The sequence below is a fragment of the Embiotoca jacksoni genome, unplaced genomic scaffold, assembly GCF_022577435.1.
Source record: "Embiotoca jacksoni isolate LCO1_2020_lvr unplaced genomic scaffold, fEmbJac1.0.p SCAF_16, whole genome shotgun sequence".
Lineage (NCBI taxonomy): Eukaryota > Metazoa > Chordata > Actinopteri > Embiotocidae > Embiotoca > Embiotoca jacksoni.
Window position 1 is genome coordinate 12,744,283 of NW_027185296.1, and position 71,069 is coordinate 12,815,351.

A 71,069-nucleotide genomic window follows, 5' to 3' on the forward strand; every position below is an offset into this window, starting at 1 on the left:
CACGTGGTCGGGATTACACCACCTCTCGTTCACATAGACTGCAATCCCTCCACCTTTCTTCTTGCCGCTCCGAACAACGTCTCCGTCCCCCCGAACAGTCCTGAAGCCGGGTACGGCCGTGCTGTGGTCCGGGAGATGTGAGTGCAGCCATGTCTCGGTGAAACACATGATGCTGCACTTCCGGTATTCCCACTGGGTCTTTACCAGCGCGCCGAGCTCGTCCGTCTTGTTCCCCATTAAGATCGCCGGTACCGCTGGTTTGTATTTCCTCCTTTCCGCCTTTAGCTTAGCTCCAGCTCTGCAACCCCGCCGTCTTCTCCGAAGTTCAACGGGGATCTCAGGCCTCGCTCCGGGCAGCAGCAGTAGAGGTCTACTCAGCGCAATCAGCTGATCACGCGAGTAAACAATAACAGTGCCCCCATCCAGAAACGTGGAAAAATTATGGTCCATTGTCTGACTGTTAACTTAACACACAAGAGAAAGAAAGAAAAAACAACTCCAAAGAGGAGAAAGGCTTAAAAAATACTACTAACAACACACTCGGGGAGGGGAGCTGCTGCAACAGGCTGCCGCTAGCGCGGCGCCATCCAATTATCCACAATTATGGATGAGACATCGATTCATGTAAAATAAGCTTTTTGTAGAAAGAGAGTTAGTGAATATTTGGATGTGGCGAGGCTCCATTGATGACCGTTTCCAGTCGTTGGATCCCAACGCGTACCTTGGGTTCTGATGTTGAGACCATTGGACCAATCTTTAACCAATTGGCATTGACTACCACTGGTGTTTCAGCGTCATCGCACCTAGCCACCCCCACTGGTCACTGATTGGCTGGCCTCAGACCAGCTGAGGGAACCTTGAGGTGAACACAGTTTCTAAATAATGGCAGCGAAGTTTGAATCTGTGGATCAGGTGGAGTCAAGCAAACAATTTACAGCGACCCATTTTAACCCTGTGTGGTTTGGTGGTGCTGGTCAGCACTCAGGCCTCACAGGCTCAGGGCGCAACCCTCACCTGACCACGCCCCTTTTCCTGGCCACGCCCCTGTCTGTGTTCTCCCTCTGGAGATGAAACTTCTGGTGTATTTACAGGAAATCGATGTCTGTCTCAACGCAGACACACAACGCAGACACACACAACGCAGACACAACGCAGACACACACACAACACAGACACACAGCGCAGACACACAATGCAGATACACACAACACGCAGACACACAATGCAGACACACACAACGCAGACACACACAACGCAGACACACAATGCAGACACACAATGCAGACACACAACACAGACACACAACACAGACACACACAACACAGACAACACAGACACACACAACGCAGACACACAACGCAGACACACAATGCAGACACACAGCGGAGGCAGACGTTAGCAGAGTAACAGGCAGCTGATTTTGAGTCTACAGCTAATTAAAGAAGTAAAAATAGAGCTGGTGATAAATGAGGTGTCAGAGAGGTGTCATGATGTGAGGATCTAAAGCAGTGGGGCTCCGTGAGAACAGGTCATGAGGGATGTGTGTGTGTCTGTGTGTGTCTGTGTGTGAGGAATTTAATCAAGCTGTGTTTTTAATCGAATGGAACTAATTTGACTATGTAACCTTAATTAACTAGCGACCTGGCTACTTCTCAGAAAGGTGCAGGGGTGTGTGCGGTGTGAAACGTGTGGAAACACAATCACTGTAATGCAGCTCAAAGCAGCCCATTTATACATTAACATTTAAAAATATAGAAAAGAAATAAAATGCATAAGAACAGATGAAATGCATAAAATTAAATGCAAAAAATATCAAATAAAGCAATATGCATTTTAAGGGAACGGTAGTTCAAAGTGCAAGAGAGCTTCAGGAGTAACCAGTTAAAGCTAGTAATAACAGTAATAACAATAATAATAGATGTGTTGAGTGTTAGTGTAATTTCCAAAAATGATGCATCATAAACTCATAATATGTTATCAGACATAAGATGTAAATAATGATTGGTAAATGCCCAAATATCTCAAAGAGCTGCTGCCGTGTAGTCTGAAAACTTCAGACACTGAAATGACCACAGAACAAAGGTTACACCTGCACAGTCCATGTGAGAGCATGATTAGACTTCTCTGTTATGAAGAGCTTCCAACTGTAAATCACAACAGCCTGTAGTCTTGGTTATAACGGGGATGAAGAACCACTGAAGCTCATGTGCTTCCATGTATAATCATCAGTTTCCTCTCCAAGTGGCTGTAACATCAGGCAGACTGGATTTATTCCACACATGGTTCAGGACTGATGGTGATTAGAGGCATGGCCATGTATCATGGCCTGTGTGCTAATGACTTGTAATTGCACCATGCTTCCTGTTTAACTGCCTTTTACTATTAATGTTAACGCCCGTTCACATATGCTCATCTTCTGCATGTCCTTCTTTCTCTCCTGAGGGTATTTTTCAGGTTATGAGTCCGTGTCTCTGCAAAACTGAACTCTAATAATTAGTGAATAATTTGTGATAACGTTGGTGTGAGAGGGCCGGGGAAGTGTGAAGGCCGATTGTGTCGATAAAGGCTGAAATCCTCTGTGACATGGAACTCAGTCACAGGCAGCGCTGCCCCTTAACCCCCCCGGCTGTGAGGACGGGGGGTTAAATGCTGACATCATGTCAAAACATGCTGGTGTCTCAGAGTTTCACACAAGGTGCCCTAAGTTCAGGTCCAAAACTACTAAAAAAGATTTGGGTTAAAATAAACATGTAAGTAATGTTACGTACGCCATTTAAGTTACTTGACAAACTTTTATCAGCTGAGCCGGCTAACTTATTTGGGAATAGAATAATTCTGTCGTGCAGCTCTTCTAGACTTTGGTTTCGATGCATTTTATCTCATTTATCCCCCATTTACCCAGGAACCAGCATGTTTAAAAGGAAAACATGGCAACCTTTTTTGTTCACAAGGAAACAAACACCTGTCTGAGAGATGAAAGTTTTGCATTTGATCCACATCACTGCCCTCAATCACCTCCTGAATTTCGTCACTCTTCATCTGACCTTCCTCTTCAGGTCACAGCACCTGTAGTGTCGCTCTTAAAATGGGGGGTGTTTATTATGGGCTGCATTTACTCCTGTCTGCAGTGTTTCATTTGTGAATCAGGAGGTCCAAGAAAGAGTTTCTGTAGCAGGCGTGCTACCGGGGTTCCTCCTGGACACAGATGACTCGCTGAGTCACACCGTTCCTGTATAAATGATCTTTATTCACCCCTCACCCCCCCCCCCCCCACCAATGTCTCTGGGCCGACGCTCTCCTGCCCTGCCTCCAAGCGTCCGTCCCATCTCTGGCTTCTCCTCCTTCTCCTCCTCCTCCTCCTTCTCCTCCTACTTCTTCTCCTACTTCTTCCCCTCCTCCTTCTCCTCCTCCTTCTCCTCCTCCTCCAGGTCCTGCTCACTTATATAGGAGAGACAAATCATCCTGATTTAGTTCAGCTGGGACCCTTATCCTTCTCCCGGCCCCGTTCCCTGAACCACTCCCCCCTCCCCCCTCTCTACCCCCTGCAGCTGAGCTAACCACACCCCGCCACCACAGTTTATATTTGTAGCGCACATTTAGTGAACTTTTATACAGTAAACATGTTTATCTTTAGTTTATTAAGTCTTAACTTTCATGTTTGCTGGGGGCTGCTCACTGCTGCTCGCTGCTGGAGGACATCCTGCGAAGCTTCAGTTAAAAATGTGCTTTGAGAAAGTGAAGCTGTTAAATCAGACTCAGAGAGTAATGCATTTCTTAGTTTAGATATTTTGTTTGTTTCTTTAGAATGTATTGGTTTTTGGTGTAATTTAATTTTTATAATATTCAAACAAAGTTTTTCATTCCAGGATGAGTCCTGTTTTTGTTAGTTGTGATTCATTCGGTGTTTGTGTGTTTGTCTCTAAATGGTCTGATCAGACAGTGTGTCCACAGTGCATCCGGAAAGTATTCACAGCGCTTCACTTTTCCACATTTTGTTATATTACAGCCTTATTCTAAAATGGATTAAATTCATTTTTTCCCTCAAAATTCTACACACAATATCCCATAATGACAATGTGAAATACATTTTTTTGAAATTTTTGCAAATCTATTAAAAATCAAAAACGAAAAAATCACATGTACTCACTGTATTCACAGCCTTTGCCGTGACACTCAAAATTGAGCTCAGGTGCATCCTGTTTCCACTGATCATCCTTGAGATGTTTCTACAACTTGATTGGAGTCCACCTGGTAAATTCAGTTGATTGGACATGATTTGGAAAGACACACACCGTCTATATAAGGTCCCACAGTTGACATGTCAGAGCACAAACCAAGCCATGAAGTCCAAGGAATCATCTGTAGACCTCCGAGACAGGATTGTATCGAGGTACAGATCTGGGGAAGGGTACAGAAACATTTCTGCAGCATTGAAGGTTCCAATGAGCACAGTGGCCTCCATCATCCGTAAATGGAAGAAGTTTGGAACCACCAGGACTCTTCCTAGAGTCGGCCGCCCGGCCAAACTGAGCGATCGAGGGAGAAGGGCCTTAGTCAGGGAGGTGACCAAGAACTCGATGGTCACTCTGACAGAGCTCCAACGTTGCTCTGTGAAGAGAGGAGAACCTTCCAGAAGGACAACCATCTCTGCAGCACTCCACCCAGCAGGTCTGTATGGTAGAGTGGCCAGACGGAAGCCACTCCTCAGTAAAAGGCACATGACAGCCCACCTGGAGTTTACCAAAAGGCACCTGGAGACCATAAGAAACTAAATTCTCTGGTCTGATGAAACAAAGATTGAACTCTTTGGCCTGAATGCCGAGCGTCATGTTTGGAGGAAACCAGGCACTGCTCATCACCTGGCCAATACCATCTCTACAGTGAAGCATGGCGGTGGCAGCATCATGCTGTGGGGATGTTTTTCAGCAGCAGGAACTGGGAGACTAGTCAGTATGGAGGGAAAGATGAATGCAGCAATGTACAGAGACATCCTTGATGAAAACCTTCTCCAGAGCGCTCTGGACCTCAGACTGGGGCGAAGGTTCATCTTCCAACAGGACAACGACCCGAAGCACACACCCAAGATAACAAAGGGGTGTCTTCGGGACAACTCTGTGAATGTCTTTGAGAGGCCCAGGCATTTCCACACAAGGTGATCCTGCTCCGCCGTTCTTGTGTCGAGCCACGGGACACCACACAAGAACGCCAGCCAACCACTCTCTGTGTCGGACCTTGGTAGACCACACAGCGGAGCCCTACGCCTGCCCGCCCGCCCGCCAGCCCATTGGCCGCGTTCGAGCCAACTTCCGGCTCTGACCGGAGTAAGCGCGTGAACGCGCATCTAGCTTATAAGACTGTTTCCTGTCGGCTGTTGCAGCCATCCAAAGTGTTGGCTGAGTTTCTCCTCAGGTCCGGAGAGGGGATCGGAGGAAGAGGAGCTTTCTGCCTCTCTGTTGGCGCCAGACCAACGTTGAACTTGGACATTTGGTGTGTTTCCTTTGTTTTCTCTGCCTGGGAGAAATAAATACCTGGTTCGGAAGAGATTCTGCTGTGTGTCTGTGTTTGGGTTTGTTCCTACATCACACCATGCATAACAAATAAAGTCTGACATTCCTCAAAACAAGCATGCAGCAGATGACTGTCCTCTCACACTGCAGCGTCGTTCACACACACTCAAAAAAAAAAGTGACGGATGATGTTGTGATAGATGCGGACTGGAGCCCGAGTATGGATTCACTGTTCTACCTGTTGGACTGTCTGACTGAGTGATGCATGGCAGCTTCAGTGGTTTGAAGCCCTGCTCGACTGAAATCGAACATACCCGGGCCAAGGCTTTTACAACAGGTCAGCGAGCCAGCAGGCAACAGATCACAGAATCAAGTTTTCTCACAGAATTTGAGAGAACTGTGTTTGACAGTCACACACACGGTGGTTGATGTGCAAGGAGCAGTGGAAAGAAATACATTGAGTTGCATCATTTAAATAACATCTGCACCTGAGATACACATTTTCTTATGACCACCTGTATATGCACATTTGTGACTAAAGAGTGCACAAAAAAAACATTTTTGGAACAAAAAGTAGTTGCAGAAAGTGTTCATTTAACTTCAAACTAAGCATATATTTTTCATGACACACAAATTTCTGTTTCAACATTTCATATGTTGTCTCTGGTCTATTTTCAATTTAATACGGGTTTTTGTGATTTAACAATCATCATGTTCTGTTTTTATTTACATTTTATACAACGTCCCAACTTTTTTGGAAACCATGTTTTATTGTGTATTTTTTACTTTTGGAGGACTACATACAGCCGGATCACTTGAACTAAGGCAAAGTATAATCTTTAAATACTCTTCTCTGCTAAAGTTTATTATTACATCTGCTGTTTTAGGATATCTAGACTGCTGAAGCTTGTATGTTTTTTGGTAGCTGGAATTGTTTGTGATTGGATTCTTGTTTTCACTCAAGTATCTGAGAGTCAAAGAGAACAAGTTTAGAGTTAAACTGCTGGTCTTTTATTCCAATTCTATTAAGGACTAAGTTGTATTTTACTTTCTACCATTTGAGGTAAAAAGACTCTCTGAGACAAGTTGGGACAAAATCTAGAGACTGTGTGAAAGTTTTCTTTGTTTAGTAATCAGTGGTGAGTTTCTATTGCCGCGCCCATTTGTAACACCTGGTGACGGGAGGTCTAACGAGCAGGAGGTGTGGTCTAACGAGCAGGAGGTGTGGTCTGACCAGCTGTAGCCAACCCTGTTATAAAACCAGGAAGTTTTTGAAGCGTCAGCTTCAGCATCAGCAAGGGCTCGTCGTATGAAGACTCGGAGGAAGGATGAAGACAAAGGAGTCTTGTTGGAGTCTCCGAAGACTCGGAGGATGAAGACAAAGGAGTCTTTCGTTGGAGTCTGAAGACTCAGAGGATCAAGGCAAAGGAGTCTTTCGTTGGAGTCTGAAGACTCGGAGGATCAAGACAAAGGGATCCTTTGTTGGAGTCTTCGGGGGACACTGAGTATAACTACTACTATCTGAGTGTGTGTGTACTTTCCGTCCCTGTGCGTATATCTACTCGTAGATACTACAGGCCTCTCACTCATTCACACCAACACCGTAACCTTTCCTCTGTTATCTGTCCCACCCGTTCCACTCATACCCAACACCTCGTCACAGGAGGACTCTGGAACTGTCAGTCAGCTGAAGACAGACTTCATCTCTGGACTTCCTTGGTCTCACGGAGACCTGGATCACACCGGACAACATCCACCCTGCTGCTCTCTCCTCTGTCTTCTCCTTCAGCCACACCCCCAGACCCACTGGTGGGGAGGAGGGGGGGTACAGGTCTACTCATCTCCCTAAATGGAGGTTTTCTCTTTACCCACTTCCACTTCCTACCTCACTGTCTCTTGAGTTTCATGCTGTGACAGTTACTCATCCGGTACAATTAAACATTGTTGTCCTCTACCGTCCTCCAGGTCCTTTGGGAGATTTATTGGACGAATTAGACATCCTCCTGTCAAACGTCCCAGAAAATGGTCCTCCACTTGTCCTTCTGGGTGACTTTAACATCCAGACTGAGAAGTCATCTGACCTTGTGCTCTTCCTGTCTTCCTTTGCTGTCTCACTCAGTCCTTCCCCTCCTGCTCACAAAGGTTGGAACCACCTGGACTATATTTCACCAGAAACTGACTCTTTCTCCCTCATGCATCCTAACTCAGCCACAGACACTCTCCTTATACTCTGTCTTCCTCTCTTGATTGTCTCTGTCCTCCTCCTCTCTGTCCTCCTCGTCCTCTCGGTGCTCCCAGAGAGCCACTATGAGAGAGCCACTCATGTCATCAGAAAGGAAATGTAGAAAATCTAACCACCCTGACGACCTGCTCACTTATGAATCTTTCTCTCCTCTATCTCTGCAGCCAAAAGCTCCTTCGACCAAACCAGAATTCAATCCTCTTTTTCCAACCCCAAACAGCTCTTCTCCATCTTCTCCATCTTCTCCAACCTCCTTGACCCCCCCTCCTCCCTCCTCCCTCCACCAAGCCACTTTGTCAACTACTTTACTAAAAAGATAGATGACATACGCTCCTCATTTTATAATCCATCTTCTGTAACTACATGTCCATCATCTTCATCTTCATCCCCTTCACTTTCCTCTTTCACCCCCCCCCGTCTCCCAATCAAGTTGTTACCTTGGTAACCTCCAACCCCCCCTCCTCCCCCCAACCACCTGCCCCCCATCCCATCTCATTATCCAGTCTATTGCTCCAGACCTTCTTCCTTTTCTCTCCCATCTCATCAACACTTCTCTGTCAACGGTCTGTTTCCTGAACTCTCTGAAGGAGAGAGTGAACCCTCTCCTGAAGAAACCCCCCCTCAACCCGTCTGAAGTAAACAACTACAGACCGTCTCTCTTCTTCCCTTTCTTTCTAAAACTCTGGAGCGAGCTATCTTTAACCAACTCTCCTCCTATCTCCACCATAATAACCTTCTTGACCACCAGTCTGGTTTCAACAGACCACTCAACAGAGACGGTCCTCCTTCTGTCTCTGAGCAGCTTCACACTGCTAGAGCAGCCTCTCTGTCCTCTGTCCTGATCCTTCTAGACCAGGGGTGGGCAAACTTTTTGGCTCAGGGGCCACATTGACTTTTAAAATTTGACAGACGGGCCGGGCCAGCACCAGATGCATACATATCAAACATAAACATAAAAAAGGCATTACAGTGTTAATACTTCCATTCACTTTTAGTGGGAACAGTGTTGTTGATCACCTTCTTTGCCAGTGCATCGAAGTCTGGTGTTAGTTTTGTTGTGTTCTCAGAACAGATCTGAGGTGTTCATCACTCAACTGGGATCTGTGAGGTGCTTTGTTGGTGTTCATCGCACTAAAAGTCTGTTCACATACGTACGTAGAGATAAACAACACCAGCATCTTCTGGGACATCTTCTGGATGTTTGGAAATTTGGCTGCTTTAATGAAGCAGAAAACTCATCCAGTTTAAGAGAGTTGAACTTCTCCTTGAAGACGGTGTCACATTGGAGATCAATCAGTTCCAACTGCAACTCCTGTGGCGCCGTTTCAGGGTCTTGTGTGAAGGGACATGACACCAGCTGAAGGGACACGACACCAGCTGAAGGGACACGACACCAGCTGAAGGGACATGAGACCAGCTGAAGGGACATGACACCAGCTGAAGGGACACGACACCAGCTGAAGGGACTTGTAAATTTGTCCAAAATTAGAGAACCGATGGCAGAATCCTCCGTGCAGGTCGTCCAGTGATTTCCTGTATTTTTTCACATGTCGAGGACGTCTTTCAGCGTAGCCAGCGTGGGGAAATGAGCAAATGACTTGTTTGACATTTGCTTTGAGAATAAAGCTAGCTTGGTTTTAAAGGCTCTGACATTTGTGTACATTTCATGGACAAACTGGTCTTTCCCTTGGAGCGTCACGTTCAGCTCATTCATGTGTGTCAGTACGTCCTCAGCAAAAGACAAATCACAAAGACAATCTGTGTCACTCAGCTCAGGAACATCGTCAGCTTTCTCAAGTAGCTCCAAAAATGAAATAATCTCCTGTTTGAGCTCCAACACTCATTGACATACTTTCCCCAAACTTAACCAGCGGACGTTGGAGTGGTGAAGCAAGTCCTGGTGATCAGCGTCAGTTTCTTCAAGAAACTTAATAACCTGATGGTGAAGTCCCCTTGCTCCAATAAAGTTAACCACTTCTACAACTGGCTTCACTACGTGGTCGAGCTGCAGGACGGATTTACACAGTGTAAGAAAATGACCTCCTGCTCAGGGTTGTCCTCTTTCACCCTCTCCTGGATTCTTTTGAGCAACCCAACGTTGTTTCCAGTCAGATTTGGCGATCCGTCTGTGGTAACGTTGGCGAGCTACTCCGAGGTAGCTGGAGCCTCTTGATGACCCCCGACACGCCGTCATACAAGTCCTCTCCCCGCATTTTCCCCTTCAGGGATTCCATGGCCAAAAACTCCTCTGTTATCTCAAAATTGTCATTAATCCCTCTGATAAAAATTAAAAGCTGAGTGGTGTCCTTTATGTCATTACTTTCGTCCAGTGCCAAGAAATATAATGTAAATGACTCCGCTTTTTTGTTTAGCCTGCTAGCCAAGTCTTCATCAATCATCTCAACACGGCGAGTCACTGTCCTGCGTGATGAGCTCATGTTTTCTAATTTGTTCTGGCTCTCAGGACACAAGACACCTGCTGTCTCTACCACGCACTCTTTGAGAAACTCCCCTTCGGAGAAAGGCTTGCTGGTCTTTGCTAATTTGAATGCCAGCAAATAACTTGGCTTCGTGCTTGATTCTTGGATGGTAGTTTGTCAGATAAAGGTGTTTTGCTGATCCTGCAAACTATCTGCCGACCTCTGAGCGGTCGCCGTCCGTTCCCGCATTGACTGGTTGTTAGCGCAATTAGCATGCTTGGTGGAAAAGTGACGGCTGATGTTGTATTCCTTTAAAACCGCAACGGTTTCTTGGTAAACAAGACACACAGCCTTCGACCGGACTTCAGTGAAAAAGTATTTAGTCGTCCGTTCCTTATTAAACACTCGGCGCTCGCTGTCGACTTTTCTTTTCTTTGGCCCGTTCATTGTTGCAGATGGGTTCAGAGGAGCAGCAGAGTAACAACAGAGAGCAGCCCGGCCTAGTGCGCCACCTGGTGGACCGCCAGGTATTACAGGACAAGGTCAAATGAATGCAGTCATAATTATGATATGATTTGGGCAATTCTGTACCAATCTTCGGCGGGCCAGATTAAAAAGACCAACGGGCCGGATGCGGCCCGCGGGCCATAGTTTGCCCACCCCTGTTCTAGACCTTCTGCTGCATTTGACACAGTGAACCACCAGATCCTTCTTTCCTCCTTCAGGACCTCGGGTGTCTCAGGCTCTGCTCTCTCTCTGTTCTCATCCTACCTCAACGACCTCACCTACCGGGTAACTTGGAGAGGATCTGTGTCTGAACCTTGTCCTCTCACTACTGGTGTCCCTCAAGGCTCTGTCCCGGGTCCCCTCCTCTTCTCTCTACACCGACTCTCTCGGCTCTGTCCTTCACTCGCATGTCTTTTCCTACCACAGCTATGCTGATGACACCCAACTGATCCTCTCTTTTCCCCGATCTGAAACACAGGTAGCAGCATGAATCTCTGTCTGTCTGACTGACATCTCTCAGTGGATGTCCTCACACCACCTGAAAATCAACCTCCACAAGACCGAACTGCTCTTCCTTCCAGGGAAAAACTGTCCCACCCTCGACCTGACTACTACCTTCAACAACTCTGTTATCCCGACCCTGACTGCTAAGAACCTCGGAGACACTCAACAGTCAACTCTCTCTTACTGCCAACATCACTGCAACAACACGTTCCTGTAGATACATGCTGCACATCATCAGGAGAATACGTTCTCTTCTCACTCAGAAGGAGGCCCAGGTTCTGGTCCAGGTTCTGGTCCAGGCTCTGGTCATCTCACATCTAGACTACTGTAACTCCCTCCTGGCAGGTCTACCTGTTAGTACCATCTGACCTCTGCAGCTCATCCAGAATGCAGCAACTCGACTGGTCTTTAACCTCCTGGATTCACTCACACTCCTCCTCCTCCTCCTCCTTTACCTTGAACAGTAGAACTTCAGTATCTTAAAATAGAACTTACTGATAGAACTTTGTAGTTTGGCTTTCTGGAAGAAATTGTATTTTCTTGATTCTTGTTGTTCTGGTTTTGTACCCTCATGGTTGAAATGAACTTATTGTAAGTCGCTTTGGATAAAAGAGTCAGATAAATGTAATGTAATTGTCATGAGGTGGTGTTTACCAGGACCCAAATGCAGGCTCACAGACTTAGGTATCGGTTCCAAAATACAGTCTTTATTGCAATAAACAAAAACAAACAAACCAAAAGAAGGCACCTACAGTGTCCACTTGCTTCCAAGTCAGGAGGGCAACTGAACCGACGGATCCAGGGAGACGTGGCCGGCAGGACAGCCGGCAGGACAGCGGACAGGACCGCTGGAAGAAATGGAGTCAATAATCCTCCGAGTCGGGAGGGCAACTCCACCGACTGGTGACTTCGAAGGTAGCTCTGCAGGTGGAACAGGAGCCGGAGGAACGGGAACAGGACGGACGGGGAACAGACGGAGGACGGACGGGTGACTAACAAATGAACCGACCACCAGAGGAGTGCAGGGGCAGGGTACATATAGTCCGGGGAGGTGATCAGGGAGATGCAGCACACCTGCAGGTGGTGATCCGGGGTGAGTGGCTGCAGCTGCTGGGACCGGTGAGGGGCGTGGCCATGAGAGGTGAGGAGAGGAGGACACAGAACAAGCAGACAGGGGACTGAGGGGACACAGGAGGAGAGGAGAGGAGGACGCAGGAGGAGAGGTGATCAGGGGCAAAACAGAGGAAAACTGGACTCCTGACAGTAATGTAATGTAACGTAGTCCTGGAGCCAGAGATACCCGCAGAAAGGCACAAGGAGAGGAAGTTAATAGTTGCATAATAGTCCAGTAGTTCTGAGCGATATTCAAATAGTATTTTTGCTCCCGGTGTCCCCAGGGTGTATCTTAATGTTCACAGAAAACATAACGATATCAACACACTGTGTAAACTGCATTATCTATTATATTAGCCAGGCTGTGCAATACAAGAATTATGGCAAGTTTGAAAAAGCAACAATAAAGAGAAAAAAAACATTAAATAACCTCAAATAACTACATTATAGATAAATATTGCATAACCCAGTACAGTTTTTAAAGAAATGATTCAGTTTTAGGTCAACCTGTATTTCCTGTTTTAAAATACAGAAACAAATATGTGGTTGCTCAAAGAGGGTCCTAGTTTCTATGTTAATGGGTAATATGCTCTTAATTAACTGCTAAATGCAAGATTTCTATGAATTATATGCTGAATAGCAAACATCCTGAACATCAGATATTGTCAGCAGACAGTATATAACATATGGAAGCTTTCTTGTAGGTTTCAGTTTGTTTAAGGATGAAAATGATACAAAAAGATGATGATGAATAAATTAATAGAGAATAAATTACATAAATCATAAACTTACAACACTGAGGAGTCAGAGCTGTCACCGTCTTTCTACAAATCTCAGAAGAAGCACTTTTACCTAAGAATTGGTTTGACTTATGGCTCAACCAATTATTTTCTTTGTATATAGTACATGCCGTGACCTCGCTGTGATCATGGTGTGCTTCCATCTCCTCTTATTGTTCCTGAAGCGCGCAGACATATTTATGTGTTTGAAATATTTTAGAGAAACACAGGTAACAGTTTGGTTTGCTTATTTTCTGCATGTTTGCACAGTAAACATGAGTTAAACTTTTAGTCTCGGTGCATTGTGGCGAAAATGTCAGTAAGTGAGTAAAACTATTCATAATAAAGAAGAAGATGTACCTCAGCTGTCGGACAGGAAGTCTAATTGGGCTCATCAGACTCAATTAGTGAGCTCTCTTTACACCTGGAGAAAACAGTGGGAATCACAACTGACCTTGTTTATCACAGGACCAGCTCTACATAATGGCTTCTCTAATTGGGCTGATAATAACACTGATGCTACAGCCCATCAAAACACTTTCACAACAATCTGTAGGAAATATCAGGTCCTTTAAGTTTCCATAAATCACTATCATTTACTGATGACACGTCATGTTTTTGTAGATGGTTGCTGCGTTGATGCTGAAATGATCATGTGTTCCTATTCTGAGACTAGATTAATTTTTTATTAATTTTACTTTACACATAATTCACTGCTAAATCAGCTGCTTCATCATACAGTTACATGATTTGTTACATCAGTTACATTATCACCCAGTGATCATCTGGTCAGAAAGCTCCATGGAGCCTCAGCAGAGACCATGATGGCTGCTGGGGCTCCTGCTCTCTTTCATCCGGAGGACGTAGAGGCGCTGCTGGGCTTTCAGGGCCAGTGATGCACTGTTGTTTGCCCAGGATAGATCCTCGGTGATGTTCACACCCAGAAATTTGGTGTTGCTCGCCCGCTCCACAGCAGAACCGTTGCTGGTTGTTGGATGAGGGTGTTGGATGAGGGTTCTCCTGAAGTTCTTTTGAACCGGTCTGATGAACCGGTCTGATGAACCGGTCTGATGAACTCCAGTTTCCAGCCTTCTGCCTGTCTTGCACTCTGCTCTAAACCCTCCTACACATCCTCCAGGGAGAATGTGCTTTTTCCACTGGCCTCCTTTTAGAATTTTGTTGTGGTTTGTAACAAGGCAGCAAAGCACGTAATAATGAGGAAAAGAGTTGGTGTTTTTTTGTTTTATTTAAGAATTTAAATCCCTCTCGTTCTCCCAGATGGTGCAGAGTTTCTGTAAACAGTGTTTGAAGCTTGACGTTCAAGATGTGGTCACAATCTTAAGTTTAAAAATTTTTGTAATAGTGCTTTTGTTTTCAAGTTGTTCTTGGAGGTGGTAGTCCACTTTTTTAATTTCCACCAATAACACATGAAAAAAAAATGCTAATTAACTGTGGCACTTTCAGTGTGAAGGTGCAACATGGCCACTCAACGAGTGACCTTTACCAGCGACCAGTCCAAGGCCAACACCTTCAGAAGAATCATGCTGTTTAATCAGCATTCCTAACGGTGGATGGACTAGCTCTGCAAAATGATTTTAACAAATTTGTGAACAAATTTGAGAGAAATAAATATTTTTGTGCATAAAGGTTTAAATCTTTTACTTCAATTCATAAACAATTTTAAATTGTAATGTAAATTGTAAAAATTGTAAATGTTGTGGTGGCTTAATGTAAATAAAAGAGGCTTTGTTTTATTCGGCGTCGTCCACTGTGCTACAGGATCTTTTCATATGTTCTGTGTCCGTGTGCTTCTCATTTACAAATTAAGCACAGTGTTTCCACCCGGTGGACATTATGGACTCGTATCCTCGATATAGAGACACAACCAAGATCTTCCTTTCTCTTTGGTAGAATTATGGAGACAAAGATCTCCCTCTGCAGCAATAAAATTGGCTCATTATAGTCTGACTGTTTACACCTAAGCACTTTCACTATGGCTCCTCTCTGTCTTTTGCATACCTATATAAATAATGTCAAACTCCAATTTTTCTACCATAACAGCACATAAGGGAAGCTGTGTCCTTTAGTCAACACCTGTCGGACAATACTGTTGAAGAGGGACTTCCTGTACGTCTTTTCACTACTCGACTTTTATTACAAAATATCCAATAAACAGTCTAGAATCTCCATGTTATCTATCTGAAAATAATCCCTCATTCATTAGAAAAGAAGATTCAAGAAGACCTGTTTTGGGGGGGGCGTGTCTGTTTGATTGACAGGCCTGTGGTGCAGTCAGGTTACAGCTATCGGTGGGCGGGACATCGCATCATCAGGTTTCCAATCAGATCGGTCAGATCTACCTCTGGCTCCTCCCCCAGCTTGTCCAAATATGGTCACTTCCTGCTCCAAACCGCTCCGAACTGGCAAGATGGTGACAGACAGAATCTGAACTGGAGGATTCATAACGTTCACAAACCAACGATGACATCACTGATGGATGATGACATCACTGATGGTTGATGACATCACTGATGGCGCTTGCTTAAAACACACAATGTAAAAATGCAATAACACCAGGAAGCATGCCAGACTCCCCCAGTGAAGTCTGTCAGCCATCAGGCCATCCCCATCTGGCACTGCTGCTGGTTTAAAAAGCTGCAGCGTTCAGTATGTCTGAACAAACTCCCAGTAAAGTTCAGGTCTGCTTCAACTCTCGTTTCTTTTAAATTAAGAATTTAAAATGTTCCTTTTAATCTGAGGTTTTTTGTTTGCATCTTGCTTTTTGCTGTGATGGATGTGTATTTTTATACTGTATTGTATTTCTTTCATATCTGGAGTGTCTGTTTATGTCGAATATAAAGCACCTTGAATGGACTTGTTGGAAGGTGCTGTATAAATACAAATGCTTTCGCTCCCCTTTTTAAAAACCTTCATACAAGTGTGCATTTCATACTCACTTTATCAAAAATGCATGTTCTTTATGTTCTAACACAAACACACTTCCTGGTCTTTGTATCTTTGTGAGGACACACATTGAAATAATGCCTGCCTTAGCCTCTAACCCAGGGGGGTCAAACTCATTTTAGTTAAGGGGCCACATACTGCCCACTTTCATCTCAAGTGGGCCAGACCAGTAAAATCATAGCATAATACCGCATACATAACGACAATATTTCTCTATGGTTAAATCATTGGTGAAGGTTTTTGGATGATAAACCCTATTTTAAGGTCTTTCTACAATAAACTAGAAACATAAAGAGCAAAAACTCAGACATCAGGCCACTGTTTATCTGCCTGGGCTCTCCTCTGCAGATTCCCTCGCCACAAAGCGAGCTGCTGCCTCCGGAGCAGACGTTGCATTTATGCTGTTTTTGAAGCAATTATAAAAAAAAATTATAAAACGTTTGTATTCATAAACCTCCATATTCTCATAGAAATGCAATTTTCATACTTAGCAAAGTCATCCGGCGGGCCGAGCTGGACCCCCTGGCGGGTCAGATGCGGCCCGCGGGCCGTATGTTTGACACCCCTGCTCTAACCCAAACATTAACCATCACAACTAAGGACTTAATCCTAACCTAAACCTATTGTTTCACCTTTATTCCAAAGCCAAGTCTTTAGCCCTTTAAATTGTCCGTTAAGGTTGTAAGGATCAGCCCACAACGTGTTTGTCCTATGTTTTCTTCAACTAAAATTAGTCCTCATGAGAATAGAAAGCAGGGAGGAGTACCCGGGTGAAACGAGTATCCTGTACGGATAATGTACTTTTGACAAGTACGAGTATCTTGGGTGCAATAACGTCTCAGAACAAATGGTTAACAATAAAGCTCAGTAGAAACCCAACACTCAATCCATCAGCACCGCTCCAACACACACAGACATGCAGACGCACACTTCACAATCCTCACTTCAACAGTCCTTGTTTGAAGCGGTGAAATAGCTGATGATAAACAGCGTTCAACTTTTCATTAAAAGTAGGGAGTGTTTGAAGACAAACTGCTGCAGGGCATTCCAAGGTCGTTCTACTGTTATACGCAAGTTATTTTGAAAATTAAAAGCCTGAAAAAATATTATTGTGAATCTCTGCATGGCCGTTGGCAAACAGCTCTTGGGTGCAATAACGTCTTCTTCTTCCTCTGTCGTTGCTTAATGGTCGTTGGCAAACCAAAAGTATTATATTTTTAATAATTGAATGACGAGTTGAAAATTTTAAAATTATGACCCATCCGTAATAAGAAGATGGATTTGTTTCTGAGATACTTTTGGTTCATGCTGTTGAACAAAGCCTCAGATGTGACCCTTATGACTCGACCTCATTCATGTTTCTACTTCACAATGCATTAAGACTGAGGAGAGGAGTGTGTTCTCTTCCTTTGTGTTCGGATTTGTCATGTTTCTGATGAGATCAGTCGTGTTCTCTACTTGAAAGAGTGCAGCTCCCAATTACATTAAGTGCTCTTGACACAGAGGGGACATGGTATGAGAATGAAGTCTAATTAGACAGCAACCTACCGGCATCCTGTGTTTCATCTGAGCTGTAGAAATTTCTTTGGATACGAAGAACACATCAAACATGTTGCAGCGCATTGAAAATGCGGTTTATTCCACATCACAGTGTGATCTGTTTCAGACAGCACAGTGCCTCTGGTGGTGACAGAGGGAAGTACACTCTGAGGTGACAGCTGAGCCCGAGAACTTTGGTTGAACACGTTCACTGTCTGTGTGCAATAAGACTTCATTCATTTCGATGGTCACAAATAAAAGGGACCCTTTAACCCACCCTGGTACAATACAGAGGGCATGGTCTGTGAAAGATACAATGTTCAGCTCCCACTGGAGGCAATGGGAGATGATAGTGTCCAGACAATGGCAAGGAATCCGTGCTGTTGACAAGGAAATTGCACATGATAATAGGGTTCAAAAATGCTGGGTCTATCATCTCCACTTTTTTCTAAGTATTCAGGGTGTTCAGGCTGCAAAAGGACACTGTAGGCAGACTCATTCCCATCAAACATCAGTGCAATAAAGGTATCTGGAGGTGCAGCTGTTGGTGCACCGAGAAAAAAGAGGAGACAGCACACAGCCTTGGGGGGAGTCGGTGCTGATGAGGATCAGACGTAGACTTTCCTCACCTCACATGCTCCTTCCTGCTGCGATCCATGGACAGGGCTTGGGTGCACCGTGTTGGGAGAGCTTCTCCTGGAGCAGAGACAGGAGTAGCTGAACTCAATACCGTGAATCCCTCGGTTCTGTTCTGAATCACAGCAAAATACCTTTTTTTATTTTTTTACCTTTTTTAGTAAAGATGGTGCCATGCTAGTGGCAGCCTGTTACAGCAGCTCCCCCCCTCGAGTGTGTTTTAAGTATTTTTCTTTCTTTCTCCTCTCTCGGAGTTGCTTTTTTTTTACTTTAACATTTTGTTAAGTGACGGTCAGACAATGGACCGTAACTTTTCCTCTTTTCTGGTGGCTCTTCTTCTACTTTTTTCCCTCTTCGTAACGGAGAGCTACGCACAGTGGACCGGGGCCATTGTTTACTCTCGTGATCAGCTGATCGCGCTGAGTAGACCTCTACTGCTGCTGCCCGGAGCGAGGCCTGAAATCCCCGTCGAACTTCGGAGAAGACGTCAGGGTTGCAGAGCTGGAGCTAAGATGAAGGTGAAGAGGAGGAAATATAAACCATCGGTACCGGCGATCTTAATGGGGAACGTGAGGTCGTTGGCCAACAAGACGGACGAGCTCGGCGCGCTGGTAAAAACCCAGTGGGAATACCGGGAGTGCAACATCATGTGTTTCACTGAGACATGGCTGCACTCACATTTCCCGGACCACAGCGCGGCCGTACCCGGCTTCAGGACTGTTTGGGGGGACGGAGACGTTGTGCAGAGCGGCAAGAAGAAAGGTGGAGGGATTGCAGTCTATGTGAACGAGAGGTGGTGCAATCCCGACCACATGTGTGTGAAGGAACATTTCTGTAGCCCGGACATTGAACTTCTAGCCGTGGGGATGCATCCGTATTATTTGCTGAGCGAGTTCTCGTCCACCATTGTTATCGCTGTGTACGTTCCTCCATCAGCTGACGTAGAGGCAGCAGTGGACACCATCCACTCCACTGTGTCCAAACTTCAGACTAAGCATCCCGGTGCATTTTTGTTAGTTACTGGAGACTTTAACCAGTCTGGATAAAGTACTGCCAACTTTGCACCAGTATGTTAACTGCCCCACACGGAACAATAAAACTCTGGACCTACTATATGCTAATGCCATGGATGCATATAGTACTACTGCCCTTCCCCCCCTTGGTAGGTCGGATCACAACCTGGTCCTGCTGACTCCCAAGTATGTTCCTCTGGTGCAGAGGCAGCCTGTAACCACCAGGACTGTGAGGAGGTGGACACAGGAGGCTAAAGACTGCAGGACTGCTTTGAGTCCACGGACTGGGATGTGCTGTGTGGACCACATGGGGAGGACATCAACAGCAGGACGGACTGTATCACAGAATACATTAAATTCTGTGAACACACCACCGTACCATCCCGGACTGGACACTGCTTCCCCAACAACAAGCCGTGGATCACCAGTGACCTGAAGGTGCTTCTTAATCAGAAGAAAGCAGCCTTCAGGTCTGGGGACAGGGAGGAGCTCAGGAGAGTGCAGCGCCACCTGAAGGAGAAGCTCAGGGAGTGCAAGGACTCCTACAGGAGGAAGCTGGAGGCAAAACTCCAACAGAACAACGTGAGGGAGGTGTGGACCGGTATGAAGGAGATTACTGGGTTCAAGGGGAGAGAGAGACAACCAGGGGGAACCTGGAGAGGAACAATCAGGGGGAACCTGGAGAGGAACAACCAGGGGGAACCTGGAGAGGAACAATCAGCTAAACTGTTTCTTCAACAGGTTTAGTTCACCGCCCTCATCTGTCTCCTCCACACCTTACACCTCCCAAACACCTCTGCTGCCTCCCCCTCTGTCCCCCTGGTGAGCTGCATGGACACAGCGCCCTCAACTTCAAAGGGCTCTTCCACCATCGACGCCATGACACCCCCCCCCCCCCTCTCTCTGTGACGACTGGCCAGGTTAGGAGATAGCTGGAGAGACTCCACCAGCGCAAGGCTGCAGGACCTGACAGCACAGTTCTTCTCTTGTATCTCTATGCTGTCCTTTTCTCTCTCTGCTCTCCTCTCACCCCAACCGGTCGAGGTAGATGGCCGCCCACAACTGATCCTGGTTCTGTTAACAGATGCTCCGCCCACCTCTGAGCCTGGTTCTGATAACAGATGCTCCGCCCACCTCTGAGCCTGGTTCTGTTAACAGATGCTCCGCCCACCTCTGATCCTGGTTCTGTTAACAGATGTTCTCCACCTCTGATCCTGGTTCTGTTGGAGGTTTCTTCCTGTTAAAGGGAGTTTTTCTTCCCTCTGTTGGAGGTTTTTCTTCCTTAAAGAGGAGGTTTTTTTCCCTCCTAGCTTATGTGGGAATTGTTGAATTGTTGAATTGATGAATTGATGAATTGTTGAATTGTTGAATTGATGAATTGTTGAATTGTTGGTTTCTCTGTATAATATTGTAAAGTCTTGCTATAAAGACTTTAATGTGTTAAGTGCCATGAAATAACCTGTGTTGTGATTTGGCGCTCTATAAATAAAGTTGAATTGAATTGAATAACTTAAAAAAATGACCAAATCTCCTGGACAGCCGTGAGAAGTGTCACGTTCGCAAAGTGTCTAAAAACTTCAGTTAAACACCAATCAATATTTGGCTTATCAGACTGGAGTGCATTGAGCAGGAGAAAAGGGGGGTGGATGGAACAACTATGCTGTGTGCAGTTTCTAACCTGACAGGAGCCTGCGATCCAGAGCCACATGATAAAGAAAGCAATTTTTGAAAGCTAGTTGAACTTGAAGCGGAGGAGAACCCCACAATGAACTAATACATGAGATGGATCTCTCACTATTCTCATAATTGAAAAATAAGGCAGTGAAGAGTAACGTTACTGGGGATGAAATTTGTAATTGTGACAGGCATGACGACATACACACACACACACACACACACACACACACACACACACACACACACACACACACACACATTTTGTCCATCCCAACTCTGAAATTAATCCGGTGCCTTTGCTGTAAGGATGTGTGTCAGCCTCACACATTTTCACATCCCCACAATACAAGACAGAAAATGGAGGAGGGTCATTGAGGCATCTGTGAAGCTCCGTTACTGCAGTGTCAGTTAGAGCATTACATATTTTTCACTACATCTCCCACACCTGTTTTTATTTTAGCCACAAGCCCTGCTACTCTTTGTTGAAACGTGTTACTTTGCATGTGGTTAACTATGTGACCTTTCTGTGGTATATGTTCTGAATCCAAACTCCGAGAGCAAAGACTGAGAGCTGCAGATGTGGCAACAAGCATTGGAAAAAAACGAGAAGTAATCCAGCCTTGGGAATCCAGTTATGCTTACTCTGATGACTACCTTAATGCATGAAAGATAACCAGGTGTTTACATGAGTTGCAATAGTCACAGCATTGCTTTTCTGTATAGTTGTAATCAAATTATTAAAGTGCACAGTGTCTGACTTGGTCTGATAAGCCTGGAGTCGCCTGAGGCTGGACAGCAGCCTTCAAATTTATGTACAAATTACACTGCATGACAAACGGTGAGGGAAGCAGACTGCTGAGGCCAGCACTTACACTTGTGGGATCACACACACACACACACACACACACACACACACACACACACACACACACACACACACACTGAGAGTGAATACAAGGATTAGTCCGATTCATTGGGTTGATATATTGTCCTGTGATGAGCAGAACCTGATCCGGTCTGATACGGTGGGCTCAGTGGACTCCAACCTGAAACAAAAACAATTCAATCATTACATCGTGTGTTTTATTTTCATTGCTCATCTGTTGTGTGACGTCGGCCTTATATAATATATATAAATATATATTATACAATATAACTATAAATATTATAAATATTATTATCTTATTATTATTATTATTTCTATTATTATCTTATTGCTTCTGTATGCTGCTGTAGCGAAAAAATTTCCCCTCGGGGATTAATAAAGTAAATACCTACCTACCTACCTACCTAACTGCCTTCATGTAACATGCAGCAAACCTTCAGGTAATCTGGTCAATAAGGTGAAACGGAGAAACTGCAAATAAACCGAGCAGCCTCTTGAGGATGATCTGTGGGCAAATTGATTTGAATGATTGCTTTCCTAAAGTAACAGTGGAAGAAATTTGGTGTTTTTGCTACACTAACCACTTTAATTTGAGTTCAAGCAAATGTTTGAATGCTGTTTTTTTGTTTCTTTTTAATGGATACCCCATTAATTGTTATTTATCATATTTCAGTCAGTAAGAACACCATAAAAATGAAAAGATAAAAACGTGATTTCGTACAGACTTTGGTGTTAAATAGCAGCCAATCAGAGAAGGAGCCTTGAGACGTGGCAATAAGGTGATGTTACACAGGGACAAAACACAGATGGTAGTTTTATTCTTATTTGGTTACTATGACAATTGTTGACACAGAATCCAACAAAGATGATTTGATCTTTTGGATCTTTGGCTGATTGTCTTCCAGTTTTAACCTGCACTTAAAGCCCCATTAGTAGGAGCAGACACATCACACACAACATTTGCTTCCCAGTCCATCATCAAATCATACAGATTTCCATTTAACTCCTGTAATTCTCCACCTCTCACACCTCTAACAAACCAAGCTTGTCCTGCCCTCCTGTCCCCTCATCTGAATGTTGACCAAACTCTCTCAGACACAGACACAAACACCAGCTTCAGACACTGTCTTTATTTGTATCAAAGAGGCTGATGTTCCAGATCCTGCACATCAAAGGGGTTCTGGTGACATCTAGTGGCTGAAGTGTGAACTTCACAAAATAGAGACATGGTATATGGCAAAAATGGAAGCACCATAAGGTGCCAGTTACAGACAGAGAATGTACAGTATAAGACTCAGCAGTGTCACCAATTTGATGAATGTATTGCTAACATAACCGTATGAAAATGATATAATCCGACAGTGCAGCACAGTGATGAGTGACTTCTTCCTGTCATTTTTCAAATCAGTCGTATTAGAGATTTTTAGAGAAAAACTTTCAATTGATTTGGAAGTTGGCACCAGGAGTCGGGAGGTGGAACTTTTGTCTGTGCTGATGTGAGATCAATGAAGAAGTGACTGATGGCATTGTTTGAATTTAATCAGATCATTTTAAAATGGAGCTCATTGTTTCAGTGTGACTCCACACGCTGTTACAGGAAAATCGCTGTTTGTCTGTAAATGCTTCCGTTCCAGCATTGAAAAGGCTGAAAACCAATATTGGAAGGTGGTGATCTTCAGGCCCTAAAAAAAGACACAATTCTGTAGTGGAAATCACTACATGGGCTCAGGAACACTTGTGAAAACCATCGTCTGTGAACACAGTTCATCGCTGCATCCACAAATGCAGGTTAAAACTCTCCAAAAAAGAAACCAGATAGAAGCATGATCCAGAAACACCGCCGCCTTCTCTGGACCGAGATCATTGAAGATGGACTGAGGTGAAGTGGAAATCTCTCCTGTGGTGTGATGAATCAAAATTTTAAATTCTTTTGGGAAATCATCAATGCTGCATCCTCAAGGTTAAAGAGGAGAGGGACCATCCAGCTTGTTATCAGCTCAGTTCTAAAGCCAGCATCTGTGATGGTACAGGGATGCATTAGTGCACATGGCATGGGTAGCTTGAACATGATATATTCAGGTTTTGGAGCAACATATGCTGCCATCCAGACAACGTCTCTTTCAGGGAAGGTCTTGTTTATTTCAGCAGAACAACGTCCAACCACATTCTGCACATATTTAAACTGCATGAATCTCTAGAAAAGTCCAGGTGTTAAACTGACCTCCTGCAGTCCAGACATGTCATCAATTTAAAACACTTTGTACATTATTACACTGAAAAATATGACAAAGGAGACCCTGAACTGTTGAACAGCTAAAATGATATCCTAGGCAATAATAGGAACAATTTTCACTTTCAAAACTCCAGAAACTGGTCTCCTCAGTTCCCAAACGTTTACAGAGTGTTGTTAAAAGAAGAAGTGATGCAAAACAGGTAAACATGCCCCTGTCCCAACTTCTTTGAGATGTGTTGCTGGCATCAAATTTCAAATAAGAACATATTTTTTTTAATAAAATGTCTCTGTTTCAACATTTGATATGTTGTCCTTGGTCTATTTGCAAATAGATATTGGTTTATGTGATTTGCAACTATTTGCTTTTCTTTTTGTACACAGCATCCCAACTTTTTGGAATTGGGTTTGTACCATTGAATTTTAAACCTCGACAAAAATTATGATTCTGATGGGACATCAACATTGAATCAATGTCACCTTTAGCCTTGAATATTCAACCTAAACAAAAATAAGGATTCTGATGGAATTTCAACCTTGAATCAATGTCACCGTGCTATCTTAGCTGTTTCTGACTTGATTCTGTCTGTAAAGTGTTTAAACTGAGCTGTTTGTTTGAGTCATGCATTTGAGTCCAGTCACTGTCATAATCACACTATACAAAGAAGGTAACACAAATGGACTGAATACAAAGTTAGTACACACAGACTGTATATAAAGTGTACACCGACTTTGTTTTGAAAGAATTAACTTTGTGTACTATCTTATTTAGTTTGTGTACTCCCTTCTTGTACTCTTTATATACACTCTAAGTATACTACGACCTTCTTTACATAGAGTCTGCATGTACCAACTTTTTTGTGTGGAATACCTTCTTTTTTCAGTCTTTTTATAAACAGCATGTGTGTACTGCCTCCTTTATATACAGTCTATGGGCCTGATTTACTAAGATCTCAAATAAAAGGTACTACATTGTGTATATATTCCAAATGTTTGCACATTATATTGCCACTGTTTAGCAGGTGATTTACTTCGAGTAAATTCTTAATTGATATCAGGTGCAAAATGGCTCTGTTTAAATGAAGGGTTTGCATGTTTTAAAGTGATTCTAGCCATGCATGGACAGTTTGGATGAAAAGTATAATGACCGCACGTTGAAGTTGAAGCGCCCAATCTTGCATATGTTTTCATGCACACGCAAAATGGACACTGTGTTAAATTGCACATTTGAAAGACGCAATCCTCAATGCACGTCATTAGTAGATGAGCTTGACCACTTTTCTGTGGTTGGTATGAAGTTTGCATGTGATTGTACACACGCTAGGGGTAAATAAGATACCAAAAAAAAAATATATATATATAATAGCACAAATAAATAAATAAGCTCAGCAGTTCTGGCAATTAAAAAGTTTACATATATTCAGAGTATTTAGGGTTGTTAGAGTGTTTTTTTTTAAACTTGCAAGCGATATGACATTAGATCAGATAACATTCCCTTCTACAGTACCGCTATCAGCAACACCACCATGGCTATTTCCCTCGGTGTCAGCTGATCATTATTTTCTGAACAAAACCCAAGCACTTAAGGATATTGGTAATATTGTGGTGGAGGATAGACGACAGACAACATATCAATCATTTACCCCGGCACACACAGATGGATCTAAAGATCCTAACACAGGGGGAACCGGTTTTGCGGTCACCATAGCAACCTTGCATTATGAGGTCAAAAGGAGAACATCAGACCATCTGTCTGTTTATACAGTGGAGATGTCAGCCATTTTAACAGCACTGCAGCAGGTGGAGGAGGTTCAGATCAGAAAGGTCATCATCTGTTCAGATTCCAGTTCAGCATTATTGCCAATCATTCACATCTCACAGCAGGCAGGATTTAATCAATGAAATATACGAAACACTGTTCCGACTTAAACATTGAGTATTGTTGTGTCATTCATGTGGGTGCCGGCACACAGAGGGTCAAAGGTCAAATGAAACAGCAGATAAATTAGCAAAGCAAGCCTTGAAATGTCAGAACAAGACAGACATTTTATTCAGCAAAACAGAAGCTGAATCAATAATCAAAAGAAACATTATTCAGGAATAGCAGCACAGTTGGGACGCAGGAGACACAGGAAGACATCTTTAGTAAATTTAAAAGATGCATTAACCTTGGGGACAGGAAAGGTACTACAGTACCTGAAAAAAACAGGATTGAGGAAACGTATTTAGGGCACCTAATTAATATAACTCCTTTTTATTTTTGTAAAAAGGGACAGGTAACTCTGGTCCACACTCCAATACAGCAGGTGGCGGTAATGCACCTTTCGTTGGATGCCATCCGCCATAAAACTTAAAAGAAGAAGAAGAAAAGAGTGGTTTTTTTTGTGCCAATATTATCCAAAGATGTATGAGTGTGTACGCGTTGTGGTCTTGGACCGACGGCCTTTGTTTATCAGGCACGAGCTACGCCCCCTGCGTGTACCACGTGGTGTCTGGCCCATCCCCAATCTCCCATCAACCACTGCGCGACAGGAAGCACCCTGTGCTTTTGGCGCGGTCTCGTTGGCGGTGTCGGCCATCTTGGAGTCACATCCGTGTCTGTGACCACTGTGCGAGGCACCGCGGGAACTGCAGCTCGTTGATAACCTGTCGGTAAATCGGAGGAGAAGCTGTTTGTGTTCACTCTGACGAAGACAGCAAGACAGACCAGCCGTTTGTTTTCGTCGCTACCGAGTGCTGAAGGAACCGTTATGGCGACCGCCAGCGCTACCCCGAGCCGTGAGACGGGCCGGTCAGCGGCCTCCACTCCTCTCTCCCCGACCCGCATCTCTCGTCTTCAGGAGAAACAAGACCTGCAGCACCTGAACGACCGGCTGGCCGTTTATATCGACCGCGTCCGGTCTCTGGAGCTGGAGAACGACCGGCTCATGGTCAAAGTGTCCGAGAAGGAGGAGGTGACGACCAGAGAGGTGAGTCAAATCAAAGTGTGCTCCTCCTCGTGCCGTCTCCCCGCAGCGGGGCAGCTGGCCGGCCGGTGAGCGAGGCGATCAACCTGGAGTCTCCCAGCAGGGGGCCAGCACGGGCCAGCTGGCCTCCAGACACTCAACATCTCCACAAGTCAAATCGGGGAAAATCATTTCAGATTATTTCAGAGCGATAAAACCAACCCGCCTAAATTCTGGTTCGTTGTGGATGTTAAACGACCGTAAAAGCCCCGTGTTCACCGGGCTCAGAGAACCGGGACCGCCGGTCAACGTGGTCCTGGATGTCTGCTTTCATTAATCCGGTTTCAAACCGGGGGATTGAGCGGGCAGATCTCCGCGCCAATCTCCCTCAACATCACGTGATCTTCACTAAAACATCTTGATGTGTAAAACATGCTTATTGTACTTTAAACTTCCTCCTGATGGATCTTATTGTACTTTAAACTTCCTCCTGATGGATCTTATTGTACTTTAAACTTCCTCCTGATGGATCTTATTGTACTTTAAACTTCCTCCTGATGGATCTGTTGTTCTGTGGAGGACTCTTCACGGTTTTGTGTCCTTTATCAACTGCAGAGATTTTAATGCATATTTTCATTCTTCCACTCAGTTTTCATATGTTGACAATTGTGAATAAGATATTTAGTGTTTTCAACACACAACTATAATAGGCAGATCAGCGGAGTCTCCACCCATTAGGGTGGAGTCCTCCTGGACTTATAAAGTGTCCTGTGGACACGTGATCTCCATGAGGGATGTTTTGTGTCTTCACTTAGTTCAGCTGCTTCAAACAGCTGCTCTGCTGGAGCAGGTGTGTTTCAATACAGCCACTGATCAAATACACAGCGCAGTTAGAAAACACTGCTTCTCTTTGTTTCGCACTTCAGTGTTTTTGTATAGAAAGTTTTGGAAATGTATATTAAAGTGTTGAAGTGGGATCCCGGTGGCCTCAACACTGAAGGGTTAGGGTAGACATACTGCAGAGCCACAGCGTTCATGGTTGGGTTTCCATCCCACCGAGCCAGAGACTAAAATCTCCCAGTTCAAGTTTTATTCATGGTAGATCGGTAAATTCAGCAGATCAGCTTTAAGGACCTTCAGTATTATACGTGGCTGTAGTAAAATCAAATAAAAATGTTGTCTCAGTACATTTCATGTTTTGTGCTGATATCTATACAGTATTTATGCTAGTTTACATTTGTATGTTTGACTTGAAAACTATTTCTTTTGCACAATTATCAGCTATATATACATTTGCTTGAAAATTAAGCTGGCAAACTCATGAGAGCAAATGTTTATATTAGCTCTAATATGACTTTTGAATATTCAAATAGATGTGACCAAATAAAACATAGATTTGTATATGCAACTATTGTTCCTCCTTGTTATTACTGGCTCCTGGCCGTAATGTGCCTAAAACCTCTCGCCAGCTGCCATTAAACAACATCAGATAACAGCGACGAGGCGCCGGAGCTCTGCAGGTCAAACTGTCCTCGTGTTGGACGTCTCTGTGAACAGGAGACACTCAGATAGATGGAGATGAGGTGCAGTCAATCTCAAATCGTATCTTTGTTGAAATGCCCATCCAGTAGTAGACAAAAATGTGACAAAACTAGTAATAATAATAGTTATTAGGTTTATGGTAGACATGAATCTGTATATAAGCTGAAACATACAAAGCCAGTCAGAGACTTGCCCTGAAGCCTCCACGGTGTGGTCTGGGCTCTAATTCTTTAACAGTTAAGGCTCTCAAGCTGACCGAGCCAGTTGAATTTGGTGGCAAATACATACCGTCTTTGTCAAATTGATGTCTTTCATTATCTGTCCCAGTACACGCTGAAGCTGGTACCATCACCAATAATGTCGGCAGGAAGCCCATTTGTTCTGTGTTCATGTTGTAGAGCTGAATTTATGATGCCATTTGACAAAGTATGAAATAATAATATAATAAAGTCTTGTGTCAAGAACTGAAACAGCTGTTAGATGTTGGTATTTCACTCAGGTAGGTTATGTCTGACCGTTAATGCATGAAGGCCAGAAAGGTGTGCTGACAGAGATTTGTAGGTTTGAAGAGTGAAATAAAGCGTGGTAAAGTCAGATTGAATTAGAAAAAAGGAGACACTGGTACACATTTGTTCCAGGATGTCACATTTCGGAGGACTTTTGCACATTAACCAGTGATTTAAAACGTGTCACCTTGGACAGCTGCCTCATCATGAATTTTCTCGTCCTTCTCTTTAGGTAAGCGGCCTGAAGGCTCTGTATGAGGCAGAGTTGGCTGATGCTCGACGGGTTTTGGACGAGACCGCCAAAGAGAGAGCAAGGCTCCAGATCGACCTGGGCAAGGCTCAGGCCGACCTGGAGGAAGCCACGCGCAGGTACAATGAAGTTGTTATCAGGAATCAGCAGACAGCTAGCATCGTCTCAGATCACGCTAGTATTTGGAATCGGGGTCCCTGTGGTGAGAGCCTGTTGAAGGCAGTAACTGTCCACTCCCTCTGGTTTTGAATTGAATGAATCTCCCTCTTGTGTTCCAGTGTGAAGAAGAAGGACGGTGATCTGGCTGCAGCCGTGTCCAGGGCCAACGCTCTGGAGGCCCAGCTCAATAAGAGCGAAGCAGCTCTCGCCACAGCTCTGAGCCAGAATGCCTCTCTGACCTCTGACCTCGCTGATGTGAGGAGTCTGTTGGCCAAGGTGGGTATTGCAGGGAGAATGAGACCTGGCCTTACAGCCGCTGTGTAGAGGTGTGCCATACCACATCATTCACAATAATCCCAGTGGCATTATCATCAAAAATCATATCATGATTAAGGCAATTTTTCGACCTGTTGACGTTGCGACGTCCTACTGTTACGCAACGTAACTGTAGGACGTAACTACAACGTCCTACAGTTACGTTGCGACGTCCTACTGTTACGCAACGTAACTGTAGGACCTAGGCTGGCAGCTTATGGAGAAGAAGCTGCTGTATTTCTACGGTGTTTCAGCTGAATGTGAGTTTACACACGCACAGATCCACAGACAGCGCAGCACGTTCAGGTGAACAACTCGACTCATTACAGAATAAAAGTTGATAAAAAGACCCAAACTCCGGTATTATTGTCAAACGTCACCCCTAAACTGATAAATGGGTCCAGAACATCAGTGAATGTCCAACAGTGGTGAGGAAGGAATCAGAAGCTCTGCTGCTGATCATGTAGTCGTCCTGCAGACAGCAGCTCTCCTGCAGCGCTGCACCTCCTCATCCTCCTCATGCTCCTCATCCTCATCCTCCTCATCCTCATGCTCCTCATCCTCATGCTCCTCACCCTCCTCATCCTCCTCACCCTCCTCACCCTCCTCATGCTCCTCATCCTCCTCAGGGATGTTTACAGGTTCTCAATCTCTCTGAGGGACTGTTGTTTACAAACTAAACAACTCATGCAACATTATTCTTTACTTTTTAATCAACATTTGAAGGAATATTGTTACGTTTATGCTGATATTAATCTATAAGATGTATTTTGTTCACCCACTGACCTCCACGATGAGGAAGGCTGTCTGTGCTTATGCACTGAGACAACAGACAGACAACAGACAAATTAAATTATTCTCAATCCAGTGGAAACTGAAGCAGAGTTGTTTACTATTCCAGCAGCTGAAAGCTTTTAATGAGACAAATTCTAAATCAATAGATTATAATAATATATTAATTAATTATATGTTCATTCCACTTCAGACCCTCTGAACGTACCTGAATAATCTTTATATAAATAAATAAATAAATATAACCCTACACATACAGGCGGAGGACAGCCATGTTGTTGCTAAGCGCCAGCTGGAGGCGGAGACACTGATGCGTGTCGACTTGGAGAACCGCTGTCAATCACTGGGTGAAGAGCTGGAGTTCAGGAAGAGCATGTTCGAAGAGGTAAGTGCTGCGTACAAGACAGGGAAGTTCATTGGAGGGGTGTGAAGTCTGAACTCCATCATGTTTCAAATCCATAAATATGTTTTCTTATTAAAGGTCTAGAAAAGAAAGACCAGTGACTGGTATCATTAGGATTGATTAGATACCAGTACTGCTTGGTGTGGAGCCTCTCATCAGGATTTAAATTCATGACAGCACAACAGTGACTGCCCGTTTTCTTTGATTTGTTTTATAAAAACTGCAAAGTGTTCAGTGCTTCATGTTAATTGTTGCTCATGGACAGAAGGTCAGAAGTTATAAAGTGTTTTAAATGTAGTGTCATATATTTCAGAGCAGAGAGCTGCCAAATGGTGACAACGGGAAGATCACCACAGATGTTGATGCTCGTGTTTAAGATAGATAGATAGACTTTATTGATCCCACGAGGGGATCCTTACTGCAGCATGGAAGATGCTGCAAAAGCACTCAAAATTACAGAATAAAAATAGAGGTAGTAAAGGTATAAATATACAAACTTAAAAAATGCACAGTATATACAAATAAAACGGGATAAGATCGAAAATTAAATATAAAATGGTGCAACGGTGTTAATGATGACGTAGGATGGATCTGGCCAGAGGGGAGTTATTGTGAAGCCTGACTGCAGTGGGCAGGAACCATCTCCTGTATCAAGGAACCATCTCCTGTATCAGGAACCATCTCCTCTATCGGTCTCTAAGCAGCAAAATACAAAAAGCTGTATATGATGGCTGTATCGATCCATAAATGAACTAACGGAGTCTCATCCAGAGCAGCGTGGTTTGGACAGATGGACCAAACACTCCTGATCTCTGTCCTGTGTTCAGGAGGTGCGCGAGTCTCGGCGTCGACAGGAGCAGAGGATCGTTGAGGTGGATTCTGGAGTCCGACAGGACTACGAGTTCAAGCTGGCTGAAGCCCTGCAGGTACCGAACCGTCATGTCTGATGTTAACGTGTGTGGGAGGAACTGTCCAAATGACCAGTGTATTTACAGTAGTTATTATACACCGTGGTGAACCACCTTTATTCACGTGTAGCTTGGAAAAGGATCTTCAACAGAGACAGACAGACGAACACACACACAATTACATCCCAGAGAGACAATATGAGTATGAGATGGGACCCCACAGGTAGCAGGACGTCATGCAGCGAGCTAACACGCTAGTGCAGAGCCAACGAAAAGACTTCTGCCATTAAATCACTGGAGCCTCAGTAGTTAAGATGTTCACTAACTTATCTCACCAGGACCTGAGGAGACAACACGATGAGCAAGTCTCTCTCTACAAGGAGGAACTGGAGCAAACCTTTCAGGCCAAGGTGAGTTAATAATATACAGGAAAGGTCTGGACTCCTGAGAAGGTCAAACTAGTGTGTGGAAGGTGTTTGTGTTACGTGTGTGTTGAAGGTGTTTGTGTTTTGTTACGTGTGTGTTGAAGGTGTTTGTGTTTTGTTACGTGTGTTGAAGGTGTTTGTGTTGTTACGTGTGTGTTGAAGGTGTTTGTGTTGTTACGTGTGTTGTCACCCAGTTTGTTTTCAACACGTATAATCTTTGTGTTTGTAGAATTTCACCATGAATATCCGTTTGAAGAAAAGCGTTTTATGTATTCATGTATTTTTTCCAGGCGAGTCGCTTTGTTTTTGTCTTCTTATTTTCACGTAGTCTCGTCTTTTTCTCCCTGAAGTGGGATAACGCCAAGTTGTCGTCGGACATGAACGACAAGGCGATGAACACAGCTCGAGAGGAGCTGCAGGAAGGCCGTGTGAGGATAGAGAGTCTTGGATATCAGCTCAGTGCCCTGCAGAAACAGGTACTGCTTCACATCCACACCTCTCCCACTGCCAGCATCCAGCTCCTTCAGTCCTTCTGCTACATCACTTCACTAATGCTGGTTCTAATGCTCGTGTGTGGTTTTGTAGGTGGTGGCCTCAGAAGATCGCATCAGAGAGCTGGAAGAGATTCTGTCGGCAGAGCGAGACAAGGCCCGTCGCACCATCGAAGGAAAAGAGCAAGAGATGGCTGAGCTGAGAGACAGGATGAACTCTCAGCTCAGTGAATACCAGGAGCTGCTGGATGTGAAACTCGCCCTGGACATGGAGATTAATGCGTACAGGAAGCTGCTGGAGGGAGAGGAGCACAGGTACACACATTATATTCATATGGGGTCGACCCTCTCAGATTACAATACCCTCATGCACCTGAAGGAATCATATTAGCAGCATTATTTTACTGTGTGGATAAATAAAAGAATATCCGGCATAATCAACAAACATGTCAACAAAGTGGAATTAAATGAGAGTCCCTTTTCTGGCATCGATTAAACCCCTGGAGGAAGAAAAAAAAAAATCCCCTGAAAGTGTTTTAGATGCAACTCCATCCCTTTAACTTTGAATTTAGTACTCATGGATTTATAAATATGTAAATAATCTCCACCATCATCTCCTCCACCCCTCCTCTGCTGGCTGGCAGTTTGATGATATGCAAAGCTCTGCCCCCAAACTGGTGGAAGTAGTTCGTCGGGTATGTGATGGACTCGGGTTGAACTTATGTGAAGCATCCACCATTCAAAATTTTGTAGCTTCTCCAGAGCGATATCCATATTTGAAGCATCGTCTGCTGTCATGACAACAACTTCAAAGGGTTCAATAAAGCCGATTCTGATACAAACACAAAGTCTTCACTACATATGTCATAAGTCTGGACAGACGTGGGTGGAAACTGAGGGGAGATGTGTAAACCAGGAGGGGGGGTGGAGAAGGAATCATTGATGTGTTTTCCTTTTAAAGGGTGGCCGTCATCAGTTTGACATTTGAATGACAGGATGAGACTGCTGACCTCACCGTTTCACTGGACACTTGATTTCCTTCTTTCAGACTGAAGCTGTCCCCCAGCCCGTCCTCCCGAGTTACCGTTTCCAGGATCACGGGATCTTCCTCCTCTCGCTCCTCCAAGAGGAAGAGGGCGGAGGCAGAGGACCTGGAGAGAGGAGAGGGGCAGCTCCTGGTGTCGGAGGAGGCCACGGCCAGTGGAGCCGTCACCATATCACCGACTGACATGGACGGAAACGCAGTCACACTCACCAACGACACCGAGCAGGTTCGGACTCAACTCGTCCACTCAGCCCAGCAGCTGGTCATTATTTAATCAGTTAAAGAAGAAGCAGAATATGAAAGGCTTATTTTAGGTTGGACTTATTCCACCTTTTGAGGTACGTCATAACGGACACAAGTTCACTGGCGTTCTCTGATTACGTCTTCGTGGTGTTTTGCAGGACCAGCCTTTGGGCAACTGGAGATTGAAGAGACAGGTTGACGATGGGGAGGAAGTCGTCTACAAGTTCAGCCCAAAGTTTGTCCTGAAGGCTGGACAGACCGTCACGGTGAGACGTCATCACGGAGTCGTGCATGTTTCCAGGAGACCTCATTAGTTTCTTCAGTTTACAATGCTCGTATGATTTTATATCCAGACTTAAAGGTTCAGTTCATCCAAAACGCAACACACACACAGTTTCTCACTGAACGTGATGTGTATCCGTGTTTTAACGATATGTTCTTCTACCTCTACACAACCAGGCCCTCCAGGAAACCCAGCGCAATAATTAACGCACATTCAATAGAGCTTGCAATTTATTTATTTTTAATTCCAGCAATTCTTCTGTGGAAAAAGCTCATCAGCAAAATCTGAGCTGAAAGTATTAACGTCATGAAGTAAATATTTTCAAACAAAACTCTTTATTAACAACAATAACTAAATAAATAAAACTCTGTTCACCGGAACAAGCGGAGAAACAGGAAGTGACGGGGTTTGTGGGAAATGTGTTCTTCACATTAAAATGATGTGATTAAATGTTTGTGATCAGAGGAAGTGATTCCATATTACTGGATGTTAAATGAGTTTTCTCCACACGTCCAGTTGTCAGAGACGTCTCTTTGTTTGTTTCATCCAGCAGGTCTATGTGTTGAATGAACATGAATTAAACAGCATCTAAAGCTCTTATTTTGAAAGGCTGATGTAGTCCTTGTTTCTATATTCCAGTCACAGACGCTCTGTTCTGGAAACATGCGCAGCTTTTAGGAAGTTCAGTAAAATATTTAATATAAGGTTAAAACTAAAACGCTTCTGTGATGTGCAGCAGGATTATTTTCACAGGATCTGATTAATATCATGGATATCATTAATTAATGCCTAAAAAGATTTCTACTTCTTTCTCGATTTGCAAATTTATTTTAATTCCTGCAATTTTAAGCTAAAAACTCACTTAAAACTCCACAAATTACATCTCAGTTTTAGAGAAAATCAGACACATCACAAAATCCCAAACAAACTGGAGGAAGGTAGAAACACGTTGATGAAGATCTCTGGAGAAAGCCATCAGCAGAAGGACCATCCTTTTAGATTTCCGGCTGCAGGGCTGACGGTAGTTTCAGACCGACGGGACGAATGAATGTGATTCCCAACTGGGACAGTGATGAGCTGAGGGGGGACTAAAAGTTCCTCCCGGTTCTTTCTGTGCTGAGAACTGTTGGAAAGTTAAAGCACAAAGTAAATGTCCAGTGAAAATCATTGTGAATGTGCTTCATTTCAATGGTGCCGTCCAGGTAGTTGAGTTGTTCTGATTGTGTGCAGGTGTGGTCTGCTGATGCCGGAGTGGCCCACGGTCCACCGTCCGACCTGCTGTGGAAGAGCCAGGCCTCCTGGGGCACAGGAAGTGACATACTGACCTCTCTGGTGGATGCTGATGGAGAGGTACGACAGGTCACAGCTGCTGTTAACCTGCTTCTGTAGAGAAACCGGAGCAGAGAGGAGTCGAGGCCTCCGAGAGGCTCCTCATGTCCTCCCCTGAACTCCTCTCATGTCCTCCCCTGAACTCCTCTCATGTCCTCCCCTGAACTCTTCATGTCCTCCCCTGAACTCCTCTCATGTCCTCCCCTGAACTCCTCTCATGTCCTCCCCTGAACTCCTCATGTCCTCCCCTGAACTCCTCTCATGTCCTCCCCTGAACTCCTCTCACGTCCTCCCCTGAACTCCTCTGATGGTGCATCGTGTGTTCTGAGTCGTGTGCTGCCTGTCCTGCAGGAGGTGGCCAGGAGGAGCGTCACCAAGACTCAGGTGGAGGTTGAAAACGGAGAGGAAGAGGAGGAAGTGGCACAAACGGTGACTACACTCATTTTTCCTGTCAGATTTACGCGTGAAAAAAAAACCACAAAACATTTTCATTGATTTATTGTTTTATTTTTGTGTCTGCTGACTGCAGCTTGTTTTTTATTTGTTGTTCTTCATTACTTTGTTGTTCATTAGAGTGAAAATCAGCACATTAATGATTAGTTTCTGTATTTTCATTTACGTTCTTCGCAGTTATTTTTTAATACTTTTTGATATGGATATACTGCATCATGTCTTTAGATCGGAGGTGTTCACATCATATCCTTCATAGTCGTCTGGTGGTACACAGAACAAACCACAGGAATATGTTAATCATACCCAATACTTGCTTATATATAAAACTATAACTATATATAGTTAAAATTAATAATGAAATAGTTTTCAGTATTTTGACATATATAGTTATTGTTATTGTACCCTGAAATATGGTGATTTTTCAAACCAATCTACATTTTTTAATATTTTATCAACATTTCCTCCATAATAGTTTGTACTGTAACACACACACACTCTCACTCTCACACACACACACACACAGACACAGATGCACGCGCAGACACACACACACAGACTCACACACACATCAGCTACCACTCAGTTCTCTTATTTTATGGTTTTAAAAACCTTTTCTGTGTTTTTTAGATGGAATCAATAGAAGTTTAAATAAAGAATGTTTTCTGGTAACGACCTTTCTGTGTCCAACAGGGGAAGGTTTCGTCCAGAGAGTGTACCGTCATGTGAAACCTTTCTGTCACGTCGATGGATCCGACTCACCTTTTATATTATTTTGTCTCAGACATGATCGTCTACATCGCCTCATTATTTGGTGTTTTTATTCTTCAAGACTATATGAGAATGTTTCTGAATGATGGACTTTGCTGCCCTCCACATTTATGGAACTACTTTAAAGGTTACTAACAACGTCCACATCAGCTGGTGGATCCAAACCGTGGATGTCTCCTTCCTGTTAACACTTTAGACACGTCAATCATTCATTCTGCTGGCTGTCAGCATTTTACCTTCATCCTTAAAGCACAGCACAGTGTACACACAGTGTACCCTGTGTGCACACGGTGTGCGCACGGTGTGCACACGGTGTGCACAGTGTGTACCCTGTACTCGGTACACTGTGTACACAGAACGGTTTACACACAGTACTGTATACTCAGTACTGTGTATACGCAGTATAATGTATACCACCAGTGTATTTGCCTCCAGACTCTCTGAATGTGTTTCCTGTGCCGTGATGTTTCCTGCAGTGTGTTGAGGTGTTCAGATTCTGTAACTGCAGCAACAGACCAACTGCCGTCAAAAAGAAACCCTGCAGCTGCATTTGGACTGAACATTTGAACTCTGGAAGAAGCAGTCGTCTCTCTGCTGCCTTAGTCAGGTCAGTTTGTTGTACTATGAAAAGCAGACTTGTCTCATCCACGTGAGACGCTTCAGTGAAGACCAAGTTGGTCAGCAGTGGCCAGTAGGATCACAGTGATGCGTCGGCATGAAAAGCTCTCGTGCACACTAAACTAATGGTTTTCCAGTTTAGTCCAACCATCCAGTGTTGTGGGCTCTTACAGCCTGTCAGGTTGTTTTTCTTTCTGTGGTTGAAAGGTCTTGTGATGAAGAGCCTGTTTCAGTGTCTGAGCCACAGACAGAAGGAAAGGAAAGGATGATGAATGGCGCTGGATTGGATCACCCGGAGGGACACGGTGTTCTGTGATTGGTCAGCTGGTTCCTCTGCCTTACATCCCATCCCAGGAAGTGTCCCTCCTGCTGATCCACTTTGGCACCAGCCAAAAATGAAATTTAGCTTTATCAGTCAATCATGTGACGTAGTTTAGAAAGAAGCAGACGGCTGTTGTTGGATCGGTCCGTTTACACCTGTTGACCCGGTTAGCTGGTAATGTCAGGAATGTTTCTCAAGACATGGCTCTGTTGGAATCACAGTGATCAATGCAGCGCTGCTCCTCTGCCAGCAGGTGGAGCTCTTTCCTGGTGGAGGTGGGTTTGGTGCTCTGCTGAAAAAGCTTTTTTTAATCTGAATTGTTAAACTGACAACACTTCCTCCGTGCTGAGGTCCGCGCAGTAAAAGCAGCTCCTCTCCGTTACGGTGTGCGAGGTCATTTCCTGCCGGGGCTTCTCGGGGAACTCACTTCTTGTGTGTTTGTTTGCTGTGCTTGATATTACTAGGTTGTTGTTGTTTTTTTGTTTTTTTTTTAGTTCTTGTCTATATAATCAGTTTGTTAACATGAACTTTTTTCATTTATTATTTAGTATCTTGGCGTTGTGAGGCGGTTCAGGTGTTGGTGACCTAGATAGAGAAGAAAACTGATTGGATCAATACGTGAAGAGTTTCAAATGAAAATGGGTTTCTAAATTTCTAAAAAAAAAAAAAAAAAAAAAAAACACTGACGGGTACAAACCCTTGAACACCTGAACCCTTCATGTCCTGGATGACTCGGTCAGAGTTCTCCCACACGGACCCCCGGTTCTTTTGAGAGCTTTTAATACCCAGGTTTTAAGAAGCAAACCTGGTCTTTCATGAGGGGGCTCAGGCCAAATATCAGTTGTCATCATGATAATCTGTTCAACTACTTTTTGTACACAATAAATGTTTTACATATACATACTCTGTATCTGTTGTTATTTATCCGTAAACATCCTCCTGTCCATGTCTCCTGTCCATGTCCATGTCTCCTGTCCACGTCTCCTGTCCAGTCTCTCCGTGCTGCTTTCAGTGATCTAACAAACCCAGTTGGTATCAAAGATCCAGTGTTTACTGAAAACCGTCTCAGTGCAGCTGTGAGAGGAGACAGAGACGACGGTCGGCCAATCGGATCAGCCCGACGCTCGTCGTGATGGTGCGTTTGAGTTGCTATGGAGACGACCGTCATCGTCGAGTTCACGCACGCGGGAAGTAAAGCTGATTCCGGCTGCCGGCCTGACAGGAAGTAGAGAGACGAAGGTCCTCGTCCATCACATCTGATCTCAGACTGTTGGTTCTCTCATTGGAACCCTGAACAGCTCTGAGATCAGTCTGACTGCAGCCTGCACATCACAGAACCAGCTTTACATTAGGAACCATGTGGTGTTCAACACCTGCTGGAGTCCAGGAATCAGGACCTGTAGATACATGCTGCACAACATCAGGACAATACGTCCTCTTCTCACTCAGAAGGAGGTCCAGGCTCTGGTCCAGGTTCTGGACCAGGCTCTGGACTCCTGGCTCCTAAATGGTAGAATGAGCTCCCCACCGACATCAGGACAGCAGAAACTGAACATCTTCCACCACAAACTAAAAACACACCTCATCCTCCTCCTCCTCTTCCTCCTCCTCCTCCTCCTCCTCCTCCTTTACCTTGAACAGTGGAACTTTAGTATCTTAAAATAGAACTTACTGATAGAACTTTGTAGTTTGGCTTTCTTGAAGAAATTGTATTTTCTTGATTCCTGTTGTTCTGGTTTTGTACCCTCATGTTGAAATGAACTTATTGTAAGTCGCTTTGGATAAAAGAGTCAGATAAATGTAATGTGTGTGTGTGTGTGTGTGTGTGTGAGAAGGAGGACAGGACGGTTTGTGTGCTGAGATCCTGATGATCTACAGACGATGAAGCAGCTGGTGTAGAGGCACCTGCTGCTGATGATGATGACCTCCATCTCCTGATGTTCCTTGATCATATTTTATCTGATATTTGTACATGTGAGCTTCAACAGCTGCTCTAAATGATGATGGTGCCAGTTTGGAGCTTCCAATGTCAAACTACAACGTTCATGTTTTTACCAACAAATAAGTAAAGCCAGACTGTAAACAACCAAGAGGTGGATCTCAAACCTGTAAACAAACGAGGTGGATCTCAAACCTGTAAACAACCAAGAGGTGGATCTCAAACCAGCTTCACAGCTGACATTACACACAACAACCATTCAGACTGAAGACCCTCCTCCTCCTCATCAGGACTTTATCAACTCATTTCTCAGAAAAAGTTGTTTATTTTAGCTCGTATGTGTTTTTATTGCTCTCATCCTGAGATAAGGTGCAAAGTCAGAACTCAGTACATATTTCATGACAAGCAGACATCTTTTCTATTTCAGCCATCAAACTCGCCTGTTAGAGATTTATTTGTTAACGTCACTCTGTCATCTCCAAACACAGTGAACGTTGTCTTTTTGAAACAGTTCTTCCATGGTTTGTCTCTAAGCACCAACATGTGGAACAAACTGTGGAAACATTGGTTCCTTCACATTTTATTTTTTTTCTGATGATCTGATTTGATGAGAGCCCAAAAGCCATCTCGTCTCTTTGTGTCCTTTGTCTTCGGTGTCCCTTTCTCCTGTTTAGCCACAGTTGTCTTCCACTGAATTGTTGCTTGCTGTCTTCTTCCACGTTAAAGATGCTGAGGAATGACGTATGACATCAGCTTGAGCTTGTGACATCACAAACTTAGGGAAGTCCAAACAGCACAGATGCTGAATACAGGCGTGATGAGTCCGACCTCAGGTGGAGACAAAGCTCAGCAGCGTCCAGGACACGTCCCAGCTGTCCATCTCGGAGTTAGACTGTCCGTGTGATGCCGACACCACACAGTCCACGTCTTTCAAAGGATCCTGCAGTGAAGAGCTGCTCGTTCTCTGGAACCTGAAGAGAAAACCTTTCACTCAAATTGATGCCGTTTGTCTGTCTGCTTTGTTTTCTTTCTTTTTTTAGACTAAAGCTCCACCAATCACAGACCTGGACCATTCCCAGTTTGCTTTGATTGAAATCTCTATTATAAACTGTAGGAAAATGACATTTTGAATAAAAATCTGCTTGGAATTAAATTGAGTTTTAATAAAACTAAATTAAAATTTCCTTCAAATGAGCAGAGTTTGACAAACGCAGTGTTTTTTTGGTCAGTTCAATATTTTTCTATATTTGATATTATTTCATTGTTTTATCTAATACTGTGTTTTTAATCACGTGAAACGGTCAAGTCGCAGGAAGTCCAGACTCAGCAGGAACATCAGAGTCCAGAAGGGGGCGGTGCTGCAGTAAGGAGTAAAGCAGTGAAACACCACAGAAGAAGAGTCACTGTCGCCTTGTGTTTCCGGGTCTGCCTCCTGCCTGAGGAGCTGCTGTTCAGGATGCTGCTGGTTCTGTCTGAGGAACACAAAGAACACCTGTCCTTCCTGCAGAAGGTGGACTCCGCAGGTGAGTGACTCCGAGCTCTGACGTCAGCTCCGTGCTTCCGGGCTGTGACGCGTCAGCTGACTAAGAGCACGAGCTCCGCAGCTGAGACCGGATGTAGTGAAGTCTCACCACTTCTGATGCTTTATACAGTTCTGTTCATGTTTGAGGCCCTTTGAGAGCAGAACTGAGATTAAGTTCATCTCATCTGTTTCTGGATGAATGCTTTGTTTATGAAACACAGTCACACATTAACATTCATTTAATACCCGTGAAGATGTTTCATAAACGTCTATTTAAAGTTCTGTAGTTCCTCCTGTAGAGTAAAGTTCTGTAGTTCCTCCTGTAGAGTAAAGTTCTGGTACCGAACTTCCATTTTGCTTCATTATTACAAAACTAACGTTGATGAAGACTCGAAATCCCGTACAGAAAAAAACACGTTTCCACATATTTTTTATGAGCATATTAACCAAATGAGAAGAAATTACGGCTGAAACCAAACCTCAATATGGAAACAAACAATTTTCAATTCAATATATTCGGGTACCAAATTATGGGATGCCTATACACTCTCATCCATCACCGTATCTGTATGCTATTATATTGTTTTTGCTGTGGTTGTTGTGACCTGGACTCTGTTGTTATTTGTTTCCATTATTCATTATTTGTTGACATTATTTAGGTGGAGGCTTCAAATAAGCCCACTGGTTTTTTTTGCCTCTCTGTACTGAATTTTATTTATTTTATAAAAATCTTGTGTGTTTTTAATTTGTGCAAAATAAATCCAATCATGTATGACTTCATGCAGCCTGTGTGTGAACGTGAGTCGGTGTCTTCCAGTAGAATACGTTTTATTTTAACACCGTTCCCATCAATGTTTAGATGTGGAGGGGACGAGGGACGACATGTATTTACTGTGTGTGTGTGTGTGTCTGTGTGTGTGTGTGTGTGTGTGTGTGTGTGTGTGTGTGTGTGTGTCCTCAGTGGTCGGAGAGTTCGGTCGCATCGCGCTGGAGTTCCTGCGGAGAGGAACGAGCTCTAAGATCTACGAGGGAGCAGCCAGTGAGTGTTCCAGTGATCAGATTATTAGGAACACCTCTCTGGAGATCTGTTCACTCAGTCAGTCACATGATAAAAGCACGTTTTATTTTCATTATTATTGCAGATTCAATCATTCAGGCCTTTTTCCTCGTCGTGCCCCTGATGCTCGTGAACCAGACTTCCCGTTCGCTCACGCTGTGTCACTGCTTGCAGGGAAGCTGTGTGTTCCTGTGGAGATGGTGCAGCATGGCGTGGAGGGGCTGATGTTCCTGATGACGGAGAGCTCCAAACACATGGTGAGCAGCGCTGTCGCTGTGGATCTGTCTTGGTTTGGGGAGAAGACGCTCGAGGCCTCACGTTCAGAGAAAACATTCATGTCATTCATGACAGCTGGGTAGAATTTAATCACATCATAAAACATGAATGAGGACAACTGATAGTAAATTACTGCATTTTCAGTCACGATGTAATAAACAAGAGGTTTATGGGAAATTATACCGTGACACCGACAAGACACCGGAGCAGATGGGTCCTTTAGAGGAGTTGGTGTTGATCTGTGTCATGATGTGAAACATGAAGGTGGAGAGAAGGTGGAGGTTCTTCTACTGTTGGTTTTTCACTGTAACAATGTCGACAGTTGCTTTCAGACCAAATGAACATTTATCAGGACCCAGAGTGAAATACACACCTGATTTTGTGTGTGTGTGTGTGTGTGTGTGTGTGTGTGTGTGTGTGTGTGTGTGTGTGTAGATCTCTGAGGTGGATTTCCTGGACTCTGTGCTGGTTTTGGGGTTCGGTGAGGAGCTGAATCAGATCCTGTTGCAGGTGACTTGAGACTGTGATTGATCCAAAGAGATGATGTGATGTGTTCACTGTGTGTCGGACAGCTGACCGCTCTCTGCTGTTTCTTCCAGCTCTACCAGCAGCATCACAGTCAGATCCGCAGCATCCTGAGTCAGCTGCCCTCCAATCTGCCCGCCTACCACAACCTGGAGTGGAGACTGGACGTTCAGGTGTGTGTTTAGAGGAGGTGGTGGGGGGAGGGGGACTGAGATCTTTTGATTTGAAGAATAAATACAGTTTTTCCATTTAAAAAAGTAAAAGTCTTTTGAAAGTTCATGTTGTCCAGGAAGCTCTAAACATGAATATCAAAACATCTTCAACTTGCCTGTTGGACCAGCAGATATTTGTGATGTCACAAATTGTGCTGATTGTTAAACAGGTTTTCAGGTAAGCTCAGAGAAACTTTCCTTACATCAGGAGATTCATGTAGAAACTGTACAATAAGATGGAAGAAAAACGTATTTTGAATCAATTATGAAGATCACGGCATTCGTCGCTATGAGCCTGTGTGACATCAGCACATGACATCATCAGCACATGACATCATCAGCATGTGACATCATCAGCTTGCAGGAAGTGAGTATGGGAAGGAGACAGGTGTGTAGGTGTGTGTGGGCAGCAGATGGTCAGTGTTCAGGCTGTTTCTCAGCCGTCTTGTTTCTTTCCCTCTCAGCTGGCGAGTCGCTCGCTGCGCCAGCAGGTCGTTCCCATGCTGACGATGCGTCTGCTGCTGACGAGAAGCTGCGACGGCCGCAGTGACTGCAGCAGCAGGGTCCTGCACACAGACCCCTCCACCCTCCTGCACCTCATCTCCACCCTGGAGGCCGCTCTGGCCGGCATGAAAACCAGCCACGCTCGCCGCATATTGCGCAACATCAAATGATCATTCCTCTGTGTAGCGTTGTGCCTCCTGCAGAAACACCACCTGACCTCCTGCAGAAACACCACCTGACCTGCAGAAACACCACCTGACCTGCAGAAACACCACCTGACCTCCTGCAGAAACACCACCTGACCTCCTGCAGAAACACCACCTGACCTGCAGAAACACCACCTGACCGCCTTCTAAACGTCCAGCAGACTGAATGTTTGTCTCTTCGGATGTTGAAGAGAGTTGTTGCGTTTGTCCCCTCCATTAAAACAGGTGCCAGGACTGTATATATATATATATATATATAATTATATATATATAATGTTTGTACGGTGCATTCACAGGTGAGACAAAGATGATCTGACTCTTGTGTTCGTGGGAGAGGCTCCACCTACTGAAGTTAAATGGCGGTAAGGAAGCTGATGAGATGAAGCGTGAGGTTTGATTCAGTCACTTCACTTTTCATGGTGCTGCAGGATATGAAGGAACAGGGAGAAAGGGTCAGCTGATGCCAGCTTTGGAGAACTTCTGTGATTTTTGGGAGGCTGATGGATGCCGATCAGAATTATTGATTATTGATGATTCATTCCTTTCCTCCCAGAGTTTGGAACTGAAATCTGGAGACAAGTAGAAACCTCACCGGGAGACAGAGCCTCAAGGTTTCTCTTCTTTCTTTGTATTCCTGTTATTCGTTCTGCTGACTTCAGAACTCACGACTCACTAAAACACTTTGTTGTTTTATTTAGAACCCATTTGACAATAAAATTCTATCACATACAAATAAAAGTTGTATTCTTCAATCTTCTTTCTGGTGTCATCATGCGTTTGGGTCCCAGTGAACTGTACAGTATATGATCTGACTAAATAGGGCCTCAGCAGATGGGCGGGGCCCTATCCTGGACCCTGGTCCTGGACCCTGGTCCTGGACCAAAACCCTCAGTTACCAGCAGTCAAACTACCGGAGGACAAACTCACATTTTCAGGAAGGACCTCAAACAAAAAGCAAGGCCCTCGATGTCATGTGGAAAACACATCTGGGTGTTCTCACTTATGAAAAGGAAAAAGTTTAATGTTATTAATGAGATGTTTCCTTCATTTAAGAGTTTTAGATCTAAAGCTGAGGGATCATTACAAGATGAAGCTCCGTCAACAGGACTTCACTTTCATTCTACAGTTAAAAATGTTTCCTATAAAAACTAACTTTCTACATATCCCCTTACGTAGGCAGTTTTGTGTGCACATAATGTTCATTTGAAAAAACATAGAAGGTGTTTCCGGTTTGGATCAGGCAGTGACGTCAGGGGAGAATCACCTGACCGTTCCAGTGCTACACAGGAAGAGGGCTGTCGGATTCAACATGGCGGCCGTCTGCTGATACAGGAGGAGTTGCCTGAAGCGATGAAACAGTGAGAGTCGAAGCGGCGGACAGGTACTCGGTTCGGTGTGTTGCTGGTTCTGACCCGGTCCGACATGGCCCAGTGTGTTCAGTCGGTGCAGGAGTTCGTCCAGGACTCGTTCGTCCCGATGGTGGCCGTCTTATGCAGCGACGAGGCGGAGAGAGTGACTCGCAAGAACAACCTGAGTTTCACGGAGCTGCTGCGGCCTTTCTGCAGACTGACGTCCGAAGGTAGGAGCTTGTTTCCGGCCAGCAGAGGTCCCGACTGGCGGCCTGCTGACTGTCCCGGACCCTGGAGAGGAAGGCCCGACATCTGCGGCCTGACCCGCTAGCAGGCGGCTAGCAGCCTGCAGTGAGACGGAGCAGCTGCGGGGGACAGGAGTGGGACAGGGAGGACAGGGGGGGGGGGACAGACGAAGTCCACACCTGATACCCGAGAGGGGAAATAGAGAAACCTGACGTTTGAAGGCTGGTCTCCAGGACAACATGGACACGGAGCCGCTCTGTCACAACCAGGGGGACAGGAAGGAAGCTGATTGGCTAATTGGGCTTCTGAAGGAGGGACACCGGGACATAGACGGTGTCCTAGGTACCGGGACATAGACGGTGTCCTAGGTACCGGGACATAGACCGTGTCCTAGATACTGGCACATAAACCGTGTCCTAGGTACCGGACATAGACCGTGTCCTAGGTACCGGGACATAGACGGTGTCCCAGGTACCGGGACATAAACGGTGTACTAGATACCGGGTTATAGACCGTGTCCTAGATACCGGGGCATAGACCGTGTCCTAGGTACCGGGACATAAACCGTGTCCTAGATACCGGTCCACTCAGAGACCGGGACATAAACCGCGTCCTAGACACTGGTCCACACAGAGACATAAACTGCGTCCTAGACACTGGTCCACACAGAGACATAAACCGTGTCCTAGATACCGGTCCACACAGAGACATAAACTGCGTCCTAGACACCGGTCCACACAGAGACATAAACTGCATGCTAGATACCCGTCCACACAGAGACCGAGACATAAACCGCGTCCTAGATATCGGTCCGAGAGAGACTGAGACATAAACCATGTCCTAGATACCCGTCCACACAGAGACATAAATCACATCTTAAATACCGGTCCACTCAGAGACATAAATCATGTCCTAGATACCGGTCCACACAGTGACTGAGACATAAACCGTGTCCTAGATACCCGTCCACACAGTGACCGAGACATAAACCGTGTCCTAGATACCCGTCCACACAGAGACCGAGACATAAACCGCGTCTTAGATATCGGTCCGAGAGAGACCAATACATAAGCCGCGTCCTACATACCAGTCCACACAGAGACATAAACCGTGTCCTAGATATCGGTCCACCCAGAGACCAAGACGTAAACCGCGTCCTAGATACCGGTCCACCCAGAGACCAAGACGTAAACCGCGTCCAAATACCGGTCCACACAGAGACATAAACCGCGTCCTAGATACCGGTCCACTCAGAGACCAGGACATAAACCGTGTCCTAGATACCGGTCCACTCAGAGACCAGGACATAAACCGTGTCCTAGATACCGGTCCACTCAGAGACCAGGACATAAACCGTGTCCTAGATACCGGTCCACTCAGAGACCAGGACATAAACCGTGTCCTAGATACCGGTCCACTCAGAGACCAGGACATAAACCGTGTCCTAGATACCGGTCCACTCAGAGACCAGGACATAAACCGTGTCCTAGATACCGATCCTCTCAGTAGACCCGAGAGCATCATTATGCTGCGATGGCAGCAGCCGGCTCTTTACTTATTGTGAATAATAAATATAATAATGTAAAAAAGATGTGAGTAACGCTGAATATCTTAATATCTGTCATGTCCACGTCTTGTTTAGTTTGGGTACATCATGTGTAGATATCTATCACACCAATATTATCATGAAGGATTTGATGTGGAGGATTTGTACGACACATATCTGTTGGATTTTGATCCCCGCAGTGATTTTCATATTTGGCCCTCTTGCTGTTGAAGTTCAGTAGCCGTGCCCGAGAAGAGCTGCAGCCACAAGGAGGCTAACGGACTAAATTGAGATTTCTTTTGAGGTTTCAAACCGTAGCCGAAGACAGTGAGAGACTGTTTTCTGAGTGAAATGCAGTGACAGAGTTCTTGTCTTCTTTCTTTTTTTTGCAGGTCACATCCGGGATCCCAACAACCAGGTTCAGGCTGTGAAGAACCTGAGAATCTGCGTCAACAACGTGGTGACGAGTCCGAGCCCAGCATCTGCTGCCCTGAGCCCCGCCCAGCGCCGACTGCTCAATGAAGTGGTGTTATCCTGCCAGCCACAAGAGGGCGCTGGCACCAATGTCCTGACAACAGGAGACTATGACCTCAACGTCAGTGGTAAGCTCCAGAAGGACATGTTGGAAAATATCAATATTCTAACAGAAACACAGAACACAATCATTTTTGTAGTTATTATTTATTATTATTTAATTTAATTTCAATAGCCCCAAATCACAACACAAGTTATTTCAAAACAATTATCATCGTAAAGTCTTTACAACATTATAGAGAGAGACCCAACAGTTTAACAATTTCCAAAGGAGCGACAGCTGGAGGGAAAAACTCCCGTTTAACAGGAAGAAACCTCCAACAGAACCAGACTCAGAGACTGGAGAACAGCTGCTGTTGGAGTAAGGGGAGAGCGGAGAGAGAAAAGAACAGCATAGCGACACAACACATAATAAACAGTGGGCAGGTTGCCAGTTACCACCGATCAAAAACATGCAGCTGCAGAGGAGGGAGAGACGAACCACAGGAGAGAGAACACAAAGGTAGTTCATTGCATTTGTGCCATATAAATATATGGAGATTGAAAGGGAAAGGAGAAGAGCTCAGTGCATCATGGGAGATTCCCCAGCAGCCTAGACCTATAACAGCATAACTAACCTGAGTCAGCTCTAACAATAGGCTTCATCAAAAAAGGAACATTTGAATCTTGGTCTCAAAAGTTAGAGAAGGTTGTCCCCTCAGACACTAGGGAGGAAAACTTAGTTTTAACAGGAAGAACCCAGAGTGAGCTGAGGAGCCTGAAAGATGAAGGCTCGGCTTCTCAGTCGGCTTCTTGGATACTCTGGAACCACAAGCCCTCTGTTAGGATGACACTGCAATGTAAGATCTTTAAAATATGATTGAGCTTGGCCATTAAGAACTTTGTATGTAAAGAGAAGAGTTTAAAATTCTAGTCCTGATTCAACAGGAAGTCCACCGTGTGTTGTTGTTAAACCCGGTCAGTGCCCTCGCTGCAGCGTTTTGGATCATCTGAAAGATTTCACAGAGTTACTGAACCATCCTGATGATAACGATTACAATCGTCCAGCCTTGAGGTAACAAATGCAAATGAGTTCCAGCTTCACTGTGAGACAAGATGTTTCTGATTTTGATGAAAAATGTGAATTTATGTGTGAATTAATGAATCCTGCTAAAAAAAATTAGATTCCTCACGGCGGTGCTGGACGCCAGGACAATGTGGACAACAGACATGTGACTGAGATGTTGGAGTGAAAATCTTTGGTGGCATTTAAAAGAAGCAGTGGGAGCATGAAAGCAGGATATGAGCAAGCTGTACACCAAAAGCAGGCAAAGTTCTCAAAGAGAGATGTGTCAGAAGGTTTTTGAGAAATCATTTTCTTTTGTGGGTCTTTTTTGAGAAGTTTGTCTCTTCAGTAAGTGGTGAGCTTATCAGAAATGTCATATATTCAATTCAATTCAATATGATAATCACCCGACTGTCCTTCCAGTGTCGGGGCTTGAATATTTCTGATTGCAACTGTATGGACTGGAAATGAAGATATCCAGTCCAGGGGGAATATGTGAGATAATGTGACAGGATTGAAATGTGAATAATGATTTTACAGAGTTACTGTTCTCTTTAAGTTAAACTGACGCTTCATAAAGCTGCAGTGACATTTACAAACTGATTGTCGGCTGTCAGATCTCCGTAACAATTTTCCCTCGATCATCTGTAAAGTTGAACTCTAATACTAACACGAGCCCCTGCTCTCTGCTTCCACCTATCAGATGACTCTTTTAAAGCTAGCCTCCCCTGGTACAGTGTCTGGAGAGAAACACGCTTGGAGATCAACTCCTCCAAGTACCACACAGGTATCACTGTCTGCTGCTCATGTGTGGATAGTCGTAGACCTCTGAGCCCTGCTCCTCTCCTCCTCCCAGTAGCTGTGTAGTCTTTGTGCTGGCTGCTTTTTCATTGTACTGAGATCAGAAGTATGAATTCAATGTATATTACGATAAAGGGTAAAAAGAGTACATGACAAAAAGAAAAAGAAGAGAATGAGATCATCATTTATCAGCTTTATTTAAATTTATTTTAACCAACTTGATTTTTCTTTTCATTCCTCATCATATTCCTCTCTAAACAATCCTTTAAATGTACCTTCAACTGTGAATGAGTTTGCAAAGTCTGTTTCAATTTGAAAGCTATGAATTACTTACCTAATAATTATGGTGTTACCTCAGATGATGGTTTACAGGATCTGTACATGATAAATCCATGAGGCTATAAATAAGATCAGCCTTGTGTAATGGTTGCCTGTAAAGTAATATAAAGTGTACACAGTATATGTATTTACATATATGCACACACTACAGGTCAAATGTTTTCCAAAACTTCCATGGTTCCAGTTTTTGTTGAAATTCATGCAGTTTAATTTTGCAGCCTGATATCAGGCCGAAAGCATTGCAAAAAAAAAACAGCGGGTTTTTTTTTTTTTTTTTTGGGGGGGGGGGGGATTTGGAGTTTTCTAAAACTTTTGACCAGTTTCATGTACTCTTGTGGATTAATTTGTTGGTACTCTCCCATGATCTTGTTGGAGGACCAGTACCTGTAACTGAGACAGCTTTGGGACACTGGGCCCTGATAGTCTTCAGATTTCATTGAGCTGCACAGATTCAACACTGAGCTGATGGGACTTTACCAAGAAGCTCCAGTTTGTCTCATCTGTCCAAAGGAAGTTCTCCCAGAAGCACTGTGGCTTATCATTATGCATTTGAGAAAACTCTAGTATTTCTTTGTTCAGTTTTTCTTCCAACAGTGGAGATCTCCTGGCTCTCCTCCCATGGAGCCCACTGCTGCTCAAAAAGCAGATCAGAAGCCGACGTAGCGACACCTCAGACTTCCACTTCAAAGTTCTGCTTGGTCCGTTGTGGACCATCAGCACCGTCCTCTTGTTCAGTCTGGGCTCCACGTTCCTCCTGCAGCTGCATCAGACAGTTTGACTCCAGTCCCATGGACCTGAAACTGGTTCCTAGTATGTGCAGCTGTAGTCTCAGGAACATGAAGCTGTTTGGAGATGAAACTCTTCCAGCCTTGAACATGCTGAGAGATCATTTTCACTCATCTCCTCAGACTGATCTCCTATTTCTCTTCTTTTTTTTTTTTCTGGTCGTACCAACAAATCTGTCAGGGCCGTTTCAAGATAAAATTGTCTTTGTTTACTTGAGAAAAACTGTTTTAATTTCATCATTTCTCAGGAGGAATAAAAATTAGTTTTATATGAACTGTTAAAGGTACCAACATATTCATCCACAATTGTGTGTGTGTGTATATATATATATAAATATATATGTGTGTGCGTGTTTGTATATGAATGTGTACTGTACATACATAGATAAGCTGGATGTATAACGTATAGTAGGAGGTAATGGCTGATGGTTGTTTGTTGGATGAAACTGTTTCTTATTTAGTTTTTCTGTTCCCAGTAACGACGCCGTGGTTTGAAGCCTACAGGGAGAACTTCCTGCAGTCGATGCCTGCTGCCGACCACGAGTTCCTCAATCACTACCTTGCCTGTATCCTTCTGAAAGCACTCAGATCTGGTCACGGGTCAAGTTGGCATGCAGCGTCGGCTCATTTCAGGTCCAGCGATACCGGTGTAACAAATGATAATGTCGCAGTGGGTTTCTCAGACAACACCGGTAAATTAACACGACAGACTTTTATTAGTGAAGGCAGTTTAAAACAACATAAATAACCCCCTGCTCATCCTGCTGCAGCTGACACACAAACCGGGCCTGTTGGCATCATTCATGTCCCAGACTCCATTTTACGGTGAGGGTGTTGTGTGCTATGCGTTCACTTTAGCAGAACTTGGGGGAAGTAACCTTGAAGTCTGAAAAACCCACTGAGAGGAGATGGTGAGGGAAACGTAAAGAGGTTTGAACAGACAGGTCTGTAACAGATGTATTTACATAAAAAAATATGACCAGTAGTCTGAATCTCCTGTCAATCACCTCAAAGCCGCTGAAATAATGATTATTTTAGCAGTTAGCAAATGATTCCAGGTGTCAGATGTTTCATGTTGGTAAAATGTGATTAGTGCACAGAAAAATTCATGACTGTGTCCCTTCAATAGAGGAGCACTCCGACAAAACAAAATCCATTTCTTTTAACTCCAACCCACTCACAGTTAGAGCTGGATGATCAACTGGGTTTTTAAAGCTTTCAAAATGTATCTTCTCCACTTCCTTTTTCTTCTTCTTTATTCATAGTAATACTAGTCAGTAGCTCCCAGTGTAACTGTGGGAGCAGAGCCTTCTATGATGGCCGTTGTGTCCTTGACTTTGTGCGTCCGACAGGCCTGCTGGTGGTGTCCTCCACGGAGGCCGTCCCCGTGGAGCAGTTCCTCAAGCTCTCCCAGGAGCAGCACAGGATTCAGCACAGCGGAGAATACACGAACCCCAAGTGGTTCATCCCCAACACACTCAAGTACTATGTCCTACTGCACGACATGAGCGAGGCGGATGAACAGAGGTAGGCACTGGAAGGAGCTTCTTTGTGTTCAGCTGCAGTCGCAATTGGTTCTTCCTCATGTTCTCGTCCTGAAAACGGATAATCTAATTCTAAACAGAACTATTAAATATGCTGCTGTTTTTGTGATGCTCTGGTAAGAGTAAATTCTATTGTGTTGAATCTGTGGTCTTCCTTCCATCTCCAGGGCAGATGCAGTTTATGAGGACATGAAGCAGAGGTATGGTCCTCAGGGCTGCTACCTGTTGAAGATGAACTCCCGCACCGCCTCAGCTGAGGAGGATGAGCAGATCCCCGACCCCTGGAGTCAGTACCTGCACAAGAACAATCTGCGTAACCAGGTAGGCCCTGGAGCTTCCTGCACATGCACTGACTGACCGTGGACCTGCATCACTAGCTGGTATAAAGAGAGTAAATCAGCAGAAAATACGAGGCTCTGATGGAGAGCAGGGCCAAGAAAACAGAAATTACAAGTTTATTCAATGATAAAAATCCTCTTGGGTACTACACAGAATTTTAACATCAATGCTGTGGAGTTCGGACAAAAAAGTATATTATTGTATCCTCACCCATTTCACTCCTGCCTTCTTAGAATGAATACATCCCCCCCCCCCCCCAAAAAAAAAAGTACTACATATGTGGGAGGAGTGAATGGTGATGGATTTGGATTTGTGATCAACCCAAACATTTGTGCGTTCTATCACCCGAGGAGACGGGCGTCGACCTGACCATTGCTCTGTTGTGTGCTGCCAGAGATGTTCCTTTATTAACGTGGCGACTGTTACTGCAGGATGCGTTTGATGAACTGGCTGCGGCTGCGAATGATGCTGCTGACGAGAACAATGTCAGTGCAGCTGAACTGGACTGCAAATACCCTGCAGAGAAAGGTGAGCGTTCAACACTTCTGAGACGTTTCCTGTTTGGTCACAGATGTACTCGCTTTCATTGCCATGGTTACAGGTATAGTCATTTCCGTTACCATGGATACAGGTGTACTCGCTTTTGTTGCCGTGGTTTCATGTATACCCACTTTGTTGCTGTGGTTGCAGCTGTGTTCACTTTCATTGTCGTGGCTACAGGTTAACTCACTTTTGTTGCCGTGGTTACAGGTTAACTCACTTTTGTTGCCGTGGTTACAGGTTAACTCACTTTTGTTACAGTGGTTTCATGTATACTCACTTTTGTTGGTTTGTAGTTTGGGGCTGAGATCAAATATCCGACACTTCAACTTAAAAATAATCCAGTTATTGTAAAATGAATCATGAAATATGTGCGTTATGTTGTCCAGTGATGTGCTCCATTTTGTTGTGTACTGGACACCATAGCGGCCCAATCTAAGGCCCATGGGCCAAGTTTGTCCCGCATCTTTTGTTTTTGGCCCATTTGACAAGCTGTTGCTTCGTCTCCTTCTTCTAAAGTGCTGTAAAATCCTAACTTTAATGTTTATGAAATGTAACTTTTGTGCAGTTCATAATGTGATTTACTTCAGCCTGCAGCACAGTGCAGTTAAACCTAAAAAAGCATATTCAGTCAGAGCCCCCAAGTTATGAGCTGCCTGAGGAAATAAGGTCTGCAGAGTCAGTGACATCATTTAAATCTCTTCTTAAAACATCCTGTTATCGGAGAGCCTTTGCTGATTTTAGTTGATTTTAGTGGTCAATTGTTATTTCTTTTAATTTGTTTTTATGGTCGTTTTATCCGATCATTGTGTTGTTAAGGCTCGTTGGAATTCACGGGTTGTTTTATTTTAATGGCTTATTTTATGTGAATCCCTTTGTAACTTGAGACAGACAGACAGACAGACAGACAGACAGACAGACTTCATTAATCCCACAAGGGGAATTTTTTTTTTTGCTACAGCAGCATTATAGATACAGGAAAGAAATAAAACAACAGTAAAATATTAAATATAAAAATGCACAGTATATGCAATAAATAAAATAAAATAGAATAATTAAATTAAAACTAACTAAACAATAGTGCAAAGATTTAAACAAACAAGAAAACAGACAACCAACGGTGTTATTGTTGTGTGATGGATTTTGCCAGAGAGGAGTTATTGTACAGTCTTATTGTAGTGGACAGAAATGATCTCCTGTATCAGGAATGATCTCCTGTATCAGGAACCATCTTCTGTATCAGGAATGATCTCCTGTATCTGGAATGATCTCCTGTATCAGGAATGATCTCCTGTATCAGGAACCATCTTCTGTATCAGGAATGATCTCCTGTATCTGGAATGATCTCCTGTATCAGGAACGATCTCCTGTATCAGGAATGATCTCCTGTAGCTGTCCTTGTGACAGCAGCTGGAGGAGTCTTTTGGAGAACGTCCTCCTCTGTCCCTGCAGCAGGTGGTGGAGAGGGTGGTCTGGATTATCCAACATGGATAATAGTTTCCTCAGTGTCCTCCTCTCCACCACCTTTTCCAGGCTGTCCAGATTGCAGCCAATGATGGAGCCGGCCTTCTTAACCAGTTTGTTAAGTCTGTTGGTGTCTCCGGCTCCAATGCTGTCCCACCTCTCTCCACCTCTCCCCCCCAGCAGCCTACTAGAAGTACAGTTCACTGGCCACAACAGATGGTAGAACATCTCCAACATCTTGCTACACACATTGAAGTATTGGAGTTTCCTCAAGAAAAAGAGTCGACTCATCCCCTTCTTGTAGACAGCGTTGATGTTGGTCTTCCAGTTCAGTCTGTTGTCATGGAGACACCAGGTACTTGTACTCCTCAACCATGTCCACCTCCTCTCCCAGAACTCTCAGCGGTTGTGGAGCCCTCGTCTTCCTCCTGAAGTCGACCACCATCTCTCTGGTCTTGGCCACGTTCAGGAGGAGGTGATTTCTACCCGCCCACTCCACAATGTCCTCCACTACTGCCCTGTACTCCTCCTCCTGTCCATCCCTTATACACTGTCCACTGACTCCTCCTCCCATCCATCCCTTATACACTGTCCACTGACTCCTCCTCCCGTCCATCCCTTATACACCGTCCACTGACTCCTCCTCCCGTCCATCCCTTATACACCGTCCACTGACTCCTCCTCCCGTCCATCCCTTATACACCGTCCACTGACTCCTCCTCCCGTCCATCCCTTATACACCCTCCACTGACTCCTCCTCCCGTCCATCCCTTATACACCATCCACTGACTCATCCTCCCGTCCATCCCTTATACACCCTACCACTGCAGAGTCATCAGAGAACTTCTGCAGATGTCTTGACTCTGAGTTGTACTGGAAGTCAGTGTGTATAAGGTGAACAGGAAGGGAGACAGAACAGTTCCCTGAGGAGCTCCAATACCACTGACCACCGTATCAGACAGCACACTGCCCAGATGGACAAACTGTGGCCACTCACTCTCAGCGGCAGTGGTTGGATGGTGTTGAATGCACTGGAGAAATCAAAGAAAGTGATTCTCACAGAGTCACCGGTTCCATCCAGGTGAGACTGAGCTCGTTGCAGCAGGTAGATGAGGGCATCGTCCACTCCCACATGAGGCTGGTACGCAAATTGCAACGGGTCCAGAGAAGATTTCACCAGCGGCCTGAGGTGGGCCAAGACCAGCCTCTCCAGCACCTTCATCACATGAGATGTGAGGGCAACCGGTCGGTAGTCGTGGAGGCCAGATGGAGTCGTCTTCTTAGGGACTGGAACCAGGCAGGACGTCTTCCAAAGCACCGGGACCTCCTCCTGCTTCAGGCTCAGGTTGAAGAGGTGTTGTAGGACCTCAGCCAGCTGGACGCGCAGGTCTTCAGGACCCCGAGGCCAATGCTGTCAGGCCCTGCAGCCTTGCGCTGGTGGAGTCTCTCCAGCTGTCTCCTAACCTGGCCAGTCGTCACAGAGAGAGAGGGGGGTGGGGTGTCATGGCGTCGATGGTGGAAGAGCCCTTTGAAGTTGAGGGCTCTGTGTCCGTGCAGCTCACCAGGGGGACAGGAGGGGGGGAGGCAGCAGAGGTGTTTGGGAGGTGTAAGGTGTGGATGAGACAGATGAGGGTGGTGAACTAAACCTGTTGAAGAAACAGTTGAGCTGATTGTTCTTCTCCAGGTTCCCCCTGGTTGTTCCTCTCCAGGTTCCCTCTGGTTGTTCCTCTCCAGGTTCCCCCTGGTTGTTCCTCTCTAGGTTCCCCCTGGTTGTTCCTCTCCAGGTTCCCCCTGGTTGTCTCTCTCTCCCCTTGAACCCAGTAATCTCCTTCATACCGGTCCACACCTCCCTCACGTTGTTCTGTTGGAGTTTTGCCTCCAGCTTCCTCCTGTAGGAGTCCTTGCACTCCCTCATCTTCTCCTTCAGGTGGCGCTGCACTCTCCTGAGCTCCTCCCTGTCCCCAGACCTGAAGGCTGCTTTCTTCTGATTAAGAAGCACCCTCAGGTCACTGGTGATCCACGGCTTGAGTGTCCAGTCCGGGATGGTACGGTGGTGTGTTCACAGAATCTGATGTATTCTGTGATGCAGTCCATCATGCTGTTGATGTCCTCCCCATGTGGTCCACACAGCACATCCCAGTACGTGGACTCAAATCAGTCCTGCAGGGCGTCTTTAGCCTCCTGTGTCCACCTCCTCAATATAGTTTATTATTGTTGTTATTATTATATTATTATTGATGAACAATGATGGTGTTCTCTCCTGCTGATGCTTGTGTGCTGTTACTGTGTCCTACATCATTCACTTTGTGATCGAAGCAGTGACACACTGACGAGGAAACATTTCGAACAAACCAGCAAGACGACTGTTTTTGACTAGAATTTCAGCAAAATAATAAAATGAATTACCCAGAAGTGTTTGAACTATTCTGACATTTTGTTTTTGAGTTAGAATGTAAATTTTTCATAATATACACTGCTCCAAAAAATAAAGGGAACACTTAAACAACACATCCTAGATCTCAATGAATGAAATATTCCAGTTGAAAATCTTGATTCATTACATTGTGGAATGTGTTGAGAACAAAATAACATCAGAATGATCAATCGAAATCAGAATCATTATCCATGGAGGTCTGGATTCAGAATCATACTCCAAATAAAAGTGTAAAAATCAGATCACACGCTGATCCAACTTCTGTGGAGATTCCTGAAGACAAGTCCAAATGAGTCTCAGTAGTGTGTGTGTCCTCCACGTGCCTGTATCACTCCCTACAACGCCTGGTCATGCTCCTGATGAGACCACGGATGTTCTCCTGAGGGATCTCCTCCCAGACCCGGATCAAAGCATCGGTCCACTCCCGGACAGTCTGCGGTGGACGTGGCGTCAGCGGACGGAACGAGACGCGATGTCCCGGATGTGCTGGATTGGATTCGGGTCTGGGGAACGGGCGGGCCGGTCCGTAGCGTCGACGCCTTCATCGTGCAGGAACTGCTGACACACTCCAGCCACATGAGGCCGAGCATTGTCCTGCATCAGAAGAACCCAGGACCCACTGCACCAGCAGATGGTCTTCAATGGGTCTGAGGATCTCATCCCGGGACCTAATGGCAGTCAGGGTACCTCTGGCTAGCACACGGAGGGCTGCGCTGCCCTCCGAAGAAACGCCTCCCCAGACCGTCGCTGACCCGCCGCCGAACCGGTCCCGCTGGAGGATGTTGCAAGCAGCAGAACGTTCTCCACGGCGTCTCCAGACTCCGTCACGTCTGTCACATGCTCAGTGTGAACCTGCTCTCATCCGTGAAGACTACAGGGCGCCGACAGAGAAGCTGCCAATCTTGGTGTTCTCTGGCAAAGTCCGATCGCCCCGCACGGTGTTGGGCTGTAAGCACAGACCCCACTTGTGGACGTCGGGCCCTCGTACCGCCCTCATGGAGTTTGTTTCTGACAGTTTGAGCAGAAACATGCACATTAGTGGCCTGCTGGAGGTCATTTTGTAGGGCTCTGGCAGCACTCCTCCTGTTCCTCCTTGCACAAAGGAGCAGATAGCGGTCCCGCTGCCGGGTTGTTGTCCTCCTACGGCCCCCTCCACGTCTCCCGGTGGACCGGCCCGTCTCCCGGTATCTCCTCTGTCCTCTTGACACTGTGCTGACAGACACAGCAAACCTTCTTGCCACAGCGTGCATTGATGTGCCATCCTGGATGAGCTGCACTACCTGAACAACTTCTGTGGGTTGGAGACACCTCATGCTACCTCTAGTGGTGAGGACACTGGCAAAATGCAAAAGGGACCAACAATCATCCAGAAAGGACGAGGACAGAGAAACGGTCTGTGGTCACCACCTGCAGAACCGTTCCTTTATAGGGTTGTCTTGATAATTGCCTCATTTCCACCTGTTGTTTGTTCCATTTGTACAACAGCAGGTGAAACTGATCCACAATCAGTGTTGATCCAAACTGGACAGGTTGATTTCACAGAAGTGGGATTGATTGGAGTTACATTGTGTTTAAGTGTTCCCTTTATTTTTTGAGCAGTGTATATCACATTTTTATGACATGTAATAACATCACTTATTTGTGGCCCATGGCCCTCCATCAAGAATCTCATGTATACAGTGCAGCGAGTGAGCTTAGATTTCACGTTGTCTCCTCCCAGACGGTGTGTCCGCTAGCCTGGACAGCCATCCTCTCCAGCTGGACACAGGAAGCAGCTCAGGCAGCCTGCAGACCCTCGGTGCTGTCAGCAGCGACCCGAAGAAAGGCAGCAGAGATCCAGAGAGCCTGGCGTCGGGGGCCGGAAGCCACGGGGCGTGTCTGACCCTGAACGACCACGACCACATCAGACAGTTTATCCAAGAGTTCACCTTCAGAGGCCTGCTGCCACACGTAGAGAAGAACATCAGACAGCTGAACGACCAGGTATGACTTCATCAGTTACAGACAGACAACAGGTGAAACAACAGTATGATAAATCTGAAGATGATAAACTGAATGTTCAGAGGAGGTTATACAACTGTTTTCATTTAGATGAAATGTAGTTTGTGCTGACAGGTGTTTCTGTTATTTGGCCCCCTGTCTGTGTAACACAATACAGCATTACTCGACCTCCAATGAAATGCAGGTTTAAAATAGACCACTGAATCATCACCTCAAAAATTATTCTAATAAAAAATTATAAAAAATAAAAACGGAAAATTATAACCTTCCTAAAGGTCTGAAGTGTTACAGGATTTTTGTGTTAGATTGCATGACTGTTGAACCTTAAAAATAATGTCAGAGATCATTCTGATGATTGTTTTGTGAGAGCAGCTCCAGGTGTTGATGGTGATGTCCCTCTGTGTCCTCAGCTGGTGTCCAGGAAAGGTCTAAGTCGGTCTCTGTTCACCGCGACCAAGAAGTGGTTCGGTGGAGGGAAAGTTCCCGAGAAGAGCATCAGTGAACCAAAGAGCACATGTGGCCTTTTGTAAGCTCCCCACACATAAACACCATGCAGCACCATGAACGCTGTGCGCAGTGGGGGTTTGAATCTTTCCCCTCTGTGATGCCAGATATCCCCCAGAAGCCCCGGAGCTGCAGATCAGGAAGATGGCCGACCTGTGCTTCCTGGTCCAGCACTACGAGCTGGCCTACAGCTGTTACCACACTGCCAAGAAGGACTTCCTGTCCGACCAGGCCATGCTGTACGCTGCAGGAGCGCTGGTGAGATCACTCGCACACACACTAACATTAACATTTAACATAAAACTAAACGGGTCACTTAAAACGGGTAAATCGAGCCAAAAAAGGGCTTCAGGTACAGTTTGATTCTTAACTTGTGCTTTTGGTTGAAAATTTGAATTAAAGATGTTGTGTGCGTCAGTCATGGTTCCCATGGGGTCAGGGAATATCAGGGAATTTAGTTTGCATGTTTAAATTTTAGTTTCCATGTATCAAATGTCATATTTTCCATGTCTGCAGCTGTGACGTTAGTTATGTAGTTATTGTCAGTGTGTGTTTGGTAGCATTCGTGCTCACTGGCAGAAATAAAAAATGTACCTTATCAGACTGCGAGCTGATTACTGTTATTCTTAGATCAGTTATTTTCCTCTGCAGCCAGTATTTAGACGTGGATTTAATTTGTTTTAATATTGAACAGATGAATGTGTGTCAACCTGTTTTTAACAGAAATGTGTTTGTTTCTTTTCTGCTCAGAACAACAGCAGTGTGTTTTTCTGTGAATGACAGTTAATGGAATTTTAGCTTTTTAGTCAGTGAAAGTCAAGGAATTGGACACTTTACTCAGTGACCCTTCGTGACTGGTTTTCACAGTCATATCTAACACAATAAAGAGAATAAGACACCATGAACTACTGCTCTTACAGATCAAGTAAAGCTGGAGGCTGATTACTGATTCGTTGTTTGTTCATACAATCTCACTGAACTCTTGAATGCTAAATGATCATGAAGCCATTTATTTTCTTTCCTCTCTTTACTCGGTCTCTCTTCCATACCGACATGTTGTGCAGGAAATGGCAGCGGTGTCGGCCTTTCTGCAGGGTGGAGCCCCCAGACCTTATCCAGCACACTACATGGATACTGCGATACAGACGTACCGAGATGTCTGCAAGTACGACTGACTTCTTTTATCATCTCTGTCTACCTGCTGTTTCAGTTTAAAGGCAGTTTTAGGAAGTTATTGTGTTGTAGCAGACTTTCATGAACCAGCTTCTTTATTGTGGAGAACAACATCAGGCTGTGTTTTAAGGATGTGCAACATGGCAGTGTTTATAATTGTTTGGTTTGGTGTTTTGACAGCCGTGTCACAGCCGGTCAGAGTAATACCTGCATGTGAATATTCCTCCGTAGCTTCGCTGCATGTTCACCTGTTCTCCTGACAGCATGTCGTCCCTCTGCCCTCCACAGGAACATGCTGCTGGCCGAGCGCTGTGCTCTACTCAGCGCCGAGATACTGAAGAGTCAGGGAAAATACTCCGAGGCTGCAGCACTTCTCATTAAGATGACCAGCGAGGTCAGTGCTGTCGTATGACCCCCTCCCACTCCCGCCCCCAAGTGCACTGCACACCTGACACTGAGTGAAACTGCAGCACATTAATCCATCTTTTCCTCTCCGTCCAGGACTCGGACCTGCGCAGTGCTCTGCTCCTGGAACAGGCCGCCCACTGTTTCATTAATATGCGCAACCCGATGGTGCGAAAGTTTGCCTTCCACATGATCCTGGCAGGTCATCGTTTCAGCAAAGCAGGCCAGGTGAGCCTCTGAGCCGTCACTCATCTATACGGTGACCTCCTACTGCTGCTGAGCAGCTCTGAACACTTGTGATGTGTCTGTCTGTGACAGAGTGTGTGTTCACTTTTACACCTTCCAGTAAGCGGTTTATTTGTGCGTTGTTTCATCTGTAATCTGCAGTATTGAAGTTCAAGTTACATTCCCAGTTTTCTGTGTTCAGGAGTATATTTAGTTCCAGTCCATTATTATATTCTGGTTAAAAAAAAACAAAAAAACAGTCCAATTTAGCAGGGTCTCCAGGAGTAAAAAGGGAAGGCACCATGGATGTGTTGAGTAGATAGCATCTCATTTATTCAAATAAAATTTGCTCAGTGTTGCATACACATCAGCTTCCTCCACAGAACAAGAGTGTGGATGCAGTTTTTGGTCAAAAAGAAGCCTTTCTTCTCAGTTGAGCTGCGTGACAGGGACTGCTGCAACCAAGCACGCTGACTTCCTGATAGCTTGCTGCAAACTTTAATGAGATAAAAACCTGTATTATTGATCCATTATAAACCTAACCTCTTCCTCCTTCTGTCTTCATGTAGAGGAGACATGCACTGCGGTGTTACTGCCAGGCCATGCAGGTGTACAAGGAGAGAGGCTGGTCTTTGGCAGAGGATCACATCAACTTTACAATCGGTCGTCAGTCTTTCACACTGCGGCAGCCAGAGGATGCTGTAACGGCCTTCAGACAGATCCTGATCAACGACAGCAGACAGACGGCCACGCAGCAGGGCGCCTTCCTCAGAGAGTACCTCTACGTTTACAAGGTGAACCTCCACATTTACAAGGTGAACCTCTACGATACCGAGGTGAACCTCCACGATACCGAGGTGAACCTCCACGATACCGAGGTGAACCTCTAGTTACCGAGGTGAACCTCTACGTTACCGAGGTGAACCTCCACGATACCGAGGTGAACCTCCACGATACCGAGGTGAACCTCTACGATACCGAGGTGAACCTCCACGATACCGAGGTGAACCTCTAGTTACCGAGGTGAACTTCTACGATACCGAGGTGAACCTCACAACCAGAGAAATGTCCCTCATCTTTTTATACTCTTACTTTTATACTTCCAGAATATTGTGTTAATTAACTATTGCGAATCTTACAATCACAATAATTAATGTAAGTTCAACCAATCTCTTCAACATGTGTTCTTCATTTACAGTCAGCATCATCAACACAGACCACATGCCTGATTATTCTAGCACTTTGTAGAAACAGATAATTTTATTAAATGAATGCGGTGAAAATGTGTTGTGTGTGTTGGTTCTTAGAGTGTGGTCGGGTCGAATGCAAACAGCCTCCCCCAGCTGCCGCTGCCCTGCATCCACAGCTCAGCCACACGGGTCTACTTCGGACATGAGCGCCGCCTTGCAGAAGGTAACGCTGATGAGGAACATGTGAGCATGACTCCATCTCAACAAAAGAGTGATGATTAGACCTTATTAGCCAGGACCTCTAGTTTTGGCTACACACTCAGGGTTTTTACAGTGTTTGGGCTACATGATGGCTACATCGCTGTAACACACACGTGTTCACACTGGCAACGCAATCTTTCTACGCCGAGTCTATTCTTGATGATGGCCATTGGTCATGTGATTTTTGTTTACCCTCCTTAAATGAGTGGGAGCAGGAAAGACGAGAGACTATGTTGGGATTTATCTACAACTGTATAGTACACACATCGATAAACAGTGCCAAGCAACTAGTTTACATTCTAACTTGCTTGCTTGCTTAGTTTGAACAAGACCATTGTACCAAGAAAACAGCCACAGTGAAGCCATATATCAATGCCATTTATATTTATTATTATTATTTGTCAGTTCTGTTTGTGTTGTCATGAGCTGCACTAAAGAGCAATTTGAAACTATCCAACAAGGTCAGCACATCTTGGTTTGTCTGCGACACAAAATGACCTCAGTTTGGTAAATTGATGATGAGCTGATTGACTTCATCACATTCAGCTGTATCAGGAAAAAAAACTGCAAACTAAACACCGTCAGTAACAGTAATACTTTTGGCATCAAACTTCATTTCTTTACTCTCCAAAGCAACACCAGTGTTAACTCTGGTTCTGCTTCTATTGTGTAAAGAGTGGCAGCCATCAGTGTGTTTACTGCTCATTTCATCAGAGCACAACTTTTTGTGCAGTCTGAGCAGAGAAAATGACACAAATCTTTTACTATAACAAAAAGTGGATGTAGTCTTTTTGAGATTTGGTACGTTATCACCAAACACATTATTGCGACACTCCTGTATCAATAATTTCCTTTTCTCATCCTGACATGTTAGAAAACACAACTACTTCTTCCTCTCATGTTGAACTGAGGGCAGATTGGACAATGCAGTGACTCACTGTCACCTCTTGTGGTACACAGTGGTATTACAAGAAAGGCCAGGCAACATCACCACTGTAGTTTCTTCACTTTCTTCAGATCATTTTTAGTTTAAGAATGTTTTAAACTAAACCTCAAGAAACACCTTTAATATAATAATAATCAATAATAGTTTTACTGCTCCATGATAGCAGAGTTCTATGTGTATGTGTGTGAACTTTCTTTAAGATCATTTCTGTGTACTGATGGGAAGTACTGAAAAAACTTCCCTCAGAATTTTTCATCACACTTTCCTCAGCATTATTGTGAAACTGCTATTAAATAGTATTTTATGTAATATTTAAAAAAGCTCTAAAAGGTCACGATAGGAAAAATAAAAGGCACCTTTGAGCAAAGGTTTCCTCTAACTGGGGCCTCCTAGCTGTGAATGTATGTGTGTGACAGGAACTACAGTCATTGCCTGTAACAACCGGTCACTCCGTTTGCTCTTTGATATGTGACCTTGTTCAGGGGAGAAGCAGGCAGCCACTCACGTGTCCTTGGACCAGGAGTACGACCAGGACTTGTCAGCCATGTGGTGTGGTCTGGAGGAGCAGCTCGTAGCGTCTGCTAACCGGTGGATGGTCCCAGCAAACTTCCAGCCCACCCAGTGCTGCCTGAACAGCCAGACAGACAACCTCCGTCATCCGCTGGCTGTGGTGGAGGGTAAGATGTCCTCAGCAGACACAGTGGACCTGTGTCTGAAACTATATCCAGGACATCACTCAGTATTAGTCTGCACTTCAACCAATCAGGAGTTACTAGTTTGTGTTGCTGTAGTGTAATGCAGTGATTTAGACTGTGCTTCGTGTGCAAGGCTCCACCTGATGATGCACACAAGCCTCACTGAAGGCTAACAACTTCATTCCAAAGATTTTCCTTCTCACAGTCCCTGCAGCTACTCGCAATGATTAACACAAATTCTGCAATATTTGCGGGAACTTACAATTTTGTAATATTCCCACATTTTTTTCTGCAAAAAATGTCATTGGCAGAAGTTGTGCTGAGAGTATTAACCGCATAAAGTAAATCTTTTCAAACAAAATTCACTTTATTAACTCTAAAGCTCTTATTTTGACAGCTGATGTAGTCCTTGTTTCTATATTCCAGTCACAGACGCTCTGTTCTGGAAACATACGCAGCTTTTAGGACCATTTAGGAGCTTTTATCCAAGTTCAATAAATACATTTAAAAAAAGATTAGAGCTAATAATATTTCTGTGATGTGCAGCATGGTTATTATCAAAGGAAGTGATTACATATTCATTCTTTTATCAGGTAGTGCTTGGAAAAAAAAAATCTAATTTTTCTGTCACGACCTGGAATTTTTTGTAATTTACACAATTTTACTGCAAGAAATTCACTTAAAACTCCACAAATTGCATTGAGATTTGTGAGACTGATTAAATTTGAAAGTATTACAGACAACAGTTATTACATCTTCACATCACATGGCAGTTATGAAAGAATTAGTTGGTTCTGATTGAAGTACAGTATTTTATAAATATAATGTACCTGTGCTCAGCAGGTTGGCGTAATGTCCTCTGTCTGTCCCCACAGAGCCAATCATAGTGGAGGTGACATTCAGGAACCCTTTGAAGGTGTCTCTGACTCTGTCCAGCCTGTCTCTCCTGTGGAGGTTTACTGACGATGAATCGTCTTCATCTACGGAGAGGACAGCCGAGGAGCTGCCAGCAGAGGCCATCACCAACGAGGAGACCCCAGCTGGGGGGGTGGGTTCATCCTCTCAAGACTTCTGATTCTTAGTTCACTTCCATATTCAAATGTGATTCCTGAGATTTGTCTGGTCTCTTCTGTCTGCGCCTCCTCTGGCAGATGACCCAGAAAGATGACATCGTCACCACGGAGGTGATCCAGGAGTTCTACATGGGTCCAGAGGAAACCAAAACGGTGAGGTACCCTCCGAGGTTACCAGTGCAGCGGCCCACCATCAGTGATCTGCCCGCGACTGCAGTGTGTTATGTAGAGTGGACTTGTGGGCGAATCAGTAGATAGTCAGGGATCATCACACTGATGACATGGAAACATGGATAGAGAGATGGATCTAGAGAGAGAGAGAGATTTTATTAAGCCCGCAAGGGGAAATTTGTACATGTACAGGGCAAAGCAATAAATTACAGAATATAAAATAGAGGTACTAAAAAATATTAAATTATATAAACAAATTTAAATGCACATTATATACAACTTGGATATAAATAAAAAATAGAATAATATTAAATGTAACTAAAATAATCTAATAAATTAAACAGGACAAACAAACAACAGTGCAACGTGTTAATGAAGTGTGATTGATTTGCCAGAGGTAAGTTATTGTACAGTCTGATGGCAGAGGGCAGGAACAACAGACCAGAACTCCCTCTGAAGATAATACGGGTGCATCCCCACGGCTAGAAGTTCACTGTCCGGGCTACAGAAACGTTCCTTCACGCACACATCTCATCACACCTACTTGTCCAATAAGCAATAAACTGCATGTGTTTCATAGAATAGAAGTGTCTGATTTTATTCTCTGACAGCAGCACAACATAAAGACAAAGTGTTTATCTCTCAGGGGAAGTTGAAGATGTGTACACGCATTGTTGTAACTGTTGTAAATCTTGCATGATAAGAGGCAGTCCTAAAGTCATAAAAGCAGTGAGCACAGCTGACTTGTAATTTGAACTGTAGTGCTACAGAGCTGCGTGTCCTGTGTAACGGATGACATCACAGACTGCACACTTTGATGGAAGAGGCCTCAGATGCGTCAAAACATGTTCACATCAGCCACAAAAAATACGTGTTCATAACAACTGAAATGTCTTTTTAAATCTCCATGGAACAGTTTTTGTGCCCCACGACAGTCAAACTAACACCATGTTGTGTTGTTGGATCTCAGGCCCGCCTCAGGCTGCTGCCTCACAGAACCGGTCAGCTGAACATCGGGGGTGTAGTCTACAACCTGGCTGCAGCTTCCTCCGGAGAGACGGCTGCCAGTACTGAAGGTAAGCGTCTGCTAGAAGTAGTCCTCACGTCTACTCAACTGTATTTCACTTCCTGTTTTATATTTTAAGCTGCCGCGATGTCACAGAATTGATTTCCTGTCTGTAGACCAGCAGACTTCAGATTTGATGGTCGTTCGTGGCAGACAGGACTTGAAAATCCGCGGTCCGCGACTTAACCTGACCAAAGAGGACAAGATGGTGGTTCGGCACGGTCCAGATCGACGTCTGGATCCCATCATAACACCCCCGATGCCCCTGATGGAGGTACTGACTCGTCCCAACCTGCAGTCTGATACAGTGAATGTGCAGCTCTGCAGCTCTATAGCCGGGCCAACCAGACAACCTGTCACATTGGCTGCTTCACACTCTGATTGGCTCTGCAACCCTTCATTCAGTTCAGCCAGCTCTGATGAAAAAATGAATGAAGGGACCTGGATTTCAAAGCATTTCTTTGGCTGTAATTTAAATGGATCTGCAGCTTCAATATCAGACAACTTAAAATAACACTAATATTGATTCTAATCATCGTACTCAGAACATAGACGAGTCAAAATCTCCTTTTTTAAAATGTAATCATTTCCTGGCTTCATATTTAGACTCAAGGAATTAAATGATCATATTTGTAACCATAAATTATGTTATATGTCCTAAAAATGAATCGTGTCCTGTTCACCAGCTCTGTTTTGATCAGTTTGTGTGTGTCAGGTGTTCTTCCTGCAGTTCCCCACCGCTCTGCTGTGCGGTGAGATCAGAAAAGCCTACGTGGAGTTCTGTAACGTCAGCGGCGTTGCTCTGTGCGGCCTGCGGGTGGCGTCCACGCACCCTGACTTCTTCACGTTTGGCAGCCAGGCCACGACACCCCTCACTCCCGTCAGCCCGACCTCAGCCGAGAACTGCTCGGCCTATAAAACCTTAGCCACGCCCCTCCAGCCGGGCTCGGTGGCGTCCGAGATCCTGGTTTCAGCGAAGGACTTCAGCCAGCCGGCGGGCGGGATGGAAATCCCGCTGGATGGCGGCACGCTTCAGCCCGGGGAGTCCACCCAGCTGCCGCTGTGGCTGCGGGGTCCGGACCAGGAGGGGGTCCATGAAATCAACTTCCTGTTCTACTACGAGAGCACGCAGAAAGAACTCAAAATCAGGTACCAATTCAGAGGGAACTCAACTTGATAATCTCATATTCAGATGCTCAGTCCAAGCGTCATAGAGCAGTCTCAAGATGTTTTAACCCTAGAGGGCGCTACAAATACAAAAGGTTTATATCTTGTTATCCGGATTCACGGGAAATTGGGGTCACAGGATCTAAGGGTCACATCGGTTGAGTCCTAAGATTTGATGATTGATTAAAGTGGGAATCTATCATTAGATGTTTCTCATCTGTTAAACATGGAGCAGTAAAATGGGGAATTGCAGCTGTGGCGTCCACTGAGTGTCCTGCAGTCGGTGAAGGAACTGAAACAGGATGATGATGTCATGCAGACGGGAGAATCCTTCATCACCTGCCTGAACTACAGGAAACACAATGAAGCCTTCACCTGGCAGGGGGGAACACCAGCTGATCCTCTCTTCTCCTCTCTCCTCCTCTCCTCCTTTCTCCTCTTTTCTCCTCTCTCTTCCTCTCTCCTTCTCTCCTCTCTCCTCTCTCCTCCTCTCCTCCTTTCTCCTCTCCCCTCCTCTCTCCTCCTCTCTTCTCTCTTCTCTCCTCCTCTCTTCTCTCTCCTCCTCTCCTCTCTCCTCCTCCCTCCTTCTCTCCTCCTCTCTCCTCTTCTCTCCTCTCCTCCTCACCTCTTCTCCTCCTCTCTCCTCCTCTCCTCCTGCAGTCACCGTGTGTTGCGTCACACCGTGTTCATCTGTGCTAGCCGCTCCCTCAGTGTTCAGGCGTCAGCCTGCCGCAGCAGTGTTCCTCCTCATCAGTGTGTGGAGGAGACCGGCAGCGGAGGAACCCTGGTCTTCATCGATGTGGAGAACATCAACGCAGTGAGACGCACAGCAGAACACACACACACACACACACACACACACACACACACACACACACACACACACACACACACACACACACACACACACACACACCTCAGTGTTGATCTCCTCTCTCCTCAGAGTGAAGGAGGCGTGCGGGAGTTCCACATCGTTCAGGTTTCCAGCAGCAGTCAGCGCTGGCGTCTCCACAAGTACATCAACCCCAACCAGGAGAAAGGTGTGGTGTTCCTTTCTGTGGTTCCACGTGTTCATACAGGACGTTCTGTATTTTCGACCTCCTCCCATCATGTGATGTTGGTCACAGCTTCTCTGTCCTCCATCTTCTCCTCCAGACTGTAAGCTGAGCAGCAGAGAACGAGCCAAGCTGTGTTTCAGGGCGACCCGATGCCGACCTCATCAAGGTGCTGCAGGACATCACGACCTCATCAGAGGGCTGCAGGACATCACGACCTCATCAGAGGGCTGTGGTTCACTTGTAAATGACGTGATGTGTGTTTCTGGGTTGTCTGCAGCTCCCGTGGAGAAGTTCACCTTCGCAGACCTGAACCTGGGGAACGAGCGGGTAAACACCAACCTCACCGTAACACCTGGAGGAACAACCAGCCACCACAGCACACTGCAACATGTCATGAGTTGAAATGTGTCATGTGACCCTCAGTCTGGGACACCCCACACACACACACACACACACACACACACACACACACACACACACACACACACACACACACACACACACACACACACACGCCAGGCAGGCATTGTGTCCCAGACTGAAGATCACATGACACATTTCAACACACCCCCTTTTACCTGTTGAAGTCTACATGACATAATGAGAGCCCCCCCTCCCCCGTGTTATTACTATTAATATTTTACAGTGTAAATGTGACCACAGATGGTTTCCTGGTATTAGTTTATGTTAATTCGACCCCACGGAGCACGGAGCAACAAACCAAGTGATTTCCTTCTGGACTTCCCACAGAGTCAAATTTACAATTACGTATACATACAATAAGATAGATACAAATAATTATTTTAGAAAAAAAATAAGGGCAATGAATAAATACACAAACACAGACTATATACATAAAATTAAAATAAATAAATATCGCGTTTATACAGGGGAACGGATGTGACTTGTCGTGACCTTTGACCTCCAAAATCATATCGGTTCATCCTTGAATTAAATAGAAAATTATAAGACATTCCCTCCTGACGTTCCTGAAATATCTCGTGACCTTTGATCACCATAATCTTATCACTTCTTCGCTGGTACCAAATGAATGTTTTAGCCAAGTTTAAGGAAATTTCCTCAGTATTCTTGGAATATTGCATTTTCCGAACAGGACAGACGGATGAGAGGGACATGAGGTCACAGTGACCTTGAACTTTGACCTCTGACCACCAAACTCCAATCAGTTCATCGTCAAGGCCGAGCAAGCGGATTGAAGAAATATTTATCCAGGCGTTCCTGAGACATTATGTTTGTGTGAATGTGTAGAAATAATGTTGCAGTGACCTTAACCTTTGACCCCCCAAAATCTAATCAGTCATAAATTGGTATCCAGTGAATGGTTTCACCAAGTTGGAAGAAACTCCCTCGAGGCGTTCTTGCGATATGTCATCCATGAGAAGGGGACAGACGTCTGTATATATACGATATAATACACATAACAACAGGCAGAATGAAATCACCATGTCACAGAGAGACAAACCGTTTTGTCCTAAAAAGTGTGAGGAAGGCCGATGAGGTCATCTCACCTCCCACGCCGTCTCGTTGCAGATCATCAGCTCCTCCACGCCCTGCGGAGACTTCTTCTTCCGCTGCCGTCGGACCTCCGAGCCTCGGCAGCAGGACGTGACCCCGTCGAGGATGGCGTCCGGCGGCAGGACTCACGGCGGCGGACCCTCCGAGGACTGTGACGTCAACAGTATCGCCAGGAAGTGTGACGAGATGGACCTGAACATCATCGTCATCTGGAAGGTCAGTGGAACACAGCACCATGAGGGACAGCTGCAGTAGGGGAGTATTAGTCCACTGATCACCTGAATACATCATCATATTAATCCATGCTGTGTGTGTGTGTGTGTGTGTAGGCCTACGTGGTGGAGGACAACAAACAGCTGATCCTGGAGGGTCAGCTCCATGTGGCCCTGCAGACAATCGGAAAAGAGGCCAGTTCTCTGACTCCTAAAGAGGTACAGTACACACACACACACAAACACACACACATACACACACATAGACACACACACATACACACACAGAAACACACACAGACACACACACACAGACACACACTCTGTGGTATCTCACCATTACAGCTATTTTACTGAGTCAGTTT

The 71,069-nt window shown here is 44.9% G+C and overlaps 3 protein-coding genes across 4 annotated transcripts in view; all 3 read left to right on the plus strand.

Moving 5' to 3' along the window:
• The first annotated feature begins 26,571 nt into the window (after positions 1-26,571).
• lmnb2 (lamin B2) lies at positions 26,572-38,713 on the plus strand. The gene is made up of 13 exons (XM_069150970.1): positions 26,572-26,986; positions 29,243-29,379; positions 29,539-29,695; positions 30,786-30,911; positions 31,757-31,855; positions 32,176-32,247; positions 32,613-32,738; positions 32,848-33,068; positions 33,802-34,024; positions 34,200-34,307; positions 35,555-35,674; positions 36,005-36,082; positions 36,797-38,713. Exons 1-13 carry the CDS (start codon positions 26,768-26,770, stop codon positions 36,830-36,832), a joined length of 1,722 nt encoding a protein of 573 aa, XP_069007071.1. The 5' UTR covers positions 26,572-26,767; the 3' UTR covers positions 36,833-38,713.
• Positions 38,714-41,158: 2,445 nt separating this feature from the next.
• On the plus strand, positions 41,159-44,793 carry commd2 (COMM domain containing 2). The gene is made up of 6 exons (XM_069150976.1): positions 41,159-41,276; positions 42,237-42,314; positions 42,507-42,589; positions 43,044-43,118; positions 43,208-43,306; positions 43,810-44,793. The coding sequence occupies exons 1-6, from the start codon at positions 41,210-41,212 to the stop codon at positions 44,017-44,019; spliced, it is 612 nt and encodes a 203-aa protein (XP_069007077.1). The 5' UTR covers positions 41,159-41,209; the 3' UTR covers positions 44,020-44,793.
• A 544-nt stretch (positions 44,794-45,337) lies between these two features.
• The window catches only part of trappc8 (trafficking protein particle complex subunit 8), a 29,398-nt gene continuing 3,666 nt past the window's right edge, over positions 45,338-71,069 (plus strand). Inside the window, exons 1-27 of one of the 2 annotated variants that reach the window (XM_069150967.1) lie at positions 45,338-45,634; positions 47,589-47,798; positions 49,479-49,562; positions 51,177-51,266; positions 52,053-52,227; positions 52,412-52,565; positions 53,015-53,111; positions 58,742-59,004; positions 59,433-59,548; positions 59,634-59,784; positions 60,591-60,691; positions 60,988-61,093; positions 61,201-61,332; positions 61,899-62,123; positions 62,637-62,742; positions 64,209-64,403; positions 65,297-65,469; positions 65,573-65,647; positions 66,636-66,741; positions 66,848-67,005; positions 67,447-67,880; positions 68,559-68,715; positions 68,842-68,938; positions 69,054-69,122; positions 69,234-69,283; positions 70,508-70,708; positions 70,822-70,923. In XM_069150967.1, coding sequence (XP_069007068.1) covers positions 45,478-45,634; positions 47,589-47,798; positions 49,479-49,562; positions 51,177-51,266; positions 52,053-52,227; positions 52,412-52,565; positions 53,015-53,111; positions 58,742-59,004; positions 59,433-59,548; positions 59,634-59,784; positions 60,591-60,691; positions 60,988-61,093; positions 61,201-61,332; positions 61,899-62,123; positions 62,637-62,742; positions 64,209-64,403; positions 65,297-65,469; positions 65,573-65,647; positions 66,636-66,741; positions 66,848-67,005; positions 67,447-67,880; positions 68,559-68,715; positions 68,842-68,938; positions 69,054-69,122; positions 69,234-69,283; positions 70,508-70,708; positions 70,822-70,923 — 3,984 coding nt within the window. In that variant the 5' untranslated portion in view covers positions 45,338-45,477. The remainder of the gene's footprint in view (positions 45,635-47,588; positions 47,799-49,478; positions 49,563-51,176; positions 51,267-52,052; positions 52,228-52,411; positions 52,566-53,014; positions 53,112-58,741; positions 59,005-59,432; positions 59,549-59,633; positions 59,785-60,590; positions 60,692-60,987; positions 61,094-61,200; positions 61,333-61,898; positions 62,124-62,636; positions 62,743-64,208; positions 64,404-65,296; positions 65,470-65,572; positions 65,648-66,635; positions 66,742-66,847; positions 67,006-67,446; positions 67,881-68,558; positions 68,716-68,841; positions 68,939-69,053; positions 69,123-69,233; positions 69,284-70,507; positions 70,709-70,821; positions 70,924-71,069) is intronic. The other variant, XM_069150968.1, reaches the window with a different exon arrangement.

Coding starts and splice junctions, on each gene's coding strand:
- lmnb2 (XM_069150970.1), top strand. CDS start 26,768: ATGGCGACCGCCAGCGCTACCCCGAGCCGTGAGACGGGCCGGTCAGCG. Junction 32,739..32,847: donor TCAGTGCCCTGCAGAAACAG/GTACTGCTTCAC, acceptor GTGGTTTTGTAG/GTGGTGGCCTCAGAAGATCG. Junction 35,675..36,004: donor TGGTGGATGCTGATGGAGAG/GTACGACAGGTC, acceptor CCTGTCCTGCAG/GAGGTGGCCAGGAGGAGCGT.
- commd2 (XM_069150976.1), top strand. CDS start 41,210: ATGCTGCTGGTTCTGTCTGAGGAACACAAAGAACACCTGTCCTTCCTG. Junction 41,277..42,236: donor GCAGAAGGTGGACTCCGCAG/GTGAGTGACTCC, acceptor GTGTGTCCTCAG/TGGTCGGAGAGTTCGGTCGC. Junction 43,119..43,207: donor TGAATCAGATCCTGTTGCAG/GTGACTTGAGAC, acceptor TGTTTCTTCCAG/CTCTACCAGCAGCATCACAG.